At 40.7% G+C, this 72,089-nt stretch overlaps 1 protein-coding gene and 2 long non-coding RNA genes across 4 annotated transcripts; 2 read left to right on the top strand and 1 right to left on the bottom strand.

Annotated features, from left to right (window-relative positions):
* The first annotated feature begins 2,343 nt into the window (after positions 1-2,343).
* On the top strand, positions 2,344-10,230 carry LOC124253091. Of its 2 annotated transcripts, XR_006892091.1 has the most exons (3): positions 2,344-3,170; positions 9,645-9,787; positions 9,830-10,230. It is a non-coding gene; the product is annotated as an uncharacterized LOC124253091 (long non-coding RNA). The 2 variants fall into 2 exon arrangements; XR_006892090.1 differs by having other exon boundaries at positions 9,645-10,230.
* A 9,301-nt stretch (positions 10,231-19,531) lies between these two features.
* Positions 19,532-33,680, bottom strand: LOC124253092. Its single transcript, XR_006892092.1, has 3 exons — positions 33,615-33,680; positions 33,195-33,278; positions 19,532-19,590 (listed from the first exon to the last, which is right to left on the bottom strand). It is a non-coding gene; the product is annotated as an uncharacterized LOC124253092 (long non-coding RNA).
* A 16,630-nt stretch (positions 33,681-50,310) lies between these two features.
* LOC124253090 (zinc finger protein 658B-like) lies at positions 50,311-65,133 on the top strand (the record flags this gene model as incomplete). Its single annotated transcript, XM_046686810.1, has 2 exons — positions 50,311-50,809; positions 64,004-65,133. Coding segments are annotated over exons 1-2 (1,629 nt in total), but the record flags the coding sequence as incomplete, so codon positions are not given.
* Between the last annotated feature and the right edge of the window lie 6,956 nt (positions 65,134-72,089).

Raw genomic sequence — 72,089 nt, 5'->3', positions numbered from 1 at the left:
TCAAAATATTATACAAACATTCTTATCACAGGAAACAAGTGAGCAAACCTTTTAGCAAATAAATCTTAATTTCAAATAGTATTATGAATTAATTAATTTGTAAGCTAGCAATCCTTAATGCCATGGCTCCCTATTAAGAAAGTATAATCCCCAATATAATATATGTTACATTTGACAACTTTGTAAATGGCATTGTGTCTTCCATTTGTCGAAGCCGCGGTGGCTGAATGGGTTAGGCGGCTGACTTTGTGTGCTGGTGATTAGGTGCCTGATTCTCAGGGTGTGAGTTTGAATCCCGGATGGCACTCAACCCAACAAAAGTTCTAGAATCTGTACTTTATACAAGGAAATTGTAGTCCCAAATATAATGTATGTTACATTGAATAACGAAGGAAAACATTCGTTGTGAATGAAGGTCTGTGTAGATTTTAATGTAAACCATAAGGACAATCATAATAATATATGTTCTTAACCCATTTGAATACCCGGTTCTCAGAAAAAATATTGCAATGCAAATCATATGAAAAGCGGTAATACCTAGCACACATCTTGAATGATATGAGAGAATTTCATAGCACAACATTTTTGCATATCCATACAAATGACAATACTGATGACAATATTGGGTCTAAATGGAATAAAGATCTGTATATTCATTGCTTTTAACCAATTTTACACAATGGAGTATATCATTTGGCTGCACACCACTTTGAAAGACATCTATTTAGTTTTTTGTTTTGATAATATGATAAACTAGTCATAGCCTTAAATATGTAAAATCGGTAAACTTATGGATATTACTCAGCTGAATACAATTCATTGTGAGGTTATAGAGAGGATAAATATACATCCCGCCTTTGGCATTTTCCACACTGAATATTGAAAATCACTCCGCTAAGTTGAATAGTGTTGTGTGTGGGAACACATGTTTATAGTATCAGGTTTGATATCATGCTACGTGTCATTCCATCATATTGTGTATGGCCCCTACCCTAGATGTTATGAGAGTGTGACAGTGTTTCTTATGTTTTCAGTAAACACCATAAGATCCACAGAGTAAAGATGGAAGTTGAAACAATCCACAGAATGTTTTCTCTGTCACTGAAACAAATGCAAAAGGGGTTTGCTGAAAACAGGAGATCTAAAAAAAATATGTTTTATTGACACCCTGGAAATAAGTGGTCTCAAGAAAGAACCCATTATTGGAACCCTGGAAATAGGTGATCTCATGAAAGAACCCATCATTGGAACCTTGAAATAGGTGATCTCAAGAAAGAACCTGTTATTGGAACCTTGAAATAGGTGATCTTATGAAAGAACCTGTTATTGAAACCCTGGAAACATGTTTTGGAGACCCTGAAAAACATAGTAGTCCAACAAAGCAGTCTCATAAACATGTTGTGAGAGCTCGGAAACATTTTCTAAATCGGGTGACCTTAAAAGGCACAAGCTCTGTATACATTCAGGCAATCTTCAGAAACACATGAAGATTCACAGTGGAATGAAGCCTCATAAGTGCATTGTGTGTGAGAAAACATTTACACAATCAGTTCACCTGCAGGCACACATGAAAATTCACAGTGGAATCAAGTCTTATGAATGTGTTGAATGTGGCAAAAAGTTCACACAATCAAGTAGTCTGAAGGCACATATGAAGATTCAAAGTGGGATCAAACCTTATGAATGTGTTGTTTGTGAGAAAAAATTTACACAATCAAGTTGTCTGCAGGAACACATGAAGGTTCACAGTAGAATCAAACCTCATCAATGCATTGTGTGTGAGAAAACATTTACACGTTTGGCTAATCTGCAGAGACACATGAGGATTCACAGTGGAATCAAGCCTTTTGAATGTGTTGAATGTGGGAAAAATTTTCACAATCAGATCATCTGCAGCAACACATGAAGATTCACAGTGGAATCAAGCCTTATGAATGTGTTGAATGTGGGAAAAAACTGAAATATTCAAGAAGTCTACAGGAACACATGAGAATTCACAGTGGAATCAAGCCTTATGAATGTGTTGTATGTGAGAAAAAATGTACATATTCAAGTGCTCTGCAGGCACACATGCGGATTCACAGTGGAATCAAGCCTTATGAATGTGTTGAATGTGGGAAAAAATTTACACTTTCTGGTCATCTTCAGACACACATGAAGATTCACAGCAAACCTCATCAATGCATTGTGTGTGAGAAAACATTTAAACACTCCGATAGTCTGAAGACACACATGAGAATTCACAGTGGAATCAAGCCTTTTGAATGTGTTGTATGTGAGAAATTTTTTACATATTTAAGTGTTCTGCAGAGACACATGAGGATTCACAGTGGAATCAAGCCTTATGAATGTGTTGAATGTGGGAAAAAATATACACATTCATGTACTCTTCAGAAACACATGCGGATTCACAGTGGAATCAAACCTCATGAATGTGTTGAATGTGGGAAAAGATTTACACATTCAAGTAATTTGCAGACACACATGAGGATTCACAGTGGAATCAAGCCTTATGAATGTGTTGAATGTGGGAAAAAATTTACACAATTAAGTAATTTGCAGACACACATGAGGATTCACAGTGGAATCAAGCCCTATGAATGTGTTGAATGTGGGAAAAAATTTATACAATCAAGTAATTTGCAGAGACACATGAGGATTCACAGATGATTCAGTTGATGAGGTCTACACTGCACATGGTGCTAGAAGACCAAATTATTTTAACTTTGGAAGAGGAACGAGTGGTTATCAAGGGTTTAGGAACAGTCATGGATATAATCGTGGTGGTAATAATGCGTGCTTTACAGGAAGGAGAAAGGATCAAAGGGACATGAATATGACTGGAAGAGATGGTCGCTCACTTGGGTGTTTGTTTGCGGTTCCTATCGACATTTAGTTCGTGACTGTCCACTTAAGTTTGAAAAGACAGCAATGATGGTAGAAGAGGTAGAGGATGTTGAACTTGTAAACATTGTGTTGTATACAGGAGGTTTGAAAGACAATATGAGAACTCTAAGTAAAGAAGCACAACATGCCATAGTACTGGATTCTGCATGCTCGAGCACTGTTTGTGGGCAGGAATGGATGGACATACCTAATGACATTGGAATAAGAACAGATGAAACAAGTGAAATCACAGCCAGGGGAAAAGGTTTTCAAGTTTGGTGGAGGTGAGAAATTGAAATCAGTCGGCTCTTACACAATACCGATATCAATAGCAGGTGTTGATGTGAAGATGAATACAGACGTGGTGATGTCAGATATTCCTTTGCTTTGGTCAAAGAATTCCATGAAAAAAGCCAGTGTAAAGCTTGATATTGAAAATGATTCAGCTGAAGTATTAGGCAAGAAAAGGGTATTAAATGAAATTTAATCTGGACATTACTGTTTGCCTCTCGGAAACTCAGAAGTGACTGAGGTAGATGTGAATGTAGTAAGATAGCAGAGTTGAATACAGATGAACAATACAAGACCTTAGTCAAACTTCATCGCCAGTTTGCACATCCAGGTGAATCTAAGTTGAAAATCTGTTGAAGGATGCGCCCTATGGGATGATAAGTTTCAAGGTTGCTTGAAGACATTTATGAGAAATGTGATCTATGCAAATGATATGCTCCGACACCTGTGAAACCTTTAGGGGTAGGGATCTAATCCAATATGGTACGTAGGTGTTCAGTGTAATGCATTCCTACCTGAGAGGTAGGGGTAGGGATCTAATCCAATATGGTAGGTAGGTGTTCAGTGTAATGCACGTGTGCCAGCACTTCAACAGATGGTACACGTGCTGGTACACGTCTTGTATGATATGAGTGAATTTCATAGCACAATGTTTTTGCATATCCATTATGAATTGTGTATGTATTGCTTTTCCCGAACATGGCGATGGTAGATCAAATTATGTTCACATAAGGACATATTTAAATGCAGTGGTTTTTTTTAACTATGGGTGTGCTGTAGGGCTGTGTATTGACAAATAAATTGTATTGCAATATACTCGTATTGCGATTCTGGTATTACGATATATCAGGAGCGTAAGTATTTGGCAGTAAGTGCTACTAATTATACATGTCAATTCTATTTTCTACATTTTAAGTCTTAACATGTATGTTTTGGTTCTGATAATAGCAATCTCAAAATTAGGTTACAAAGTCAGGGATTCTATTTTCTTTTTGATACAATTTATAGCATTACAGTATGTCGTTTTGTCGTTGACAGACAGACAGTATTTATTCAGTAAAGAGGCGTTTTGCCCATGCTACAGGCAAATGACATTGTATTTAATGAGAGTGCACAGTTTGACTTTGCAGCTCTACATCCTGGAATTAAGGACAAATCTGCACATGATATGAGTATAAGCCAACATTGTTTTTGACATCATCATTTTTGTTTTGCAAAAGATTTACAAATGAATAATGAGTATATGAGTATACGTTTGTTATGCAATTAATTCTAAGTTTATCATATACATTACAGATGATTAGTACATGATAATCATTTTCTATATATATACTGGAAAAAATAAGTTAGGGATATTGGTATTTTTATCCCCCGCATAGCGCTTTGATTAAAAAGGACTCCGTCCGTCCGTCCGTCCGTGCACATTTGTCTTTTCTGGAGCAGAACTCTAAAACTGTTCGATATTTCTTCACCAAACTTGGCACATACATGGATCTGGTGATGTACTTGTGCCTTTTGGTAGTTTTGGAATTCTGAATTAAATATTTTTGGCGTTTCCATGGCAACAAGTTCGACTTTGACTGAAATTGGTGGTTGTGCTCTTTTCCGGAGCAGAACTCTAAAACTATTCAATATTTCTTCACCAAGCTTGGCACATAGATAGATCTGGTGATGTACTTGTGCCTTTTGCTAGTTTTGGAATTCTGAATTAAATATTTTTGGCGTTTCCATGGCAACAAGTTTGACTTAGCCTCAAATTGGTGATAGTGCTCCTTTCTGGAGCAGGACTTTAAAAACCTTTCAATACTCTCCTTCCACTTTTCTATATACACACCTAAATATTTGACATAATCATAACTCGTAGACATAATCATGAAGAGTATTTTGCCATTGCGGGGGATATTGATGACTTTGTCTTCTTGTTATGATTGATATTTTATCAGTGTGTCAATGAATCAATAGATAATTATTCATAATTTCACAATTTTCATATATCCCTAACTATTTTTGTCCAGTATATAATGCTGACCTCTGATTTTTCTAAAGGGCGTATATTTAATTCCATTATACCGGCCACATTCAACAGCAATATTAAAATGGCTACATCTAAACCTTGATCTAGCAATCCTTAATGCCACGGCTCCCTATTAAGAAAGTATAATCCCAAATATAACGTATGTTACATTTGACCACTTTGTAAATGGCATTGTGTATTCATAGCTTTCGGATGTGGGAGCCATGCCAATTTACACTTAGCAGAGGGGTACACAAAGTCTAAAGTCTAGAGTACCAGTTATCCGGCTTCCATTCGTCGAAGCCGCGGTGGCTGAACGGGTTAGGCGGCTGACTTTGTGTGCTGGTGATTAGGTGCCTGATTCTCAGGGTGTGGGTTTGAATCCCGGATGGCACTAGACCCAACAAAAGCTCTATAGTACTGTCGGAAATAGAAAAAAACTGTTTTTAGGCTGTTACTCTGTATCCCTAAAATTTACACAATTGCACAAGGGGTCATCTCAAAGATATATTGTGCTTTTCCATGTGTGTTGACTATGTCTCATCTACTGATTAACATCTTACGTGTCTTTCTTTCATAAAGTTGATTTTGAGATATGTAAGAGAGTATGATACCCGAAAACCATAGAAACGCATCGTAGTATATAGGTGACATGACCACCCGCAGATCGACAGGACTGGATATTATTATCCCCGCAACGCGCTTTTATGGGGGTATTAAAATGGACTCCGTCAAGTGCGTCGTCCGTGCACATTTGTCTTTTCCGAGACAGAACTCTAAAACCATTCAATATTTCTTCACCAAACTTGGCACATTCATGGATCTGGTGGTGTGCTGGTGCCTTTTGGTAGTTTTGGAATTCTGAATAAAATATTTTGGCATTTCCATGGCAACAAGTTTGACTTAGCCTGAAATTGGTGATAGTGCTGCTTTCTGGAGCAGAACTTTAAAACCTTTCAATACTCTCCTTCCACTTTTCTATATACACACCTAAATATTTGACATAATCATAACTTCGTAGACATAATCATGAAGAGTATTTTGCCATTATGGGGATATTGATGACTTTGTCTTCTTGTTTGTAAATTGTTATGACGTGCCGTGTACCTCCCAGTATAATTCTAAAGGATTATTTTATCTTAGCTTATATCTCTATCCCCAAGCCCGATCCCAGGTTTTGCTTTTGAGGCTGACCCTCCTATTTCTTTTATAGTGACAGTGAGACTGCATGGTAGCTACATCCTTAATATACTGAACAGCAAAAGAAACGCAAGTTTCAAAAAATGAAATTTCATGAAGGTAAGCGTTCATGTTTATGGAGCGTTCATGGTAAAGTGGCGTAATGATCCCAGATGAGATGATGTCATGCAATTTGACGTTCATAATGAACCATGCGCTTGCAAACACACCAACAGTGGAGCAAAATCATAATTTTAACAAATGCATCGATGGTTCTGGATGGAAATCATGCATTTCCTCTGAGGTATTCTTTATAAAGGTTTGTGTCAAAAACAGTTCAGTATTGACACTAGGAGGTGTACACGCCACACAAATGATGCCTAGACAAATGACTAAGCAGAGGGAGTGGCCATTGAAAAGTTACGCGGAGGTATAGTTTGGCATGAAATGCATGTGGACCCGTTAGTTTGTAAATATCTCTTCATCCAATGAACCAATCGATCTCAAACTGTGCAAGTGGATGTTTTGTCAGACAACCTAATCACATTGTAAATCACCGATTTTATGCATTTGTATTAAAGAATCTGTCTATGTAACTGTCAACAAAATAAACAGCAGACCGCAAAGCGTTTTGCTTGCAGAGGGAGGGAGCCAATGACCTGTAACAGCGGCAGTGTTGGGTCATAAAGGTCAACGTTCGTCAATGTAGGTCAGCTATGCACGTGACAGGTATGAAGAGGTGTTCATTTCTAGCAAATAGCCGGCGAATGACATCTCTGTTGACCCTGATGTCAAAGAATCTAACTTTGGATGCCTACCTTTTTGTACAAGGTTTTGTTTATTGGTTGTTGGTTTATTTTTCACAATTTTTAGCGCGATGTTCTTTTTCATGCGAAGAGCAAAAGTTGTACGTTTCATGTAATCCGACACCTTATAAATCGGTTTGCTACGTTTGCTCTCTTTTTAAAAAAAATTCAACACATTTCTAATTAAACGTCTAGCATCATCTGAATAAGCTGTCATGATGACAGCTAGAAGTAGTCAATGTGAATGATCCAAACGGTCTATCACTGTGCAGTGCACAGGTAACTATCATGAACTGCACGTGCATTTACCTTTATGGCCCAACACTGCCGCTGTTACAGGTCATTGGCTCCCTCCCTCTGCAAGCACTCTGCAGTCTGCTGTTTATTTTGTTGACAGTTACATAGACAGATTCTTTAATACAAATGCATAAAATCGGTGATTTACAATGTGATTAGGTTGTCTGACAAAACATCCACTTGCACAGTTTGAGATCGATTGGTTCATTGGATGAAGAGATATTTACAAAAAACCGGGTCCACATGCATTTCATGCCAAACTATAGCTCAGCAACTGCTGTAGCTAGGCAATTGGGCTGTCATCTTACCCCATTATACGACTTGCTCAACGTCATCAGCAATCTGCTGCTGATCATCCCCATACCGGACGGCAACGAGTGACAACTCATCTAAAGAACCGAACTCAAGCAGAAACAGTAACAGTAGCCTTAGTTCTTGGGTCAAGTGGAGCAGTGTCCAGTGATACAATTAGGCGTCGTCTTCAGGCTGCTGAAATCCGCTGCCGATGGCCATATTTGGGGCCAGTTTTGACACGTCAACAACGCCAGCAGCCCTCACGCAGCAAGGGTGTTGATGGATCATCTGGCTCAGAACACCGTTAACATTTTTCCATGGCCGTCGCTTTCCTGGATATGGCTCCCTTTGAACATTCTGGGACGAAATTGGATAGAGGATTGGGGCAGGTAGACAGCCACTTACACTTGCACAATTGGAATACAGATTGGTATTTGAGTGAGTGAGTTGAGTTTTATGCCGCACTCAGCAATATTCCAGCTATATGGCGGCGATTGGTATTTGAGCGGAACCAGTTGCCTCAGGGAGTCTTTCAGACTCTAGTGAACTCAACGAGGCCACGTTGCATGACCTGTGTGCAAGCTCAAGGTGGCTATACGCGCTACTTAAGAGACTGCCACTTTTCGCGTTCAGGGGTATCTCCATTTGACGGACTGTGATCAATTTGAACTTATTGCAATTCAATGTCAACAGCAACTTTCAACTGTTAAATTGACAGTGATTTCTATAGAATAAATGAATAGACATGATTTTGGTTGTCTTCTATTAAAAAAATTGACAAAAAGACAGACTTGCGTTACTTTTGCTGTTTAGTATAGTTTTGGCATAAAAGTTATTATTTTATCGTTTATAATGAATCGACGTCTAATTTCAAATTGGGCATTTAAAAAGTGTCCTTTGTAATACAATATCGTCGCACACTAATTTGCATAAAGCCATGGTCTGTTCCAAGTAAGTCTTTTTGGACTTAGAAAGAAACCGCATTGCTCATTTCTGCACTAATTTCCCCTCAGTAAAGTCCTTTTTCTCCGTTTCCCATCTCTCTACCACTGAGACTGTAGTTATGCCGAACTTAGTTTCACAGATATTTCACACTTTCTCATATCAACTACATAAATTGTAGAGATAAATGTGAAAATCCAGTTTTTTCCGACAGTACTATAGAATCTGTACTTTATACTAGGAAATTGTAGTCCCATATATAATGAATGTTACTTTGTAAAACGAAGGAAAACATTCGTTGTGAATGAAGGTCTGTGTAGATTTTAATGTAAACCATAAGGACAATCATAATAATATATGTTCTTAACCCATTTGAATACCCCGGTTCTCAGAAAAATTATTGCAATGCGGATTGTATGAAAAGTGGTAATACCTAGTACACGTCTTGAATGATATGAGAGAATTTCATAGCACAACATTTTTGCATATCCATACAAATGACAATACTGATGACAATATTGGGTCTAAATGGAATAATGATCCGTGTATTCATTGCTTTTAACCAATTTTACACAATGGAGTATATCATCTGGCTGCACACCGCTTTGCAAGACATCTATTTAGTTTTTTGTTTTGATAATATGATAAACTAGTCATAGCCTTTAAATATGTAAAATCGGTAAACTTATAGATATTAATCAGCTGAATGCAATTCATTGTGAGGTTTTAGAGAGAATAAATATATGTCCCGTCATTGGCATTTTCCACACTGAATATTGAAAATCACTCCGCTAAGTTGTATATAGTGTGTTATGTGTGGGAACACATTTTTATAGTATCAGGTTTGATATCATGCAACGTGTCATGCCATCATATTGTGTATGGCCCCTACCCTAGATGTTATAAGAGTGTGACAGTGTTTCTTATGTTTTCAGTAAACACCATAACATCCACAGAGTAAAGATGGAAGTTGAAGCAATCCACAGAATGTTTTCTCTGTCACTGAAACAAATGCAAAAGGGGTTTGCTGAAAACAGGAGATCTAACAAGAATATGTTTTATTGACACCCGGAAACTGGTGGTCTCAAGAAAGAACCCATTATTGGAAACCTGGAAATAGGTGATCTCATGAAAGAACCCATCATTGGAACCTTGAAATAAGTGGTCTCAAGAAAGAACCCGTTATTGGAACCTTGAAATAGGTGGTCTTATGAAAGAACCTGTTATTGAAACCCTGGAAACAGATGGTTTGGTGAACCTGAAAACCATAGTAGTCCAACAATGCAGTCTCATAAACATGTTGTGAGAGCTCGGAAACATTTTCTAAATCGGGTGACCTTAAAAGGCACAAGCTCTGTATACATTCAGACAATCTTCAGAAACACATGAAGACTCACAGTGGAATGAAGCCTCATAAGTGCATTGTGTGTGAGAAAACATTTACACAATCAGTTCATCTGCAGGCACACATGAAGATTCACAGTGGAATCAAGTCTTATGAATGTGTTGAATGTGGCAAAATGTTCACACAATCAAGTAGTCTGAAGGCACATACGAAGATTCACAGTGGGATCAAACCTTATGAATGTGTTGATTGTGAGAACAAAATTACACAGTCAAGTTCTCTGCAGGCACACATGAAGATTCACAGTGGAATCAAACCTCATCAATGCATTGTGTGTGAGAAAACATTTACACTTTGGCTCATCTGCAGAGACACATGAGGATTCACAGTGGAATCAAGCCTTTTGAATGTGGGAAAAAACTGAAACATTCAAGAAGTCTACAGGAACACATGAGAATCCACAGTAGAATCAAGCTTTATGAATGTGTTGTATGTGAGAAAAAAATTACATATTCAAGTGCTCTGCAGGCACACATGCGTATTCACAGTGGAATCAAGCCTTATGAATGTGTTGAATGTGGGAAAAAAATTACACTTTCTGGTAATCTTCAAACACATGACGATTCACAGCAAACCTCATCAATACATTGTGTGTGAGAAAACATTTACACGCTCCGATAGTCTGCAAGCACACATGGGAATTCACAGTGGAAACCAACCTTATGAATGTGTTGAATGTGGGAAAAAATTTACACTACCAAGTCAACTTCAGAAACACATGGAGATTCACAGTGGAATCAAGCCTTATGAATGTGTTGAATGTGGGAAAAAAATTACACATTCAAGTAATCTGCACAGACACATGAGAATGCACAGTGGAATCAAGCCTTATGAATGTGTTGAATGTGGGAAAAAATTTACACAATCATGTGAACTTCAGGCACACATGAGGATTCACAGTGGAATCAAGCCTTATGAATGTGTTGAATGTGGGAAAAAATATACACATTCAAGTATTCTTCAGAAACACATAATGATTCACAGTGGAATCAAACCTCATCAATGCATTGTGTGTGAGAAAACATTTACACTTTGGCTCATCTGCAGGGACACATGAGGATTCACAGTGGAATCAAGCCTTTTGAATGTGTTGAATGCGGGAAAAAATGTTCTCAATCAGGTCATCTGCAGCAACACATGAAGATTCACAGTGGAATCAAGCCTGTTGAATGTGTTGAATGTGGGAAAAAACTGAAACATTCAAGAAGTCTACAGGAACACATGAGAATCCACAGTGGAATCAAGCCTTATGAATGTGTTGTATGTGAGAAAAATTTTACACATTCAAGTGCTCTGCAGGCACACATGCGGATTCACAGTGGAATCAAGCCTTATGAATGTGTTGAATGTGGGGAAAATTTACACCATCAAGTAATTTGCAGACACACATGAGTATTCACAGTGGAATCAAGCCTTATGAATGTGTTGAATGTGGGAAAAAATTTACACAATCAAGTAATTTGCAAAGACACATGAGGATTCACAGTGGAATCAAGCCTTATGAATGTGTTGAATGTGGGAAAAAATTTACACAATGAAGTAATTTGCAGAGACACATGAGGATTCACAGTTGATTCAGTTGAAGAGGTCTACACTGCACATGGAGCTAGAAGACTAAATTATTTCAACTTTGGAAGAGGAAGGAGTGGTTATCAAGAAACAGTCATGGATATAATCGTGGTGGTAATAATGCGTGCTTTACAGGAAGGAGAAAGGATCAAAGGGACATGAATACGACTGGAAGAGATGGTCGCACACTTAGGTGTTTGTTTGCGGTTCCTATCGACATTTAGTTCGTGACTGTCCACTTAAGTTTGAAAAGACAGCAATGATGGTAGAAGAGGTAGAGGATGTTGAACTTGTAAACATTGTGTTGTATACAGGAGGTTTGAAAGACAATATGAGAACTCTAAGTAAAGAAGCACAACATGCCATAGTACTGGATTCTGCATGCTCGAGCACTGTTTGTGGGCAGGAATGGATGGACATACCTAATGACATTGGAATAAGAACAGATGAAACAAGTGAAATCACAGCCTGGGGAAAAGGTTTTCAAGTTTGGTGGAGGTGAGAAATTGAAATCAGTCGGCTCTTACACAATACCGATATCAATAGCAGGTGTTGATGTGAAGATGAATACAGACGTGGTGATGTCAGATATTCCTTTGCTTTGGTCAAAGAATTCCATGAAAAAAGCCAGTGTAAAGCTTGATCTTGAAAATGATTCAGCTGAAGTATTAGGCAAGAAAATGGTATTAAATGAAATTTAATCTGGACATTACTGTTTGCCTCTCGGAAACTCAGATGTGACTGAGGTAGATGTGAATGTAGTCAAGATAGCAGAGTTGAATGAAGATGAATAATACAAGACCTTAGTCAAACTTCATCACCAGTTTGCACATCCAGGTGAATCTAAGTTGAAAATCTGTTAAAGGATGCGCCATATGGGATGATAAGTTTCAAGGTTTGCTTGAAGACATTTATGAGAAACGTGATCTATGCAAACGATATGCTCCGACACCTGTGAAACCTGTAGCAGCTTTACCGATGGCAAGGTGTTTTAATGAGAAGGATTCCATGTACCTAAAACAGTGGAACAAGTTGTACATACTTCTCATTGTGGATATTTGGTCGGGATTCACAGTCTCTGCCTTCATACATATAAAAGCAACCCGAGACGTTTTGAACTGTTTATTGAAATACTGGATAGGAACATTTGTGGTCATGGAAGCAATTCTCACAGACAATGGTGGGGAATTCAATTCTGATGAGATGAGAGAGGTAGCAAGCATGCTGAACGTGGACTTTGACAGCTGGTGCTTACAGTCCTTTTCAAAATGGTCTTTGTGAAAGGGTCCATGCAGTGAGTGACATGAAACTGTTGAAACTTGAAGCTCATTATCCAGAAACACCACTTGAGATTTTGTTGTGTTGGACAAACATGGCGAAAAACAGTCTGCAGATGTGGCATGGCTACAGTTCATACCAGTTGGTGTTTGGAAAAACCCTGAATCTTCCCAATGTTAAGTCTGATCAGTTGCCAGCTTAGGATGAAACGACCACAAGTGACATCTTTGCAAGGCACCTGAATACTTTACACAGTTCAAGGAAGGCCTTCATTGAATCAGAATGTTCTGAGAGAATCAGACATGTGCTCGGACACCAGATTAGAGCCGCAGAAGAGGTTTACAGAAATGGGGACAGGGTATAATACAAGAGAGAAGGCAAGGTTGTGTTTCAAGATGGGCGAGTTGTTTTTGTACATGGAAGTGTATACACAAGCTTGTCACTGAGCAGACTTAGTAGAGCTGGAGAGCAGGTAACACAGATGAAAGAAGATGAAAATGAGAAGATACAAATTCTAGATACAGAATATGGAGAGCAAAGTTGTCAGGGAGTTTGTGCAGTTGAAGAAAAAGACGGTGATGAAAATTTGTCAGCAAACCAGGACAGAAACAATGTGAAAAGAACTGTTTTGAAGTCAGGTGACTCCATAGAACATAGGGAGACCAATGAGGACAATTGGAACACAACCATGGTATCATGGGAAGAGCAGGTAAAGCAACAGGACTGTCTGTCACAGTGCTAGCAGTGGTACCAACCCTTGGTTAAGGGTCATTGGCTCAACCACATGTGGTCATCTAGAAGTACCATACTGACCGCACCAGGGAACTTACATAAAATAATATGTGTGTGTGTGTGTGTGTGTGTGTGTAACAAAATGAACTGAAGACCTCATGTATCTGAGGACTGTACCTCAATAATCTTCAAATAGAATGAAGATGATTAATATTGACATAGATATTGTTCATGTAGATATGAACAAATTATAATCTACCAAAATAACAATAACCTTTGAATTCTTGGGAAGCCTTACATTCTTATAAGACTACATGAACAAGTGAAACGCCAGACTGAAGGTAAGAATACAAGGAACTTACCAACATATTCCTGTGTCCAGCGTTCCAAGAGGTCCTAGTTGGTATGAGTCCACCGTGGGAACTGCCCCCAACTAGAATGGTTTGGAATTTATAGGAGTTTGGCGGACGTCAGAGAGGACAACCTCTGACTTGACCAAGAAAGATTGAAACTGATACTTGAAACGTAGTAATTGTGTTTCTCAAGCATCAGGTTTTAATATATACATCTAAACGTTAATTAAGCACCACCCACTTTTTCAGAAAAGTTCAACATTCAAATCATGAAAAGTGCAATTTCCTGTCTGACTCAAGATAAAGAGGATTGATCTTGCTGAAGGGATGTCATGCACTATCACTACACAGAGAACGAAGCCGATGATTATCTTTGATACCAATTTATTGGAGTTATGCGAATAAGCGTCAAAACTACCATTTCATTAGGCCTGAAAAGTATCACTGTCCAGTCCATACTGGTATCTGCAATGTCAAACGTTCAACGTAAATATGCTTGTTGTCATCATGGCTATCTCTAGAAACTGTTTAGTCAGTATCGGGAGTATCCACCTCTAACACGAATCACATTTTCAAGACGCCTTCTCATGCTTGAAATGAGACGTCTGATTCTAAGCATCGGGATTCTCTGCTACTCCCCGTGAAGAGCCTGTTGCAGTTCATCCATATTCTGCACAGGAGGATCTCTGGCTCTCACTTGGCGCCCAAGATAATCCCATAAATTCTCTATGGGATTAAGATCCAGGCTTTTGGCTGGCCATGGAATAGTGTCAATAGCATTGTTCCTCAAATGATCGACTACTGCTCTGGCACGATGAGGCCTGGCGTTATCATCCATGAACAGGGGACGACTGGAAAGTGTGTGATTGTCAAAATGGGGTATTACGGCAACATCCAAGATGTCACGTTGATAACGTTATCCGTTTAACGTTCCCGGTACTGTGATTAGGTCCAGCTTGCAGTCGTAGGACACACCGCCAAAGGGGACCGTTGGTTCAATCATTTCCGGGTTATAAGCTTCATTGCGGGCGGCGGCGCCAGACACGTGGCGGCCGTCAGTGAAAAGGTAACGACTTTCGTCCGACCAGTGGACTCTGCGCCAGTATCGGAGATTGTGGTTTTGCCTTAACCTGCACCACGCCAGGCGTTCTTGCATGTGTCTGTCAGTGAGAAATGGACGTCTGACTGGTCTACGTGCACGCAATCCTGCAGCTCTTAACCACTTTCGGACGGTATTCGTGGACAGTCTGACGCCCACTCGCCATTCGCCATGGGTCATCTGTGATCAAGGAAATAGGAAGATTAAAGCTCATCTTGTGGCTAGGGGTTTCGAGGAAGAAGGCCTTACGGAAAGAGACATACCAACAGTAAGCCAAACTGTGTTAAAAGTCATTGCTGAAAGTAAAGGCTGGTCAGTCAAGACAACAGACATCAAATCTGCTTTCCTTAACGGTAAGAAGCTGAACAGAAATGTGTACTTACAGCCACCCGTAGAAGCAGATGTGACAGAAGGGAACATATGGAAGCTTGAACACTGTTTGTATGGCCTGGGTGATGCACCACGACAGTTTTCTTCAGTGTGGTAGAAGAGTTGAATCACAATCACAGTATGACCCAGCCTTATTCTGCATGAAAGAGAAAGGTGACTCGAAAGGGATAATTATTTCATATGTTGATGACTTCTTACATGCTGGTAGTCCACTGTTTGAAGAAAACGTTTTGGGAAGACTGAGGCAAAGTTTCTAAGCTGATAAAGTGGAAGGAAATGCTTTCAGATATGTAGGTTTTCACATCAAGCAATACAACGAAGGAATTATAGTGTCCCAAGAAGACTATGTGTCTGATATTGGCAATGAAACCATTGCACCTGCCTGGGTCCTAAAGAAAAATGAAGTTTTGACGCCAGTGGAACAAACCAAATTCCGAGCAGAGGTGGGTTGAATCAATTGGGCTGTTCAAGGTTCGAGACCAGGTGTAGCGTTTGACATGATAGACTTAAGTACAACGTTGAATAATCCACAAATTGCTGACTGTCCCGAGCAAGCAAAGTCATCAAGAATTTACAAAATGGTTCATCCACACTATGTTTCCCAAATCTTGGTCCCAGTAAATACTAGAGATTGGTTGCATTCTCAGATGCTTCCTTAGGAAATTGTAGTGACGGTGTAAGTAGTGTTGGGGCACACTTAGTCTTTCTCGTGAATCAAAGCAATCATAGTTGCCCTATATAATGGCAAGCTAAGAAAATAAAGAGAGTGGTTCGATCTACGATTGCTGCTGAAACCATTGCGCTGTTGGAGTTTGTTGAAGATTGTATTTTCTTGAGAGCAGTTATTCATGATGGACAGAAAAGACCAGAATATTCCTATTGACATCATCACAGATAACATGAATGTAGTGGAAGGTCAGTCAACAAAGTTGGTAGATGACATTAGGTTGCGGATCGACGTGGCAGTGATCAAACAAGAACTTGTAAATGGAGATGTGAATGTGCCCTTGTGTCATGGGGAGAAGCAGCTCGCCGATGTGTTGACTAAACGGGCCGTCAGGAGTGAAGTTGTGCCAGATTCTTCGGAGTGGAAAGCTGTGTCTGTGATGCGTATCATGTGATTTGTGCATGGGGAAGAATAATCCCCTAAAAGCATGAAGGTAGTCTGCCTCGTGACTGCTTCTATCTAGTGAAACAATCTTAACTTTATCCAGGGTAAAGCACATGGAGAAGCAGTTGAACTTTTAACTATGACCTAAGATAAAGAAATGACATTTCTATAGTTTTACTAGACAAAAAAAACTATGTTGATATAATTATGCATGCGCGATAGCCTGCGAGAGGCCACGAGACTGTATCTGCCGGAAGTGGGTTGGAAAATAAACATGGCTAGAAGGAAGTATGTGTGTCTTGTCAGCTGTCATGATGTTATAGCGGTAAATGGGCATGAACAGAATCAAGTCTTATATATGTGTTGCATGTGGGAATGAAGTAATCTGCACAGACACATGAGGATTCACAGTTAAAATCAAGTTTTATGAATGTTATGAATGTGAGAAATTTTTAACAAATTTTAAAATCGTATCTTATCTTTCGGTTTGTACTCTCTCTCTCATGATTGACAGCTGAGTGGGAACGAACCGTAAACGAAGTTTTCAGTCTCTCTTGTACCATTCGTCCGAACAGGCACCACTGCTCCCATTCCCGGACAGCCACAGTCCCTGTAAAGCATGCAGCATGTCCTCCGGCTGATCACGTGACACCTTAGTCTGATCATTCTCTTTCTTGTCGTGCTACTGGCCGGCGCACAGCTGGTTCATCGACTTGTTACGTCTTGCCGAACACACAGCCATCGCTTCCGTCCATTGTACTTCCACTTGACCTCAGTATAGCGGTAAGTGGAGAATATTCGAAGCTTACTGCATAAGACGCATAACATTCAGCCTCTCACTATAGCCTCAGTGCAGTCTCTTGCTGAATACCTGCGACATTTGCGGCTGTCTACGAGGCTAAAAGCATCCACCCTGGGTACTTATCTCGCTGCGATTGATACAGTAATAGCTACAAGTACTGGTACCAAGATTTCTATGGTTCCTGAGCTCGAGTCCTTATTGCGATCCTACAATCTGGCAGATCAGTCCAGGAAATTCCGCCCCTGGCTTGGGATTTGTCAATCCTCTTACAACATCTTGTCTTTGATTATAACCGTTTGGCTCAACAAACTTTTGAGCGCATCACCTTCAAGACGTTCTTCCTGGTGACATTAGCCATGCCTGCTCGTACGTCGGAGCTCCATGCTCTTGATGTCAACCAAATACGATTTGAGAAGAGGACACATGGGTTCTCTTGGGTCTTCACTGGGATTTCATTGCAAAGAATCAATGGTCTGGTCAACCAGATCGGCTGTTCACCATCCCACCATTTATCTACCATACTCGGGCCAGATGACACTGAGGACCTTTTGCTTTGCCCAGCCAGAGCTCTGATCTTCTACATTGCTGCTTTACAAGACCGGCATAGGCTGCATAAGCAGCTCTTTATCCCGCTGTCTACGGTCACTTCATCCCTCTGTCTACGGTCACTTCTGCCGTACGACTTTAGCCTTTTTGGATGAGGTCGATCACCCTACAGGCATACGACTTTGCCTGTCTCCCTCCCCCAGCGGCATCAAACCCACATGAGATGCGAGAGCGTCCACAATGGCGCTACACAGTAACTGCTCTTTCATCTCCATTATGGAAGGCTGCCCTTGGAGGTCTGAAACAGTCCTCGCCTCCCACTGTGTATATGATTTCTTAGTGATGGACGTACTGGGTCTATATCAGTCTGGCGCAGCAATTGTGATCGGCCTGTCATCAACGTTAAAGTGACGTGCTTCAATCGCAAAGTTCATGCTACATTGTAAATAAGTGTATGAAATTGGTTAGAACTCCATTCCTTATCTTTGTTTAAATTCCGCTTTTGGGCATTGGTCTTCCGCACCCAGATGTGAACTGGGGCTTTGTGGTCTTCATGGATTGCTTGAGAGACTGTACTTGTGCTACGTAGCTGCAAGCAATGTGAAGTGTGAATACCGAATTCCAGTGGATTCCGATGTGTCCCAACTCTTAGGTTGCCGGACACATCCTTGACTAAGTTTATGTGGAGGTTATTTGATGTCGTTCTGAACTGGATATTAAACTAGTTGAGCGTACCGGGCCATGTTTACTTTTCAACTTCGAGGCATGGACTGGGGCATGGCTTCGAAAGAGGGGGTCAGCTGAGATTAGGGTGGCAAGAATCTGTTCTGAGGGGGTTTCTGGTATGTACAGGGCATAAGCTCTATCCTTTTGGATTGGCGGCAAAACCACATTTACTTTGGAGCGCCCACTTCCCGGGAGTTTTTCGTGGCAAGTGTGCTAAGGGGTTTGGAAGAAGCAACCCATCACAAGCATAGAAGTTCTAAAGTCAATCAAAGATTGCCTCTTTGTGTACCATCACCACTTCACACGACCCGTCAACATACACTGAAGAGATTGGGTAATCTGCGTCCACCTGTAGGATAAGTGCAAACCGTGAGATAGGATAAGTTCAAAAAGAAATAAATTTGTTTACTATAAGTTGTATATTTATAATATTATCCTATCTCACGGGTAGATTCCCGCCCAATCTACCCCACTAAACATTACTTTATCTTACAGACTATGACAAATGATCCATGAAGAGAATGATCAGACTAACATGTCGCATGATCAGCCGGAGGGCATGCTGCATGCTTTACAGGGACTGTGAGCAGTGGAGCATGTTCGGGCGAATGGTACAGGAGAGGCAGAAAAGTGTGTTAACAGCTCGTTTACATTCAGCTGTCAATCATGAGCGAGAGAGTACAAACCGTGAGAAAGGATAAGTATTATAAATATACAATTTATAGTTAAAGTTTTCAATATCAGGTAGTCTTCAGAAACACATGAAGATTCACAGTGGAATCAAACCGTAAGAATGTGTTGAATGTGTGAAAACATTTACACATTCAAGTATTCTGCAGACACACATGAGGATTCACAGTGGAATCAAGCCTTGTCAGTGTGTTGAATGTCCGAAAACATTTACTCAATCAGGTCATATGCGGACACACTTGAGAATTCACAGTGGAAATCAAGCTTCATAAATGTTGAATGTGGGGAAAATTTACTCATTCAAGTAGTCTGCAGAGAGGGTTATAGGAAAGAATGTATATCTAATACATATAAGCATTAACCGTGGAACCCCTTGTTATCGTGTGTTGAATGTGGAAAAATATTTTCACTGTCTGATGCTCTTAGCCAGTGAACAGTTCAACTGATCAACTGATTGTTGTTTTAGTGTTATGTATACATAGCAAGGTGGAAGATTGATTATAGTTCTCCAGTGGTAGTTTGGGTTAACTTGTGGCAATTCACCGCATACAATCCAAACTGACATAACTTGGATAAGGTTAAACACAACAACTATGTACACATGTCTTTAATGAGTATTCTTGAGTGAGTGAGTGTGGGGAATTGAAGCCGGGTCTTCGTCATGACATGCATGCACGAGAAAGAATATACTATCCGTACCAGGTTAAGAACAATACTATTCATGATGAAAATGTGCTTCCTGACGGAATCAGCTTTTCATGACATCACTTCGAGGCTGCCAGCTGGAGTATGTCACACCAGGGATTCAGTCAGTATACAGAACTTGGTTCAACCAAAATAGGCCATGCGTCAGAATGAGGTGACTTTGGTTAACGGTTGATTGTGATTATACCTTGGTGAGCATGGTTCAAACAGTCAGTCATGGGTTTCGATCACAGTCAAGTGCCCTTTTGCCTTTCTTCACTTTTGAGAGACTACAGTGCTTAGTCGATTTTAAGGACTCAGCATGGATTAAAACGGATATATGTGTGACAAATGACTTGCGTATATACAACTTAATATCGTCTCATAAATTTTATATAGAAGGAAATGAACAGAATGAGTTTCATCTACGTTTTTCATTTTCATAATAATGAGAATGTAATGTGTGTGTGTATTTGTGTGTAGTGCGTACATGCCTGTCTGTACATGTGTGTGTGCATGTATGTATGTGTGTGCGTTTGTGTGTGCATATGTATGTGTCTGTATGTATGAGTATGTGTCTGTATTTCTGTTTTACAGGAAAAAAATACAACCGTGAACACCACACAGTTTACATGGTTAACCAACATAACATCTGTAAATGTTGCCTACTCTCATAGATATGATTTAGTGATAAAGATTTTGGTTTTTCCAGTGTTAAGGTTATGATATTAGGTAAATGCAACACGACATTTAGAAAACAAAAGATTTCAAGAAAGACGACCATATTTGATTTCCTTAATGAAATCGTCAATCACCACCCAGTAGTTCCATCATCCAGTAGCTCTCCCCAGTGTCGATTGACCATCACCTAACAACCTAACAACCGTCAATCATCACCCAATAGTTCCCTCCACTGTCGATCATCTGTTGACTGACCGTGTGTGTAGGGCTACTACTGGGTGATGATCGACAGTTTTTTTAAGTACTGGATGTTGATCGAACGTTGGGGAGAACAACTGGTTGACGGTTCGTGGAACTAATGGGTGATGATCGACGCTCGGTGGAACTGCTGGATGATGATAGAAAGTGGGGAGAACTAGTGGCTAATGATCGACGAGTGATGGAAATACAGGGTTATGATCGGCAATTGGTGGATCTGCTGGATGATGATCAACAGTGGATGATTCAACTGCTGGGGGATGATCGATGGTTGATTGGAACTATTGGGTGATGATTTACGGTTGATGGAAATGCTGGATGATGATTCACAGTGGGGAGAACTACTGGGTGATGACGGTTGGAGGGACGGCTGGGTGATGATCAACAGTAGGGGGAACAACCTTACTGAATTACTGGGTGCTGGTGACAGTTGGTGAAACTGCTGGGTAACGAGCGACAGTTGCTGGAACTGATCCTGATCGAATTTAGGGAGTGATGATCAACAGTGGGGACAACTGCAGTGTGATTATAGACAGTGGGGGTAACAACTGTGATAATTGACAGTGTTTAAGTGGTGGTGGTGTTGATTACTGGGTGATGATGGACCAGTAGGTGAAACTGCTGGATGATGATCGATACCAGGGCAACTAATGGGTGATGATCGATAGTGGGAGGAACAACTGGGTGATGATCAACGGTTGGTGAATCTCTCTCTCTCTCTCTCTCCTCTCGCTCTCTCTCTCGCTCTCTCTCTGTCTCTCTCTCTCTCTCTCTTTTGGTGGGGACTCCTGGATGATGATGAGCAGTGGGTGACGATCGACAGTTGGCGGAACTGATGGTTGGTTATTGCCTCTTGGAAGACCTACAAGGGCATGATCAAGAGTGGGGAGAACTACTGGCTGATGATCGGTAGTGTAGGGGAGGAACAACTGGGTGAGGATCGTTGGTTGGTAGAACGTACTTGATGTTGATTGACGGTGTATGTGTGTGTGTGTGTGTGTGTGTGTTGGGGGGACTACTGTGTGATGATCGGCAGTTCGTGGAACTGCTTGTTTGGTGAACAAAGGGGAGAACTACTTGGTCATGATCGATGTTTATTGGAACTACCGGGTGATCAACCGCAGTAGAGAGAACTATCGAATGGGTACAATGTGTGAAGCCAATTTCTGGTGTCACCTGCCGTGATATTGCTGAAATATTGCTAAAAACGGTTTTTGATAATAATCACTCACTCACTACCTCAAGGAGATGGAATGTGACTGTTGACCTTCTAGTGCCGCACAAGCTGCTTGGGTGATACTCTCCCCAGGGAGCGGAGAACTAAAATCAAGTGCTAGTGAGTAAGTGAGCTTAGTTTTACTCCGCATTCGGCAATATTCCATCAATATCAGGTCCATCAAAATTATGCTTTATACATTGTGCCCATGTGGGAAATCGAACCCGGATCTTCGGCGTGACGAGTGAATGCTTTAACCACCAGGCTACCCCACGGCCCGTGCAGCTAATGAGTAACTGGGGTAACATAACATCTATCGCGGCCTAGGTGAACTTGACGAGTTATAAAAGTCACATCATAATAACAGGAGTTTATGTAACAAAACAGACATTTCTAAACCTATTAGGGGCGGTTGGGTAGTCTAGTGGTTAAAGCGTTCGCTCGTCACGCCGAAGACCCGGGTTCGATTCCCCACTTGGGTACAATGTGTGAAACCCATTTCTGGTGTCTTCCGCCGTGATATTGCTGGAATATTGCTAAAAGCGGCGTAAAATCATACTCACTCACTCTAAACCTGGTAAAGTATCATATTCATAAAAAGACAGTGTCAGATATCAAAATCTAACAAGTTAAGGCCTCAAGATATGTTCAGATGGTGGGACACGTGTGTTTAGGCGTACAGTGTAGTGATGCGGTTTTGACATGTCTTCTTCAGTCAATGATATGGTTCAGACACACAGTGGATAATTATCAGGGAAAGTTGAGGATTTGAACATTGACAATTTCATCAATGCTGCTGGGATGACTTCATATTTCAGTTTTAACTTTAACCATATACATGGGTTAACATAATTATGTCAGATCTGCAGGTGTTTTCTTCAACATCCTAATACCATCCCAGCTGGCTATTGACATTGACAAGAAAATTGACAACTGGAAAATAATGATGTTTACAAGTTCATGACACAATAATTGTTTCATAATTTATACAAGTAAGCAGTCACTTTTCATGCACAGAATGTATCGGTATGTATTGATATAAAGGAACCTGATGTATTCCAAACACAACAACTGTCCATTCAAATAATGCAAGAGGGAACATAACTCAGCGCAGTGTTATGAGAATCTCTCACACACACACACACACACACACACACACACACACACACACACACACACACACACACACATATATATACATACATACATACATATAAACATATATCTATAAATCTTTATATACATGTATCTATATATATATATCTATATCTATATCAATCTATCTATCTATCTATCTATCTATCTATCTATCTATCTATCTATCTATCTATATATATATATATATTTTTTCATTCCACTGAAGTTTTGCTAGTGTCATGTGAAGTAGCTAATTGTCTAAGAGTTACTCGCCAGTCCTACATTATTGCGTCGAGAACAGCATCAATTTTATCTTTGGTTGTCACTTCACGAGGGCGACGAGACCCTTGTTCGTCTTCGGTGTTGCGCCTGCCCCTTGTAAATTCAACACACCACTGTTTGACCGTACTATATACAGCATTGTCACCTAATGTTTGCGTCATGTCATCATCAATTGGCCTGGGCTTACACTTTTTAAAATGAAAATACTTCATAACAGCCCTGCATTCGGTTCTCTCCATCTTGAGAGGGAATGATAGGGTCATGCTGTTTGACAGTTATATATAGCACATTATAGGAATTGATGTTTTGCATGTCAAGCACATGCGGAGATACTGTTTTGGTGAGTTCGTGCGATCCGTTCATGGTAAGGCTGGAAACCTTTGGGACATCCATCGTCAACTCGTGACGGGTCCGAAGAGCAGGGTACTATGTTTGAACTCACAATTGAGTCACAGAACGGCAGTGCGTTAGGCATCTGTTGAAGGTTCCCTTGCGACCCAGTTAGCATTTAATCCATGAAAGAGGTGGGACCCTAGACTCAGTTACGACACACCTAGCGTTTATAGCTGTTATATCAGGGAGTCTAATTGTCGCAGATCTCATCGTGACCATAGGTCATGTGGTACCCAGTAATCGATGTACATAGTTGTCTCCCGTAGCTGATGACAGGATCCTCAACTTTATACATTACCTATATTACGGCTTTACTGAAATGGATGACTTTAACAATTTTGTTCATGCTATACTTAATGCGTCCAAATGTACAGCTAGCAGGCTGACCTTGGCCGTTTCAGCTCATCAGATCTGTTTGAAAACAAACAATCGTTATTGTAAGAAATATAGTTTCAGTTCGACAATAACATGATGTAGGGCTGCGATATTGCTCCATGCGACGTAAAACAACAACGATAACAACAACAACAACAAACACAACAAGAACATTGCAATATTCATATGGGTGTTTTGGTATGACTTGAAACACTGTTGACGTCGGCCTATAAATACAGGATAAATTCATAACAATGATATATAATATATATGTGAACTTTCTAAATCTACATTGTACGTAGTTAACATCGTAATATTAATTTAGTGATGAGTGCTCAATGAACCTTTTGTGGTGGCAACGTGCAGGGCCACAGTGAAAACAGACTGGCCCCCGGCCTCTATTGAGGTGTCAGCCTGGTTCCCTGGGTATTCTGCGCTGGCGCTACACTGTCTTCACTACTAGGAGGCAGCCGCCAAATGGCCAGGTCGGCAGTAAAGCAGTCTTTTCTAAAAATAGCTACAGCCGCGCTCGCTACGGAAAAACTGGTCGTAAAATATTACAGCTTCACCCCCAAGCCGAGAGGTCGCAGTGGTGCCACTCAAACGTAAGTAAATGCAACAGATTACAATTCGAAGGTAGAGCCTTCAGTAGCCGAGAGCCGCGATGCGGTCCTATACAGTCAAGACATGACCCTGCATCACGGCCGAGAACACCACCTTCATAAATCCTATTCAGATTCTAGTGGCCGATTACCCCCCGTATTTTCTTGAGATTTTTTAAATATATTTCCTGTGGGTTTTTGACTGAAAAGTCGATATCGATGTACTCCCAGATAATTTGCCTATACATACACGTAACTGTCATATTTTGGTGATCATACATTTAGATATTAATGGGCCTGAAACCCGTTGAGTTCTTGTTTCAACGATAGCGAGCTGACATGTTGACATGTTGTGCGCATGCGCCAAATTTCTATAGTCCGTATCGGAGGACGTTCTTCATTAGCGGTAGGCAATACTCTCTCTCGCCTCCCGTTTCGCGCGCTCGTGATTTGGGTGAATCACACTTAATGTATATTATATTTATCTGCTTTTTGTCATAATTTACAGATTTTCCTTGCAGAGAGGATTCCATTCATATCTCTACAAAAAAATATGTCCATGGGATCCAGCAGATTTATTAATGTACAACGTAGTGCACAGGACACTTAAGGGGGCACGATCTTGTCACTTTCACTCTCTGGGACCACGATTTTCCCAGTTCAACGCCTGGCCGAGAATTTCAAGTATTCTCAAAATTTTCGTTTCTGTGTTGTTAAAAAAGATCCAAGCAGACTTTAATTTAAGATTAGAATGTTATTAGTTATTACAGTCATAAATTACATTTCGCTGGACAATATGAATGTTTGAAGTTAATCTATTGTAAATTATTGTTAAACATGCGGGGTAGACATAGCTGTACAATATAGTCTGGTTATGTAAAACAAGGTCACAAATTTGTCGTATTCACAGACTGTGTATGAGATATATTTTTCTGAATGATATAGATTTCAGGAGGTCTGTTTTAGCTCGGTAGTATTATGGAGATAATTTTGTGTGTAGACGTAATGTTTGTTGCAAGGTATATCAAATTCAGACGTCATTACATTTTTCTTTAAATCCAAAAATGAGGTGATTCTATTCTACATTTAGTTTAGTACCGGATTTATTTTCTATCTATTTTATAAGGTTGTGGCTCAATAGTTTTACCTGTGTACATTCAAATAACAAATGAATGACATTTTCAGTTTCAGCATTGCAGAAAGAATACAGAGAATATGCTACAATTTTATATTGGAAAATGTTTTTATCTGTTTCAGCATTCTATGAACAGTATGGTGTTGGAATTATCTTAACTTTGTCTTATACGTAGTTCTTAACGGTAAATAGTTGTCCATCCAATTATATTTCGATATTTCTGTATAAATATCATTTTGCCATTGTTATTGACTATGTTTTCCTTTAGGGCAATATCCTTTACACTGCAGCATAGAATAGTCTGCCTACTTTTCCCTCCATGTATAAAGTTATGAGGTTACATGGATCGAATGGTTCTTCCAATATGCTATCCAATGGTACAGAATCTGAGATTCTTTCCATAGATTTTTTATAGATTTGATAAGATCTGTATGTTCTCAAAGAAAAATACTTTAGAGGATATATTAGTACAACTGAATGTTTCACTTTAGGAAAGTTATTAATATATTTTTAAATGTATATACACACATATTTATTAGGAATTATCCTGGTTATGAAATTTGTATTATATCTATTTATTGACAAAGGCGTTTAATGATTCACTAGGTGTACGTTTGTCACAAACGTTTAACGATATACTCGTTTTGTTTTTATCCCCCCCGGCATATAATGCGGGGGGATATAGTCGACGCCGTATTCATTTTGTTTCTGGAGCATAACTCAAGAACCGTTCATTATTTTTCAACAAAACGTGGTAGATATATCAAACAGAACCTTAAGTGGTGCCTTTTGCTATTTGAGGAATTTTGGCGTTTTTATTTTTCCCGGTTTCCATGGAAACGATTCGTTTCCGGCGCACAGCTCGAAAACTTCTCAATATCTCTCAGCAAAACTTGGCAGATATATGAGACAGATCTTGAAGTGGTGCCTTTTGCTATTTACAGATTCTTGTCATTAATATTTTTTTCGGTTTCCATGGAAACGATTCGGACTTAGTCTCAAAAGGGAGGGTCGGGTTTCGTTTCCGGAGCACAACTGCAAAACTTGGCAGATATGTGAGGCAGATGCCAAAGTGGTGCCTTTTGCTATTTGGCAGATGTTTGGCATATTTTTCCCGATTTCCATGGAAACGATTCGGACTTAGTCCCAAAAGGGAGGGGTGGGCTTCGTTTCCGGAGCAATACTCAAGAACCGTTCAATATTTTGCACCAAAACCTGGTAGATATATATGAAACAGTACCTTAAGTGGTGCCTTTTGCTATTTGCAGATTTTTGTGATTGATTATTTTCTCGGTTTCTATGGAAACGATTCGTACTTAGTCCCAAAAGGGAGGGGTGAGCTTCATTTCCGGAGCACAACTTGAAAAGCATTCAGTATCTTTCAAAAGAACTTGGCAGATATATTAGGCAAATTTTGAAATGGTGCCTTTTGCCATTTACAGATTTTTGGCATTTATGTTACTCATGATTTCCAAGGAAACGATTTGGACTTAGTCTTAAAAAAAAATAAAGCTGGACTGTCAGATGATTTGTTCTTTCAAATATGTGGGGGCCGGGGGGATATGTCATATTCTGATGACTCTTGCTTATAATATACACGACGTAATCACTATATATATATTGCCAATAATCCCATGACATGATATTAAACTGTTCACTTTATTTCTGCAAGAACTGTACCAAAAAAACGTAAAAAACCCCATGACATGTCCTCCTTTTGACCAATCGCAAGCATCCCTCTGACAGTTCCGTACCAAAAGGGTATTTTTAAGTTCACCTTTCTTCGTATAATTATGAAGAAAATAGTCATATGATAATGAACAATCAGAAGCCAGATCCGGGCATAATATTCGAGCATAAATATTACATTTGATTTTCGCGAAACAGGTGCTCGCGTTGTACACAGTAAGATACATGGTAAACTATCCAATTGTTTATCTATCCAGGACATTATTCAAATGGTGAGCGAGTGAGTTGAGATTATAGTCACACCGGCAATATTTTAGCCATATCGTGACTAAAACAATTCATTTATCACTCCCTCCATTTCTGGTGTCCCTCGCCGTGATATTGCTGGAATATTGCTAAAAGTGGCGTAAAACAATACACACTCACTTCATCTCCATCAGATTACCTGGAACGGAAATTAGGTGAGATATATACTAAACAACATACAGATGTTATCTTTCTCCGGGGTTGCCAAATATGTACAACATGCAACTAATGTGGTGTCGTATTTTCAGTAATTTCATTACATTTGAAAATAAGGCTCGATCTCTGTTAATAATGATGAAACGTTAGTCAAAATACATCTCCAAAATCAAGAGAGTTTGGGAATCTAAGAACTAATTTCTAGGTAGATAGCACCATCCATTTAGCTATTACCTCCTTTCTCATGAGCGATTTCCTAATTCATTATAATTTGTGATACTACCAAAACGTATCCGGTTACAATGTGGATTTTGTATTGAAACAGATTGGCTCATCGTGTATATGTTTGTGTGTGTGTGTGTGCGTGCGCTCGCTTTCGTACGTGCGTGCGTGTGTCCTCTCTGTTGTCGCTTGACGTCAGAGGAAAATCAACTTTCGTCAACAAGCCATTTTTCACATTGAACGTAGAAAGTTATACATAAGCATACAAATCAATTTCATATATTGTTATGTAGTTCAGATATCACGAAGTATTTTATTCGCACAAAGTTTCATTAAAGATTCCAAATAAAGAAATCATCACGTTGTAAACGGAGACATTTACTGCTTATCAACGCATAATAAAATTGCGGACAACCTTTAACAAAGTCTACTTTCCAAATCGCCTGTGTATTTGTGCTTCAAATTTACATCATCGGATAGGAAATTTAATACTCTACATATCTGTGTTATAGCCGTAGCTAGAAGCAGTGCATCACTAACGCAATTCTCGCTCAACGTTCATTTTTCAGAACTTCAGAGAAAATAAACCTCTGCTTCCAGGGGGTTAAGTCTTCTGTGCACTACGTTGTACATAAATACATTAAGTGTGATTCACCCAAATCACGAGCGCGCGAAACGGGAGGCGAGAGAGAGTATTGCCTACCGCTAATGAAGAACGTCCTCCGATACGGACTATAGAAATTTGGCGCATGCGCACAACATGTCAACATGTCAGCTCGCTATCGTTGAAACAAGAACTCAACGGGTTTCAGGCCCATTAATATCTAAATGTATGATCACCAAAATATGACAGTTACGTGTATGTATAGGCAAATTATCTGGGAGTACATCGATATCGACTTTTCAGTCAAAAACCCACAGGAAATATATTTAAAAAATCTCAAGAAAATACGAGGGGTAATCGGCCACTAGAATCTGAATAGGATTTATGAAGGTGGTGTTCTCGGCCGTGATGCAGGGTCATGTCTTGACTGTATAGGACCGCATCGCGGCTCTCGGCTAAGCCTTCAGTAACATTTACTCTTTGAGTTGTTTCTCATTCGTTCGTAATCGTCGGTATCTATCATGTTACCGTTCGCTTAGCCGAGAGCCGCAATGCGGTCTCCATGCGGTCAAGATATGGGTCTCTCGACTACCATTCGGTATCTTCACTATAGGCGCTTCTGTGACCAAAGCAATGCTTCCCCTACAACGATGTTGTATCAGTCGTGTGCCACTGTTCCGAAGGACGAAAGTAATTACATAGGAGAAATGCAAACGGAGAAATGCACTTCGGCGAGAATGGATTAGTACAGTGGGCCCCTTCCGCCATATTCTGTTATTCGCAGCATCCGTCATTTATATGATTATTTTGAGGGGTGAAATACATGCATTAAACCGGACACCTACCTACCAGATTGAACTTTTTAAATCTATATTGTGCGTAGTTAACATCATCATATTAATTTAGTGATGAGTGCTCAATGAACCTTTTGTTAGGTCCCTAACATTAAACCTCCCAAAATATTTCTTATAACGGACTAATGAAAAGTTCCCTAAATAAAATGCATTGACCACTGCGAATAATAGAATAAGGTGTCTGGTATAATGCAGTTTTACCTGAGGGGTTTAGGGTTACGGTTAGAATACTAATCCAATAAGGTAGGTAGGTGTTCAGTGTAATGCACGTGTGCCAGCACTTCAACAGCTGGTACACGTGCTGGAACACGTTTAGGATGATATGAGAGATTTTCATAGCACAACGCCTTTCCATATCCAGTAGGAAGCTTAAATATACTGAACCGCAAAATAAACGCGAGTTACTATTTTCAAAACATACGTTCCAAATGCATGCGTGCATTTCACTCCAATGTGAAGCTTTATAAGGCAGATCATTCAAAAAACACCATAGAACACAAAATTTACTGTGACAACGCGGAGAAAACATGCCAGGTCTAACTGAACAGCAACGAGGAATCGCCGTTGGAATGTTGCAGACCGGATCCACACCAACTGCAGTGGCCAGGCACTTCAGATGTCACGTGACAACAATCACAAGACTATCCGCAAGGTATCGTCAAACCGGTAATGTTCGAGACCGACCACGTTCATGACATCCCAGGGTAACAACGCCAGCGCAAGATCGTCACATCCGGGTTACTCATCTGCATAACCGACAGCAACGAGCAACACAGACAGCTGCAACCATTCAAGGGCCACAACGTCACATCTCTGCAGACACTGTTTGTCGTCGTCTGAGGGCAGCAGGGATCAGATGTCGCCGTCCTTACGTCGGACCGATTCTGACGCAACGTCAACGCCAAAATCGTTTACAGTGGGTGCGACAACAACAGCGTTGGCAACGTCAACAATGGCAACAAGTGTTGTTTTCTGATGAGTCCAGATTCAACTTGTCCCACACCGATGGCCGATTACGTGTATGGAGACGACGTAATGAACGTTACGCCAACTGTTGTGTTGTGGAAACTGACCGCTGGGGAGGTGGAAGTCTCATGGTATGGGGTGGCTTCAGCTACCACCATAGAACACGTTTACACGTGTTTCGTCAACGTGTGACTGCTGTAGTCTACAGAGACCAGGTCCTTCAACACCACGCTGTACCGCTATTCCAGGCCCAACCTCAGCTCCAGACGTTCCAGCAGGACAATGCTCGTCCTCACACTGCACGGGTCTCTATGGACTTCCTCAGAGGGAACAACATTGCTGTACTGCCCTGGCCCTCTCTGTCCCCGGATATGGCACCAATCGAGCATGTGTGGGGTGAAATTGGTAGACAGATACAGACAGCTGCTCAACCTCAAAACCTTAGAGATTTGGAAGCCAGATTGGTCAGGGAATGGAATCAAATTCCCCAAGCCTTCTTTCAGACACTTGTTGACTCGATGAGACGTCGTTGTGCTGCCTGCTTGCAGCCAATGGAGATCACACGCGCTACTGATTGACACACTGTTTCGTGACATTTTTGGTGTGTGAGGGTGGAGTGATAACATATGCTTTTACAGTAAACTTGAGTGTTGTTTTCACCAGAGATCACGACTCATTTCTTCAACAATCACTTGTCTGTTGTTTTTTCATAGTGTTAAGATTGTTTGTTCCACAGATTCAGATATATTGACATTTCTAAATCAACTTTCGTTTCTTTTGCGGTTCAGTATATAAATTGTGCACATATTATTTTTCATGGTGACATGAACAGACATTTCATTACAAAGACATGTCGTTGAAAATCACATGTTTAAAACTTGTATTCTCAGGAAAGGTTCTGTCGCTGGATCTAAAGAACCGGAAACCGGTGATCTAATGAAAGAACTCGTTGATGGAACACTGGAAATAGTTTCCAAATGGTTTGGAGAATCATCAAAAACCAACAAAGCAGTCTCATACATGTTGTGAAAGCCTGGAAACATTTTTGAAATCAGGTTACTAGAAAAGGTCCATGCTCTGTCACAGTGGAATCTAGACTCGGAGAGCTGAATGTCGGAAAACATTCCAACTATCAAATAATCTTCAGACATACATGAAGAAATCAAACCCTATGAATTTTTTGAATGTGGGAAAAAAAAATGCAAGATGAGATACGCTTCAGGTACATATGCAGATTCACGTTGAACGTAAGAAACAATGAACATTCACTCACACATGAGGATGCACAGTGGAATGAAGCCCTATTAATGTGTTGAATGTGGGAAAATATTTACACAATCAGTTAACATGCAGACATATATGAAGATCCATAGTGGAATCCAACCTCAACAGTGCATTGTGTGTGAGAAATCATTTACATACTTATGTGACGTACAGAAACACATGAGGATTCACAGTGGAATCAAGCCTTATGAATGCGTTGAATGTGGGAACAAATTTACACGATCAGGGACTCTGAAGACACACATGAAGATTCATAGTGGAATCAAACCTCATAAGTGCATTGTGTGTGAGAAATCATTTACATACTTATGTGACCTACAGACACACATGAGGATTCACAGTGGTATCAAGCCTTATGAATGTGTTGAATGTGGGAAAAAATTTACACGATCAGGTACTCTGAAGACACACATGAAGATTCATAGTGGAATCAAACCTTATGAATGTGTTGAATGTGGGGGAAAATTTACACAATCAGGGACTCTGAAGACACACATGAAGATTCACAGTGGAATCAAACCTCACCAGTGCATTGTGTGTGAGAAAACATTTACACAATTACGTTATCTGCAGACACACATGAGAATTCACTGTGGAATCAAGCCTTATCAATGTGTTGAATGTGGGAAAAATTTTACAAAATCAGGTCATCTGCAGACACACATGAAGATTCACAGTGGAATCAAACCTTATGAATGTGTTGAATGTGGGGGAAAATTTACACAATCAGGGAATCTGAAGACACACATGAAGATTCACAGTGGAATCAAACCTCATCAGTGCATTGTGTGTGAGAAATCATTTACACACTTGCATGTCCTACAGACACATATGAGGATTCACAGTGGAATCAAGCCTTATCCATGTGTTGAATGTGGGAAAAATTTTACAAAATCAGGTCATCTGCAGACACACATGAGGATTCACAGTGGAATCAAACCTTATGAATGTGTTGAATGTGGGGGAAAATTTACACAATCAGGGACTCTGAAGACACACATGAAGATTCACAGTGGAATCAAACCTCATCAGTGCATTGTGTGTGAGAAATCATTTACACACTTACATGGCCTACAGAGACACATGAGGATTCACATTGGAATCAAGCCTTATGAATGTGTTGAATGTGGGAAAACATTTACACTATCAGGTACTCTGAAGAAACACATGATGATTCACGCAGGAATCAAACCATATGAATGTGTTTAATGTGGGAAAAATTTTTCACGATTATATAATCTTAAGGTACATAGGCAGATTCACAGTGGAGCAAAACATTATGCATGTGTTGAATGTGGGAAACAAATCACATGGTCAGATGGTCTGCAGATACACATGAAGATTCACAGTGGAATCAAACCTTATCAGTGCATTGTGTGTGAGAAAACATTTACACAGTCACGTAATCTGCAGACACACATGAGGATTCACAGTGGAATCAAGCCTTATGAATGTGTTGAATGTGGGAAAAAATTTCACAATCATGTATCCTTAAGGTACATAGGGAGATTCACAGTGGAGCAAAATATTATGTATGTGTTGAATGTGGGAACAAATTCACACAATCAGGTAGTCTGCAGACACACATGAAGATTCACAGTGGAATCAAACCTCATCAGTGCATTGTGTGTGAGAAATCATTTACATACTTATGTGACCTACAGACACACATGAGGATTCACAGTGGAATCAAGCCTTATGAATGTGTTGAATGTGGGAAAAAATTTACACAATCAGGTAATCGGAAGAGACATATGAGGATTCACAGAGGAATCAAGTCTTATGAATGTGTTGAATGTGGGAAATGTTTTACACAATCAGGGAGTCTGGAGACACACATGAAGATTCATAGTGGAATCAAACCTCATCAGTGCATTGTGTGTGAGAAATCATTTACATACTTATGTGACCTACAGACACACATGAGGATTCACAGTGGAATCAAGTCTTATGAATGTGTTGAATGTGGGAAAAAATTTTCACGATCATCTTATCTTAAGGTACATAGGCAGATTCACAGTGGAGCAAAACATTATGCATGTGTTGAATGTGGGAAATAATTCACACGGTCAGGTAGTCTGCAGACATACATGAAGATTCACAGTGGAATCAAACCTCATCAGTGCATTGTGTGTGAGAAAACATTTACACAATTACGTTATCTGCAGACACACATGATAATTCACAGAGGAATCAAGTCTTATGAATGTGTTGAATGTGGGGGAAAATTTACACAATCAGGGACTCTGATGACACACATGAAGATTCACAGTGGAATCAAACCTCATCAGTGCATTGTGTGTGAGAAAACATTTACACAATCAAGTAATTTGCAGACACACATGAGGATTCACAGTGGAATCAAGCCTTTTGAATGTGTTGAATGTGGAAAAACGTTTACAATGTCTTGTACTCTTCAGAAACACATGAGGATTCACAGTGGAATCAAGCAGTGAAGATAACTGTGTTGGACTAGGGAAAGGATGTACACCTTCAGACACCCTGTGGAAACACATGAGTAGTCAAAGTGGAACTCCGTCTGATCCATGTGTTGAATGCGGGAAAACATTTGCACTGTCAGATGCTCCTAGCCAGTTAACGCGTCAGAGGATTTCCAGTAGAATCAACTGATCATTGATTTTTACCAGCATGTATATTTTACACTGCATATATATCTTCATACACGTTTATATTTTTCACAAATTATTCTTAACAAGGGAAGTCAATGTATGTGCAAGTGGCTGTGCATAATATTTCTTGTTCATGGCCCCGCATTTCCAACGCAGCAGTAATAAACTAGGAAGCGCGTCCACGCCAACCATTAACTATTTAATCGAAGATAAAGTTAATCCGCTGTGTCGGTACTGGACTTTCTTCTCGGGTACATCCCTTGATCAATTGCAGACAAGTATTCCCATCCCAGCAGGTGCATGTTTTACCACCAGCTAAGTTGTAATAATCGAAAATCAACTTTTGTTGACCAAGATTTTGTCGTTAATGCCATGGCCAAGCGCTGACAGAAAGTTTGTTAGCAGCTGGCGCAAGTTGACAGTGGCTACACTATAAAAATGATCAAGTCTTCTTAGGTAATTGCCTTCTTACCACCTACCTCATGTTGTAAACTTTGTGTCATCGTGCATCTGGAAACTTTAGAGAAATTTGTTAACGATAAACGAGTAGAGCTGGGAGGTGTAAAATCTTGGGTTTTCCATCTCAGGCACACTTGCTTGAATAAACCCAAGGAACTCACATCTCTCTTTTCTTTTTTCAAGGTAAGAAACATTTAAACTTTATTCTTGTTCATGTCTGACTTGTTATTTCTTTGTAAATATCGTTTAGAACATGCCAGAGTTAGGTTTGGCACATTCCTACGATACTGAATACTGAAGCACTCTTCGAAATACCTGCCATTGTAAATGCTAGTTCAAAATAACTGTTTCTGTAAGCAGTTACCGTACATACTCTGTTATGCTATACATTGCTTATATTACCTGACTTAGATTGAAATTGTAATAGGATATCAATGATTACTTTTGTATGTCATTATTATGTATGAATTGATGCATTTGGAATGGCATGTTAGACACTTGCTTGAATAAACCAAAGGAACCCACAGCTCTCTCCTTTCTTGTTTCAAGGCTTGCTTCTAACAGCTAATATCGTCTCATAAATTTTACATTGAGGAAAATGGGTAGAATGAGTAGAGAGAGAGGACGCCTTTCATTTTCATAATAATGAGATGTGTGTGTGTGTGTAGTGTGTACATATGTTTGCATGTTTGTGTCTGTCTGTCTGTCTGTCTGTCTGTCTGTCTGTCTGTCTGTCTGTCTGTCTGTATGTATGTATGTATGTATGTATGTATGTTTGTATGTATGTATTATTAATGTATGTATGTATGTATGTATGTATGTATGTATGTATGTATGTATGTATGTATGTATGTATGTATGTATGTATGTATGTATGTATGTATGTATGTATGTATGTATGTATGTATGTATGTATGTGTCTGTATGTATGAGTGTGTCTGTATTTCTGTATTACAGAAAAAAAGACAACTGTATTACAGAAAAAAGACAACTGCGAACACCACACGGTTTACAAATGTTGCCTTCTCTGATAGAAATGATTTACGGAGAAAGATTGTGGTCTGTCTAGTGTTTAGGTTATAACTGTAGTTAAATGCAACAAGCATTTTTAAGAAGCAAAACATCTCAAGAAAGACGGCCATCTCTCTGGATAGAGATGGCCTTGAGGAAATCGTCAACCATACCACAGTAGTTCCATCCCCCAGTAGATCTCCCAACTGTCGATTAACAATCGCCCAGGAGTTCTACATCATCAAATACTCACACACCCCCCCACCCCCATCCCCATCCCCTTCATTGTCAAACATTCACCCAGATGTTCCACCAAGTATTGATCATCAGCCAGTTGTTTTCCCCCACTGTCGATCATCATGGACAGTACCACCAACTGTCGATAATCCCTAGTCAAACACACACGCACACGCACGCACGCACGCACACACACACCACACACACAGGTATTAAAAAAATAAAAATAAAATAAAATAAAAAATAAAATAAAGAAATCGAAAAAAAATACAAACAAGATATAAGAAAAAAACCCACAGAGACAAACACACTGTAGTGCAACTACTGGGTGATGATCGATGCTCGGTGGAAATACTGGGTATCGATGGTTGAACTGCTGGATGATTATTGACGGTTGATGGTACTACTGGGTGATGCTCGATGGTTCAGGGAAATTTTGGATGGTGATGAGGAGGAACTCTAGTGGATTATGATCAACAGTGGCTGGAACTACTGGGTACTGATCAACATTCAGGAGAACATCAAGATGATGACAGGCGATTGTTGGAACTCCTGGGTGATGATTGACGGTTGTTGGAGCTCCTGGGTGATGATCAATACTTGGGGGACCTACTGGGTGATGATCAACAATGGGGAAAACAACTGGATGATGATCAATGTTTTGTGTAACTGTTGAATCTTGATCGAATATAGGGACAACAAGTGTGTGATGATCAACAATGGGGACAACTGCTGTGTGATGGTCGACATTGGGGGTAACATCTGGTGATGATTGACAGTGTGTTTGTGTCTGAGTGTGGGGGGATTACTGGGTGATGATTGACAGTTGGTGAAACTGCTGGGTGATGATCGACACTTGGGAAACTAATGGGTGATGATCGACAGTGTTGAGAACTACTGGGTCATGATCGATAGCAGTTCTCCACACAGTCGATCATCACACACCAGCTCCACTACCGTCGATCATCGACCATCAGTTCTAATAAATATCGATCATGATCCAGTGCTCTAACTGTTCATTTCCAGTCATGTCCACGTTCGCAGCATCATGTCCACTTGTGTGTGAAATGAACAGCTGGCGTTGAGTGTTCTTGTTTTCGGGTTTTTATCTGTTGTGACCTGTTTATCTGCAGGATTGATAAATTTATTATCCTTACATTCTGTAAGGGGCGGTAATCAATTGCACCATTCCAGACACTAACATTATTTTTATTATTATTATTATTATTATTAGTAGTAGTAGTAGTAGTAGTAGCGCTCGTCAGTTTCACCTGAGTTGTACCTTTCGAGCACCGTCGTCCCTTAATTTCCTCCCTCATCAAGCTGATTTACCTGGTATTACTACAATATTATTCAAAACAACGTTTCTCACGCAGCAAAAATGAACACAAAGCTACAAGTTATGCAGTAAATACACAAGAAGGCGCTATACTCACGGGCAAAAAACCCGACCAAGACTCGTAATATCATGTACACCCGTGTGTGAAATAAACGTGTTCATCTGTTCCGGCCTGTTGATTAACTATGTCATGTCTTTTCAGTGAGTGGGTGAGTAAGTTTACTCTTACTCAGCTTTTAGCAATATTCCAGCAATGGCACGACTGGGGACACCAGAAATGGGCTTCACACATTGTATCCATGTGGGGAATCGAACCCGGGTCATCGGCGTGATGAGCAAACACTTTAACCACAAGGCTACCCCACCACCCCAGTCTTATCCGTCTCAGCTGTTATATCAGGGAGTCCATAACGTGGACGAGCACACTGCGACCAGAGGTCACGGCGTACCCAATAATCGATGAAGTTGTCTCCCGTACCTGATGACAGGATCCCCCTTATGAAACGTTTTACATATCATTAATTTGGGCTTGACTGAAAAAGGAAGAAGCTTGTTACACACTTTATATACACCTAACTGAATATCCTTCCACACAGAACGTCACTTCCGGTTCGCTGCAGTACTCTGGCGACAGAGTTACGTAACCTGTCTGTGGTTTCGTTGGCGGGCGAGGGTGAAGCAAACTACTTTTTAGCAACTTTTAATCGCCCGGTATTGATTAACCACAAGTTTTTTAACGAATGAATTTGGTGTTCCGCTTAAGACTAACCACAAGTCTTTCATGTGTAAGGGTAAAAGAGTACAAGAAAACCCCAAAAGTTTATTCGTTCTTTATAATCTTATACATACTATGCCTCAATGCGTCCAAATGTACAGCTAACAGGCTGACCTTGACCGTGGCAGTTTATCAGATCTGTATAAAAACAAACAAACGTTATTGTAGCAGACAGCGCTGATGACCCCCACGTCAACCTTGAACTAGTGCAGCAGTCCTGGCAGTCGGCAGTGTTCAATCACTGATAAGGACAAGGTCAATATGGCGATCCTGATGGAGCGTCGTAACACGTTGTTGCCAAGGTCATTGAAGGTCTCCATGCGACGCCGTCTACACGCTACAGGGCTCCATGCTCGACGTCCTTACGTTGGACCAATTCTGACCGACAGACACCTTAATGAGCGTATACAATGGGCTAGGAGGCATTTTCAGTAAAGGCTACAACAATGGTATGGTGTGGTAGTCACTGACGAGTCACGTCTTTATCTACGTAATGCTGACAGCCGACTACGTGTTTGGCGTAGACGTGGTGAACGTTATGCTGATGAGTTTGTGATTTCAGACATACCTTTGGGTGGTGGGAGTGTCATGGTCTGGGGTGGAAAAAATTACAATCACAAGACTGCCTTCATGTCTGTCAAGGAAGAGTTAATGCCCTTTATTACCGTGAGCAAATTCTACAGAATCACATCGTATCTGTCTTCAATCACCACCAAGATGTCCATACTTTTCAACAGGACAACGCACGGGCACACACAACAAGACTTTCCATGCAGTATCTGGCCCAGCAACACATCCAGGTTATTCATTGACCAGCACAGTTGCCCAATGTATCCTCCATGGAGCACTTGTGGGACGAAATTGGTCAAAGTCTTTTGCGGCAACAACAGATGCGAAACATCCGGGAACTTGAGGCTGCACTACTGCAGAAGTGGAATGCCATCCTCAAGAACTCTATCCGAACGCTTATTGACTCAATGAGGAGACGTTGATCTGCATGTGTCAATGCAAATGGCGGTCACACGCGATATTGACTTTTCGATTTGATCCCATGTGTGTGTGTGTGTGTGTGTGTGTGTGTGTGTGTGTGTGTGTGTGTGTGTGTGTGTGTGTGTGTGTGTGTGTGTGTGTGTGTGTGTGTGTGTGTGTATGTATGTATGTTAGACAGTTCGGAGCAACGACCAAATCGTTGTTCCAGAACAAGCCAAATAGCGTCTTCTTGAGGTTACAGAACGGGGCGAGCGGAGACTAATGAGTCACACTCTCACACGCCACAGTAAACAATATTCCAGCTATATGGCGGCAGTCTGTGAATATCGAGTCTGAGACATGAGCATCAATCTACACAACTGGGATGCAATGACATGTGTCATTAGAGTCAACCAAGTCAGGGAGTCTGACCACCGCCTTTTACGACAAGCATGAGTTAATGAAGACCAATTCTACGAGGTCCCCAAAGTTTTCGGCCACCCTAACTAATATGCGATCTATATGAAAATTGTTGCACCTATTTTTCAACATAATCCCCCTTCACTTCAATGCACTTGTTCCACCGTCGCCCCAGCATATTTAACCCGTCTGAAGACCATTGTTTGTCACGTGACCCTAAAACTCCACAGCAGTGATTACCTCCTCATCCGGCTTAAATTCGCGGCCCCTGAGGACAAATGTGAGTAGAGGGAAGAGGAAGTAACCATAAAGGGCAAGATCTGGAGAATAGGCTGGATGAGGGAGGACCTTGAAGCCACAGCCCTGTGAAGCTATCACTGTCACTTGGGCCGTGTGAACTGGAATATTGCCCTGGAGGAGCCAGGCGGTTTTCTCTAATCTGATCACGCACCATTTATTGTAGAAACGTTCTTTAAATAGCCTATCATGATTTCTCTCACGAGGGCGACCGTGGTTCGTCTTCGGTGACTCTTGTAAATTTTGCACACCACTGTTTGACCGTACTATATGGAGCACTGTCACCTAATGTTTGTGTCATGTTATCATGAACTGGCCTTGGGCTTACACTTTTTGTAAATGAAGTTACTTCATAACAGCCCAGCATTCGGTTCTCTCCATCTTGAGCGCGAATGATAGGGTCATGCTGTTTGACAGCTATAAAAAGCACATTATAGGAATTGATGTTTTGCATGTCAAGCACATCCTAAGATACTGTTGCGGCCTGGGATTTACCCTCTATGTCAGTGAGAATAAAGGCTGCGGGTGTGAGGTCAACTCGTTTATTCTGAGGATTCAGTGGATATCAGTTGATATCAGTAGACACTCTGTAACAATAGTGTACAAGTACAATTTCTTTGATGGGTTAAAATACAAGCGTACATATTACATCACACTATATTACATAACATCAATAAGCATATGTTTACAGGTACATTACTATCTGTAATAATGCATACATCATATGCTCATACCATTAGTGCCAATGGCTCGTAGATGAAAGAAGCATATTCTGCAGAGTTGATTTACATGAGTGTCCATCGCCAGGTGTGAGTCAAGTGTAACTCCAAGGTCTTTAACAGAGTCCACTGCTTGTATCTCTGCATCTAGGGCTTCAACGAGTCCATTTTCTTGGACTCGAGTACTCGAGGGGTGAGACTCGACTCGGACCCGAGTACTCGAAATTCATACCTTTCAAGCAAACAATAGCGTAACTTGCATGACATCTGTTCCGATCACACAAGTGAACACTTACTTCATTCCGACTTTATATCGTTATGTGACTAACATTTCCCATTGGTCAGAATCAGTATTTTGATGTTTACTTGACAAATGTTTTTTTCATCGTAGTTCTTGTACTGCCTGCAAAACGCAGTGATATACCGCACAGGCGGCATTTGGTTATTTTTCTCCTTTCTCTATCCAGATCAAGATACGCCCATACATTTGATTTTTTAATCTTTCTCCATGTCTATCAATTGTCAAGATAGTTACCTTATCATTTTAAGAAGTGAAATTTCAAACGATGTATAATATTTACTCTCATCTGCAGACTTGTAACAACTAATACCATACAGCCACACCGTGTGATGAGTAAACGATTTAATCTAGGTGTTAATGAAAACATTTTCAGATGGGTTAAAGAATTCAGGGTACATAGAACTCAGTATGTCGATCAGTGTCAATGGCTATCAATCTTCTTTTCTCTCAACCTCTACTGCATTACCAAATGGCTGTGTTCCTTCATCCGGACTCTTCGTTTTGTATATACCAATGACTGCTACTTGTCAATATATGACGTGTTTACTGTGAAATTCGCAGATGACGCCACTGTTACTGGCTTAATTTCTGATTCTTAACATTATTATCGTCAAGGCATTGACAAAACCGTAATGACAGTTTTTTATCAAATCTTTATTCAAAGTGTGTTGACCTACAATTTTCTATGTTGGTATGGGAGTCTGTCTCATTGCAACAAAACAAACTTTTCAAAATTGTTAATACCGCTTGCAAAATTTCTGGGGTGTTCAAGTATATTCCCTTTATCTATGAGCGCCAGATTGTCACAAAGGCAACTAAAATTAGATTTGATAGTTGACATATTTGATCTCACCATTTTGAACTACTTCCTCCTGGACACTGCTGTCGATTACCTTCCCTCAAAACAAACAGAGTTAGACAGTCTTTCATACCATCAAGTATTCGGGAATGCAACAAATATTTTGAATCACCATCACGTGATTACAACTAGAATTATTCAGCCTCTTTACCTATGTGGTTAATTGAATTATATCATGTCAGTTTTATTGTGTAAATAGCATTCGTTTTGAGCATGTAATTATTGTGTATATTTTTGTGAACTGCGTATATATTCATATTGAGACAGTTGGATGTATAAGAATTTCCTCCGGCATAATAAAGTTATATCATATCTTAATACATGTATTAGACGTTAACGGCCTCTCATGCTTAGCACATGGCAGACAGTCTGTCAACGTCAATAATTCGAGTTATCTCCTTTTCGAGTCCTCGAGTCCTTGAAAATGGACTCGAGTCCAGCTAAACCCGACTCGTCCTCGAGTACTCGAGTACCCGTGGAAGCCCTATCTGCATCTGCTACCAGAACAGTTTTGGTGGTAATTTGTTTTGCATTTGCCTGGATCAAATAACCATCACCTCAGTTTTGTCATCATTTAGCTTTAGCAAGTTGTTTGTCATCCATGACTTAACATCTTTAGTACAGTCTGTTATTTTATGAAGACCAGTGTGAAAAGAAGTCCTTGGGAGTTGAGTTTTTCTGAAGTTAGGTGTCATCTGCAAACGAATGATGGCATTAGAAGTGCACATACAAATATATGTTTCTTACAAATGTGTTTACCAAATTATGATATATCATCATGTCATCAAGTACATGATACAAGACAGGAATACAATATATGCAACAATAAGCAAATACATCACTTATGCATAAATGTTGTAGACAGGCCGGAATAGGCCCAAAATGACGTCATCATCGAACACCTGGCTGACCTCATTTCACAGGGGTGTCAATGACCGTGGGATCCGGCGTCACACCACAGCATCACACCATGACATCACGCCACTATGTTGGACCAATCAGCATACAGCCAATTCACTCCGGTGTGACTCACCCTGACTGAGGGGTCAATGACCGTGCGTCCCGTGGCAAACACATCATAGCATCACACCATGACATCACGCCATCAGTATGGACCAATCAGCATACAGCCAATTCACTCCGGTGTGACTCACCCTGACTGAGGGGTCAATGACCGTGCGTCCGTGTGGAAACGGCATCACACCATAACATCACGCCATTAATTTGGACCAATCAGCATTCAGCAAACTCACTCCGGTGTGACTCACGCTCACTGAGGGGTCAATGACCGCGCGCCCGTGGGAAACACATCATAGCATCACACCATGACATCACCCCATTAATTTGCACCAATCAGCGTAGAACAACTATCGGACTGACTGGACCACTGACCACAAACTAGTTTCATCCGGTTTCAATTTTAACTATAAAAAAACCCCTCTGACAGTCAGTTGAAGTTATCATTTTGTCCTCTTACAACATGTTTATATTTTCCATACTCAATAACCTTTTCTGTGGCCTGTGGAGAAAATCTGTTATCTCACAGCGCGCGCCATTGAGGCATGGTGAATTAACACTCGCAGTCTCACTCAGCCGAGGTGTAATATGATACCTCCTCAAGTTGTACTCAAAATCGTGGGTCTAACATTAGCCTGTCTCACGGTCCCTGAACCATATTATTTTGCCTACAGCCTAGCCCTCCTGCAGTGCTAAGGCTCTAAACAAAGTCTAGATTTCCCCCAGGTCTGCCTTGGGCTCCTGGTCAATTTAAATAGGTTTGTTTGCTCCTATCAAGATAATACATTCAGACACTAAACATTAGTCTAGTCTAACATGTGCACACATATGTGTAAAAGAAATTATACGGGTTCAGTTCAAGGGTTTTATAACACATTTGTTCAATGCAATCAGCGTTCATTGCCACATTAAAATGGTTTGAGTTTGTCTTGACCATCACCAAAACAACCCAAATCAATAGAATTTCAAATGTATTTCAAACTTACCGGTATTCACATTCCATATTTGAATATCCAATCCATATTGTCATTGTTTCCTGCCTTGTAATGCGATAAATTTAGGAATCAGGGGTGATATTGAGATGTTATACTCAAATCCCATATGTTTGTGATTGTATTGAAGGAATCAACCACCAAAACACATGAGACTAATATTGCACCTTCCATGTAAATAGAACATAGTGTCTTCGTTTAAACCTCTTTTCATGTACAGCTGTCGTTTCTCATCCAAAAAGTCTTTATTCAGCTCACGTGTACGTGAATACATTTGTCTTATACCTTGCTCTTCGAGATCAGCCATCTTTTTTTCCCTGTTGTTTTGTGTGACATCAATTAATGATTCATCATCATCATCATTTTCCATTTCAGGACATTGTTTATCGTATTAAATGTCTTTGTAAGTTGTGGTTATTGCTAAACACTTGACCACAATAGTCACAATCTGACAGTGTACGTGGTGCCTTCACAGGAGAGAAGTTGTCACACGGGACACTTTGCTGACTGCATGGTAGTCCGAGTGTAAATGGCAAAGAACCTGTCTACAAGCTGCTTTTATCTAAAATCATGTCTTCCGTTTCTTTGTGCTTGGAGGAAGTCATTATTTTGGCTTCAGTTTCCCCGTTCTCCTGCATCTGAATACGTGCTTTGGCCTGTTGAACGACTTGTTGGGTTGGAGACGTGAGAGCAAACTTGTCTGTAGAAGGGGGTAGGTCCATCTTGACGGCTTGCTTCTCATAATAGATCACATAATCATCCACGTTAGTAAAGGGATTGGGATAGCCTTTAGCCTGCAAATAATAATATTTGGTCCATTTCTTAGGGTCGTCCAGATAGGGTCTCCAGTATCTTCTGTTCATTTTTCTCCACTCTCGGGCAGTGGTTTCAGATGAAGTGTCACTATCACGGGTCCACGGCTAAATGAAGCTAAATCACCGTTTCTGTCCTTTATATCTATATGTTTGCTAGCCCTAATTCTAACTCCTAAAAACATGTTGCTAGCAGAGCGTGGTTTCGATCCACGGTCCTCTGGGTTATGAGCCCAGTGCGCTTCCACTTTGCCACTCTGCTCTCCCTTCACCTTCCTTTTGTTAGGACTTTTATACACCACATCATCCAATGACAACCAAAATTGATTTATTCTCAAATAGTCACAAATACACACACTATTGTACAATGAACATCACACTCTTACACATGTAAATCTACATGGGGACTGTTCGGGGGGGGGCTTATATTGCCCACTCGAGTCTAAAAATACCCCTGGGAAAGTGGTTTATCCCAAGGTCAACTCAGTACAAGGTCATGGACACCCCTGTGAAATGAGGTCAGCCAGGTGTTCGATGATGACGTCATTTTGGGCCTATTCCGGCCTGTCTACAACACATAAATAACGAAATAGATTATAACCTGCGTACCCTGTGGGTGACACGGGAGTTGTTACCGGCGGTCAACCCTCCTCATACTACAGGACTGTGATACCTGAGCCAAGCAACACATGAAACACATGATAACACATGAAAATATATACATATGTCACGTGACTGAGAATAGTTCAGACACAACAATTAACTTGTACAATACACATATCAACAAGGAAAGGTTTACTTCATTGTGTGATTTATATAAATATGCATAATCCAATCACACTTATAATACAAAGTTATATATGAAATCATCACTCATACACACATTCTTGCATAAGAGTATTCATACATTTGTTAATTACACTATCAAATACTGTACTGAAAATGCTTACTTACGATACTTATTTATGTCATTTATTCATTAATAAAAGCATATAGCAGTAATGTACTATAATTACTAACCTTGGAAGTAGCTTATTTAGTTCATTTGCTGTGCACATCAAGTACTGGTGACAAGTGCAAAGCACATCAGGTGAGGGTGACAAGTGCTGTGTGAGTAAAAAATGGCTGATGACCTATGATTTGAAATAAGCCAATCCCAATCAACCAGGTGATCATTACAAATCACAATACGAGACCTGCTTTAAGCACTTAAAACACTATTTGCCGACAACTGCTCATTGTGAACACAATGAACCTCTGTTGAACCCAAAACAACGTAGATGTATATACATTTTGATAAAAATAACGCAACACATGAAGTTAATATAAATGCTTTTATTTCACCCTATTACAATACTGTTGTAGAAACATAGGGAGTTTTGTTGAATTTGTGCGATCCGTTCATGGTGAGGCTGGAAACTTTTAGGACATCCGTCGTAACTGGGATCGTTACAGGTCCGAAAAGCAGGGTACTGTGTGTGAACTAAGAATTGAGTGCTGTTGAAGGTTCCCTTGGCGACCCAGTTCCCAGTTACTCCATGAAAGGGGTAGGAACCTAAACTCTGTTACTACACCTAGCGTTTATAGCTGTTATATCAGGGAGTCTATATGTCGCCGATCTCATCATGACCATGGGCCACGGAGTAATCGATGTACAGAGTTACCTCGCGTAACTGATGATAGGATCCTCAACTTTTTACATCACTTAGATTAGGGCTTGACTGCAAAGGATGACTTTAACAATTTTGAACATACTATGCTTTAATGCGTCCAAATGTACAGCTAGCAGGCTGCCCTTGGCCGTTTCAGCTCTTCAGATCTGTATGAAAACAAACAATTGTTATTGGAAGAAATATCGTTTCAGCTCGACAATAACAAGATGCAGGGCTGGGATATTGCTCCATGCGACGTAAAGCAACAACATTAAAAACAACAACAACAACAATAACAAAAAACACAACAAGAACATTGCAATATTCATATGGGTGTTTTAGTATTACTTGAAACACTGTTGATGTCAGCCTATAAATACAGGTTAAATTCATAACAATGATATATAAAATATATCTGTGAACTTTTAAATCTACATTGTGCGTAGTTAGCAAAACCAGACTGGCCCCCGGCCTCTATTGAGGTGTCAGCCTGGTTCCCTGGGTATTCTGCGCTGGCGCTACACTGTCTTCACTACTACGAGGCAGCCGCCAAGGTGATCAGGTCGTTGAGTACAGAGGCAGCAAACCAGTCTTTTCTAAAAATAGCTACAGCCGCTCTCGCTACGGAAAAACTGGTCGTAAAATATTACATCATCCCGAAGCCGAGAGGTCGCAGTGGTGCTACTCAAACGTAAGTAAATGCAACAGATTTCAATTCGCCGGTATCTTCAGTAACATTTACTCTTTGAGTTGTTTCTCATTCGTTCGTAATCGTCGGTATCTATTATGTTACCGTTCGCTTAGCCGAGAGCCGCAATGCGGTCTCCATACCTCCATGCGGTCCAAGATATGAGCCTCTCGACTACCATTCGGTATCTTCGCTATAGGCGCTTCTGTGACCAAAGCAATGCTTCCCCCCTACAACGATGTTGTATCAGCCGTGTGCCACTGTTTCGAAGGACGGAAGTAATTAGATAGGAGAGAAATGCAAACGGAGAATTGCACTTCGCTGAGAATGCATTAGTACAGTGGACCCCTTCCGCCATATCCTGTTATTCGCAGCTTCCGTCAATTTGTCATTTATATGATTATTTTGAGGGGTGAAACACATGCATTAAACCGGACACCTACCTACCAGATTGAACTTTCTAAATCTACATTGTGCGTAGTTAACATCGTAATATTGATTTAGTGATGAGTGCTCAATGAACCCTTTGTTAGGTCCCTAACACTAAACCCCAAAATATATTCCTTATAATGAACTAATGAAAAGTTCCCTAAATAAAATGCATTGACCACTGCGAATAATAGAATTAGGTGCCTGGTATAATGCAGTTTTACCTGAGGGGTTTAGGGTTACGGATAGAATACTAATCCAATAAGGTATGTAGGTGTTCAGTGTAATGCACACGTGCCAGCACTTCAACAGCTGGTACACGTGCTGAAACACGTTTAGGATGATATGAGAGATTTTCATAGCACAACGCCTTTCCATATCCAGTAGGAAGCTTAAATATACTGAACCGCAAAAGAAACGCAAGTTACTATTTTCAAAACATACGTCCCAAATGCATTCCTTTCAGGACAACAATGTATACCACTATAAAACCGAGCATTCGAAGATGGTTTTGCCGTTGTTGCCGTTTATTCTGACCATATTGCCCAAACGCAATCATGTTCATGTTTTTCGTCTTTTTTGCAAACAGTTGTTGTGTTTCACACACAAATGTGTGCATTTCACTCCAATTTGAAGCTTTATAAGGCAGGTAATTAAACAAAACACCTTAGAACACAAAATGTACGGTGACAATGCGAAGAAAACATGCCAGGTTTAACTGAACAGCAATGAGGAATCGCCGTTGGAATGTTGCAGACTGGATCCACGCCATCTGCAGTGGCCAGGCACTTCATATGTCACGTGACAACAATCACAAGACTATCTGCAAGGTATCGTCAAACCGGTAATGTTCGAAACTGACCACGTTCAGGACATCCCAGGGTAACAACGCCAGCGCAAGATCGTCACATCCGGGTTACTCATCTGCGTAACCGACAGCAACGAGCAACACAGACAGCTGCAACCATTCAAGGGCCACAACGTCACATCTCTGCAGACACTGTTCGTTGTCGTCTGAGGGCAGCAGGGATCAGATGTCGCCGTCCTTACGTCGGACCGATTCTGACGCAACGTCACCGCCAAAATAGTTGACAGTTGGCGCGACAACACCAGTGTTGGCAACGTCAAAAAATGGCAACAAGTGTTGTTTTCTGATGAGTCCAGATTCAACTTGTCCCACGCCGATGGCCGATTACGTGTATGGAGACGATGTAATGAACGTTACGCCAACTGTTGTGTTGTGGAAGCTGACCGCTGGGGAGGTGGAAGTCTCATGGTATGGGGTGGCTTCAGCTACCACCACAGAGACCAGGTCCTTCAACACCATGTTGTACCGCTATTCCAGGCCCAACCTCAGCTCCAGACGTTCCAGCAGGACAATGCTCGTCATCACACTGCACGGGTCTCTATGGAATTTCTCAGAGGGAACAACATTGCTGTACTGCCCTGGCCCTCTCTGTCCCCGGATATGGCACCAATCGAGCATGTGTTGGATGAAATTGGTAGACAGATACAGACAGCTGCTCAACCTCAAAACTTTAGAGATTTGGAAGCCAGATTGGTCAGGGAATGGAATCAAATTCCCCAAGCCTTCTTTCAGACACCTGTTGACTCGATGAGACGTCGTTGTGCTGCCTGCTTGCAGCCAATGGAGGTCACACGCGCTACTGATTGACACACTGTTTCGTGACATTTTTGGTGTGTGAGGGTGGAGTGATAACATATGCTTTTACAGTAAACTTGAGTGTTGTTTTCACCAGAGATCACGACTCATTTCTTCAACAATCACTTGTCTGTTGTTTTTTCATAGTGTTAAGATTGTTTGTTCCACAGATTCAGATATATTGACATTTCTCAATCAACTTTCGTTTCTTTTGCGGTTCAGTATATAAATTGTACATACATTATTTTACACGATCATGGTGACATGAACAGACATTTCATTACAAAGACAACCATACATGTCGTTGAAAATCACATGTTTAAAACTTGTATTCTCAGGATAGGTTCTGTCGCTGGATCTAAAGAACCCGGAAACCGGTGATCTAATGAAAGAACTCGTTGATTGAACACTGGAAATAGTTTCCAAATGGTTTGGAGAATCATCAAAAACCAACAAAGCAGTCTCATACATGTTGTGAAAGCCTGGAAACATTTTTGAAATCAGGTTACTAGAAAAGGTCCATGCTCTGTCACAGTGGAATCAAGACTCGGTGTGCTGAATGTCGGAAAACATTCCAACTATCAAATAATCTTCAGACATACATGAAGAAATCAAACCCTATGAATGTGTTGAATGTGGTGAAAAAAATTACAAGATGAGATACTCTTCGGGTACATATGCAGATTCACGTTGAACGTAAGAAATAATGAACATTCACTCACACATGAGGATTCACAGTGGAATGAAGTCCTATGAATTTGAGAAAATATTTACACAATCAGTTAAAATGAAGACACATATGAAGATCCATAGTGGAATCAAGTCTTATGAATGTGTTGAATGTGGGAAAAAATTTACACAACAAGGGAATCTGCAGGCACACAGGAAGATTCACAGTGGAATCAAACCTCATCAGTGCATTGTGTGTGAGAAAACATTTACACAATCTGTTAATCTGCAGAGACACATGAGGATTCACACAGGAATCAAGCCTTATGAATGTGTTGAATGTGGGAAAAATTTTTCACAATCATGTATTCTTAAGGTACATAGGCAGATTCACAGTGGAGCAAAACATTACGCATGTGTTGAATGTGGGAAAAAATTCAAACGATCAGGTAGTCTGCAGATACACATGAAGATTCACAGTGGAATCAAACCTCATCAGTGCATTGTGTGTGAGAAATCATTTGCATACTTATGTGACCTACAGATACACATGAGGATTCACAGTGGAGTCAAGCCTTATGAATGTGTTGAATGTGGGAAAACATTTACACAATCAGGTAATCGGAAGAGACATATGAGGATTCACAGAGGAATCAAACCTCACCAGTGCATTGTGTGTGAGAAAACATTTACACAATTACGTTATCTGCAGACACACATGAAAATTCACATTGGAATCAAGCCTTATGAATGTGTTGAATGTGGGAATTTTTTACAAAATCAAGGAGTCTGCAGACACACATGAGGATTCACAGAGGAATCAAGTCTTATGAATGTGTTGTATGTGGGAGAACATTTACACAATCAGGGACTCTGAAGACACACATGAAGATTCACAGTGGAATAAAACCTCATCAGTGCATTGTGTGTGAGAAATCATTTACACACTTACATGTCCTACAGACACACATGAGGATTCACAGTGGAATCAAGCCTTATCCATGTGTTGAATGTGGGAAAACATTTACACTATCGGGTACTCTGAAGAAACACTTGATGATTCACACAGGAATCAAACCATATGAATGTGTTGAATGTGGGAAAAAATATTCACGATTGTATAATCTTAAGGTACATAGGCAGGTTCACAGTGGAGCAAAACATTATGCATGTGTTGAATGTGGGAAACAATTCACACGGTCAGATAGTCTGCAGACACATATGAAGATTCACAGTGGAATCAAACCTCATCAGTGCATTGTGTGTGAGAAGACATTTACACTATTACCTTATCTGCAGAAACACATGAGAATTCACACTGGAATCAAGCCTTATCAATGTGTTGAATGTGGGGGAAAATTTACACAATCATGGAGTCTGCAGAGACACATGAGGATTCACAGAGGAATCAAGTCTTATGAATGTGTTGAATGTGGGAAAAAATTTACACAACCAGGGAGTCTGAAGATACACATGAAGATTCACAGTGGAATCAAACCTCATCAGTGCATTGTGTGTGAGAAAACATTTACACAGTCACGTAATCTGCAGACACACATGAGGATTCACAGTGGAATCAAGCCTTATGAATGTGTTGAATGTGGGAAAACATTTACACATTCAGATCATCTGCAGACACACATGAGGATTCACAGTTGAATCAAACCTCATCAGTGCATTGTGTGTGAGAAAACATTTACACAATCAAGTAATTTGCAGACACACATGAGGATTCACATTGGAATCAAGCCTTATGAATGTGTTGAATGTGGGAAAAAATTTACACAATCAGGTAGCCTTCAGAAACACATGCGAATTCACAGTGGGATCAAGGATTGAAGATAACTGTGTTGGGCTAGGGAAAGGATGTACACCTTCAGACACTCTACAGAAACACATGAGTAGTCAAAGTAGAACTCCGGCTTATCCATGTGTTGAATCAGGGAAAACATTTGAACTGTCTGATGCTTCTAGCCAGTTAACGCGTCAGAGGATTTCCAGTAGAATCAACTGTTCATTGATTTTACCAGCATGTATATTTTACACTGCATATATTTCTTCATACACGTTTATATTTTTCACAAATAATTCTTAACAAGGGAAGTCAATGTATGTGCAAGTCGCTGTGCATAATATTTCTTGTTCATGGCCCGCATGTCCAACGCAGCATTAATAAACTATGAAACGCGTCCACGCCAACCATTAACTATTTAATCGAAGATAAAGTTAGTCAGCTGTGTCGGTACTGGACTTTCTTCTCGAGTACATCCCTTGATCAATTGCAGACAAGTATTCCCATCCCAGCAGGTGCATGTTTTACCACCAGCTAAGTTGTAATAATCGAAAATCAACTTTTGTTGACCAAGATTTTGTCATTGTTGCCATGGCCAAGCGCTGACAGAAATTTTGTTAGCAGCTGGCGCAAGTTGACAGTGGCTACACTATAAACATGATCAAGTCTTCTTAGGTAATTGCCTTCTTACCACCTACCTCATGTTGTAAACTTTGTGTCATCGTGCATCTGGAAACTTTAGAGAAATTTGTTAACGATAAACGAGTAGAGCTGGGAGGTGTAAAATCTTGGGTTTTCCACCTCTGGCACACTTGCTTGAATAAACCCAAGGAACTCACAGCTCTCTCTTTTCTTTTTTCAAGGTAAGAAACATTTAAACGTTATTCTTGTTTATGTCTGACTTGTTATTTCTTTGTAAATATCGTTTAGAACATGCCAGAGTTAAGTTTGGCACATTCCTACGATACTGAATACTGAAGCACTCTTCGAAATACGTGCCATTGTAAATGCTAGTTCAAAATAACTGTTTATGTAAGCAGTTACCGTACATACTCTGTTATGCAATACATTGCTTATATTACCTGACGTAGGTTGAAATGTTAATAGGATATCAATGATTACTTTTGTATGTCATTATTATGTATGAATTGATGCATTTGGAATGGCATGTTAGACACTTGCTTGAATACACGAAAGGAACCCACAGCTATCTCCTTTCTTGTTTCAAGGCTCGCTTCTAGCAGCTAATATCGTCTCATTATTTTTACATTGAGGAAAATGGGTAGAATGAGTAGAGATAGAGGACGCTTTTCATTTTCATAATAATGAGATGTGTGTGTGCGTGTGTGTGTAGTGTGTACATATGTTTGTATGTATGTATGTGCGTTTGAGTGTGCATATGTTTATGTATGTATGTATGTCTGTCTGTCTGTCTGTATGTTTGTGTCTGTCTTTCTGTCTGTCGGTCTGTCTGTCTGTATGTATGTTTGTGTCTGTATGTATGAGTCTGTCTGTATTTCTGTATTACAGAAAAAAGACAACTGCGAACACCACACGGTTTACAAATGTTGCCTTCTCAGATAGAAATGATTTACGGAGAAAGATTGTGGTCTGTCTAGTGTTTAGGTTATAACTGTAGTTAAATGCAACAAGCATTTTTAAGAAGCAAAACATCTCAAGAAATACGGCCATCTCTGGATAGAGATGGCCTTGAAGAAATCGTCAACCATACCACAGTAGTTCCATCCCCCCAGTAGATCTCCCAACTGTCGATTAACAATCGCCCAGGAGTTCTACATCATCCCCCCTCCCCTCCCATCCCCTTCATTGTCAAACATTTACCAAGATGTTCCACCAAGTATTGATCACCAGCCAGTTGTTTTCCCCCACTGTCGATCATCATGGACAGTACCACCAACTGTCGATAATCCCTAGTAAAACACACACACGCACGCGCGCGCACACACACACACACACACACACACACACACACACACACACACACACACACCACACACAGGTATTAAAAAATAAAAATAAAATAAAACAAAATAAAGAAAATGAAAAAAATGCAAACAAGATATAAGAAAAAAACCCACAGAGACAAACACACTGTAGTGGAACTACTGGGTGATGATCGACGATCGGTGGAAATACTGGGTATCGATGGTTGAACTGCTGGATGATAATTGACGGTTGATGGTACTACTGGGTGATGCTCGATGGTTCGGGGAAATTTTGGATGGTGATGAAAAGTGTGTGGGAGGAACTCTAGTGGATTATGATCAACAGTGGCTGGAACTACTGGGTACCGATCAACATTCAGGAGAACATCTCGATGATGACAGGCGATTGTTGGAGCTCCCGGGTGATGATTGACGGTTGTTGGAGCTCCTGGATGATGATCGATACTTGTGGCAACTACTGGGTGATGATCGATACTTGTGGCAACTACTGGGTGATGATCAACAATGGGGAAAACTACTGGGTGATGATCAATGTTTTGTGTAACTGTTGAATGCTGATCGAATATAGGGACAACAAGTGGGTGATGATCAACAATGGGGACAACTGCTGTGTGATGGTCGACATAGGGGTAACATCTGGTGATGATTGTCAGTGTGTTTGTGTCTGAGTGTGGGGGGATTACTGGGTGATGATTGACAGTTGGTGAAATTGCTGGGTGATGATCGACACTTGGGAAACTAATGGGTGATGATCGACAGTGTTGAGAACTACTGGGTCATGATCGATAGCAGTTCTCCACACTGTCGATCATCACACACCAGCTCCACTACCGTCGATCATCGACCAGCAGTTCTAATAAATATCGATCATGATCCAGTGCTCCAACTGTTGATGTCCAGTCATGTCCAGGTTCGCAACATCATGTCCACTTGTGTGTGAAATGAACAGCTGGCGTTGAGTGTGCTTGTTTGGGGTTTTTATCTGTTGTGACCTGTTTATCTGCAGGATTGATAAATTCATTATCCTTACATTCTGTAAGGAGCGGTAATCAATTGCACCATTCCAGACACTAACATTATGAAACGTTTTACATATCATTAATTTGGGCTTGACTGAAAAAGGATGAAGCCTGTTACACACTTTATATACTCCTAACTGAATATCCTTCCACACAGTACGTCACTTCCTTTTCGCTACAGTACTCTGGCGACAGAGTTACGTAACCTGTCTGTGGTTTCGTTGGCGGGCGAGCGTGAAGCAAACTACTTTTTAGCAACTTTTAATCGCCCGGTATTGATTAACCACAAGTTTTTTAACGAATGAATTTGGTGTTCCGCTTAAAGGTCACATGCAACGTAAAACACAACTTTGCAGATTCTGATACCTTTCGGTATGGACTTACCGAAACAAAGCGTCAAAAATGCAAATTCAACTTATAAAGTTGAAAAATAACGCGATGAAAAAAAACGCGCGAAATCGGAGTTCAAACGTTTCACTAATTTTCCCCAGACTTTTCTGGGGAATACGGGTTTCAACAGCTGGCTGCGCTCATAGCACGTGCGCAGTGAAATTGGTTCGCGCAACTTGGAAGCGGGCTGTCTGGTGAATACTCGGTGAAGGCTTTGGTGTGAGCTAGTTTCATAATGTTTTGTTGATATCTCACAGGCGCGAGCTTTTTGTATGTTATGACAGTAAATAAACTGTTTATATAATTTCATTTGTCTATTTCACCACACGTTCTTCTTACCGAGTCACTTTCTCAGTTCGATACTTAAAAGCAATGTCATTATTTAGAGTTGACACGATTTCTAACTGTGATATAGCTATGTCGCTGTCACAGACAAAACTGAATGTCTTGTTTTATTGACACCAGTGTGTCTGCCTGCCTGTCTTCTAATGACAATATTCAATACACAACTGCGATCACTGACCACATGCAATTTGAACTTAACACTAATCAGGCTATACACCATAAACAAAACGCATTGATTTATGGCCCGAGTTCGGTCTCTGTCACATTATGTAATTACACAGACAGGCAGGTGTGATACTTGAACACATGACATGTTATGATGTCTGTTGATTGCAAAATGTTATACACAAAAAATGAGCATGTATTTACAAAACCCAACTTTCTATATATACACACACAACTGAGCCGTGGAGGCGGCATCTGCTAATGAACCAGCCGTTACACTTGAGTGCACATCCACCCGCTCTGACTGGGTTCTGTATCCCGGCTGCTTCGTTTCGAGGGAGGTAAACCCAAGTACAAAATATTGCACTTTTGATTGGCGATTATACGCTTATAATTTTGTTTATTTGTTTTTTCATAATCAGCAATGCATATTATATGTCATGAAGAAGTGATAATTGTGTTTTAATCATACTTGATTTTTTGGTTGCATGTGACCTTTAAGACTAACCACAAGTCTTTAATATTTAAGAGTAAAAGAGTACAAGAAAACCCCCAAAGTTTATTCGTTCTTTACAATCTTGTACATACTATGCCTCAATGCGTCCAAATGTACAGCTAGTAGACTGACCTTGACCGTGGCAGTTTATCAGATCTGTATAACAACAAACAATCGTTATTGTAGCAGACAGCATTGATGACCCCACGTCAACCTTGAACTGGTACAGCAGTACTGGCAGTCGGCAGTGTTCAATCACTGATAAGGACAAGGTCAATATGATCCTGATGGAGCGTCGTAACACGTTGTTGCCAAGGTCATTGAAGGTCTCCATGCGATGTCGTCTACACGCTACAGGGCTCCATGCTCGACGTCCTTACGTTGGACCAATTCTGACCGACAGACACCGTAGTTAGCGTGTACAATGGGCTAGCAGGCATTTTCAGTAAAGGCTACAATGGCATGGTGTCTTTATCTACGTAATGCTGACAGCCGACTGCGTGTTTGGCGTAGGCGTGGTGAACGTAATGCTGATGAGTGTGTGGTTCAGACAGACCGTTGGGTGGTGGGAGTGTAATGGTCTGGGGCGGAAAATATTACAATCACAAGACTGCCTTCATGTCTGTCAAGGAAGAGTTAAAGCCCTTTATTACCATGAGCAGATTCTTCAGAATCACATCGTATCTGTCTTCAATTCTCACCAAGACGTCAACAAGACTTTCCATGCAGTATCTGGCCCAGCAACACATCCAGGTTATTCATTTGCCAGCACAGTCGCCAGATGTATTCCCCATGGAGCACATGTGGGACGAAACTGGACAAAGTCTTTCGCGGCAACAACAGATCAAAACCATCCGGGAAGTTGAGGCTGCACTACTGCAGAAGTGAAATGCCACCCTCAAGAACTCTATTCGGACGCTTATTGACTCAATGTATGTATGTATGTATGTATGTATGTATGTATGTATGTATGTATGTATGTATGTATGTATGTATGTATGTATGTATGTATGTATGTATGTATGTATGTATGTATGTATGTATGTATGTATGTATGTATGTATGTATGTATGTATGTATGTATGTATGTCGGTCTGTCTGTCTGTCTGTCTGTCTGTCTGTCTGTCTGTCTGTCTGTCTGTCTGTCTGCATGCATGCATGCATGTACGCACGCACGCACGCACGCACGCATGCATGTATGTATGCATGCACGCATGCATGGGTGTTAGACAGTTCGGAGCAACGACCAAATCGTTGTTCCAGAACAAGCCAAATAGCGTCTTCTTGAGGTTACAGAACGGGGCGAGCGGAGACTAATGAGCCACACTCTCACACGCCACAGTCAACAATATTCCAGCTATATGGCGGCAGTCTGTGAATATCGAGTCTGAGACATGAGCATCAATCTACACAACTGGGATGCAATGACATGTGTCATTAGAGTCAACCAAGTCAGGGAGTCTGACCACCGCCTTTTACGACAAGCATGAGTTAATGAAGACCAATTCTACGAGGTCCCCAAAGTTTTCGGCCACCCTAACTTATATGCGATCTATATGAAAATTGTTGCACCTATTTTTCAACATAATCCCCCTTCACTTCAATGCACTTGTTCCACCGTCTCCCCAGCATATTTAACCCGTCTAAAGACCATTGTTTGTCACGTGACCCTAAAGCTCCACAGCAGTGATTACCTCCTCATCCGGCTCAAATTCGCGGCTCCTTAGGACAAATGTGAGTAGAGGGAAGAGGAAGTAACCATAAAGGGCAAGATCTGGTGAATAGGCTGGATGAGGGAGGACCTTGAAGCCACAGTTCTGTGTAGCAATCACTGCCACTTGGGCCGTGTGAACTGGAATATTGCCCTGGAGGAGCCAGGCGGTTTTCTCTGATTTGATCACTCACCATTTATTGTAGAAACGTTCTTTACATAGTCTATCATGATTTCTCTCACGAGGGCAACCGTGGTTCGTCTTCGGTGACTCTTGTAAATTTTGCAGACCACTGTTTGACCGTACTATATGGAGCACTGTCACCTAATGTTTGTGTCATGTCATCATCAATTGGCCTGGGCTTACACTTTTTTAAATGAAAATACTTCATAACAGCCCTGCATTCGGTTGAATGATGGGGTAATGCTGTTTGACAACTATATATAGCACATTATAGGAATTGATGTTTTGCATGTCAAGCACATGCTAAGATACTGTTGTAGAAACATAGGGAGTTTTGTTGAGTTTGTGCGATCCGTTCATGGTGAGGCTTGAAACTTTTAGGACATTCGTCGTAACTAGGATCGTCACAGGTCCGAAGAGCAGGGTACTGTGTGTGAACTAAGAATTGAGTGCTGTTGAAGGTTCCCTTGGCGACCCAGTTCCCAGTTACTCCATGAAAGGGGTAGGAACCTAAACTCTGTTACTACACCTAGCGTTTATAGCTATTATATCAGGGAGTCTATATGTCGCCGATCTCATCATGACCATGGGCCACGGAGTAATCGATGTACAGAGTTACCTCGCGTAACTGATGATAGGATCCTCAACTTTTTACATCACTTAGATTAGGGCTTGACTGCAAAGGATCTGCAATCAGATCTGTATGAAAACAAACAATTGTTATTGGAAGAAATATCGTTTCAGCTCGACAATAACAAGGCGTAGGGCTGGGATATTGCTCCATGCGACGTAAAACAACAACAATAACAACAACAAACACAACAAAAACATTAATTTTGCAATATTCATATGGGTGTTTTGGTATGACTTGAAACACTGTTGACGTAGGCCTATAAATACAGGTTAAATTCATCAAAATGATACATAAAATATATCTGTGAACTTTCTAAATCTACATTGTGCGTAGTTAGCATCGTAATATTAATTTGGTAATGGGTGCTCAATGAACCCTTTGTGGTGGCAACGTGCAGGGTCACAGTGAAAACAGACTGGTCCCCGGCCTCTATTGAGGTGTCAGCCTGGTTCCCTGAGTATTCTGCGCTGGCGCTACACCGTCTTCACTACTACGAGGCAGCCGCCAAGTGGCCAGGTCGGCAGCAAACCAGTCTTTTCTAAAAATAGCTACAGCCGCTCTCGCTACGGAAAAACTGGTCATAAAATATTACAGTTACACCCCGAAGCCGAGAGGTCGCAGTGGTGCCACTCAAACGTAAGTAAATGCAGCAGATCACAATTCGAAGGTAGAGCCTTCAGTAACATTTACTCTTTGAGTTGTTTCTCATTCGTTCGTAATCGTCGGTATCTATTATGTTACCGTTCGCTTAGCCGAGAGCCGCGATGCAGTCTCCATACCTCCATGCGGTCCAAGATATGAGCCTCTCGACTACCATTCGGTGTCTTCACTATAGGCGCTTCTGTGACCAAAGCAATGCTTCCCCCTACAACGATGTTGTATCAGCCGTGTGTCACTGTTTCGAAGGACGGAAGTAATTACATTGGAGAAATGCAAACGGAGAAATGCACTTCGCTGAGAATGCATTAGTACAGTGGACCCCTTCCGCCATATTCTGTTATTCACAGCTTCCGTCAATTTGTCATTTATATGATTATTTTGAGGGGTGAAACACATGCATTAAACCGGACACCTACCTACCAGATTGAACTTTCTAAATGTACATTGTGCGTAGTTAACATCGTAATATTGATTTAGTGATGAGTGCTCAATGAACCCTTTGTTAGGTCCCTAACATTAAACCTTCAAAAATATTCCTTACAAGGGACTAATGAAAAGTTCCCTGAATAAAATGCATTGACCACTGCGAATACTAGAATAAGGTGTCTGGTATAATGCAATATAGAACAAGTTTTATGGATAACAATTCTTTATTTCGTGAGTGCGACGTTTCGATACAAATTCTTGTACCGTTGTCAAGCAAGAGTGATACATGAAGTGTAGGAGCTGCATATATATACTGTATATAACAATGAAACAACATAATAGACAAAGGAAACAACATAATTGCCATGATTAGCTAAGCAGTAAGCTGATGAAGCCAGTGAGTATACAAAGGATAGTGAATGGAAGCCAGAGATGTAGTTACAATGAGATGTTTATACAATAGATGCGATGTTTATACAATAGATTGGGCTTGGTGGAGGAGTGGATCATAAGCTGATGGAATGAAGTATCCTTGGTCACGGTTGATGGTGGGCTTGTGGCGTTTGATGTGAATGGCTTCTGTGAGCTTGCGTTTAGTGAAGTCCGTTTGGTTGTTGGCGAGAATGGTGATGTCGGACCACTCTATTTGATGATTGGGGTTAGCTTTGATGTGGTCAGAGATAGCTGTAGCTGATTTGGTGTCGGAATTAGCAACATAGGTGCGATGTTCTTTGACTCGGGTGTTGATGGGTCGGGATGTTTCACCTATGTAGCATTGTCCACAATCACAGTTTATTTTGTAAATAACACATTTCGGGTTGTTGTTGTTGACGGTGGGTTGTTTTCTTCCGTTGGCATGGAGGAGGTTGTTAAGGCTGGAGGACGCTGAGAAGGTTGTGGCTATGCCTGCCTGTTGTTTCAGGAGTCGGTTGATTTGGTGTGATGGTTTACCAATGTAGGGAATGGATATCTTGATGGGGGCTGATTCTGGTTTAGATCAACACCCGAGTCAAAGAACATCGCACCTCTGTTGCTAATTCCGACACCAAATCAGCTATCTCTGACCACATCAAAGCTAACCCCAATCATCAAATTATGTTGTTTCCTTTGTCTATTATGTTGTTTCATTATTATATACAGTATATATATGCAGCTCCTAAACTTCATGTATCACTCTTGCTTGACAACGGTACAAGAATCTGTATCAAAACGTCGCACTCACGAAATAAAGAAGTTGTTATCCCTAAAACTTGTTCTATATTGTACGTCTCAACTTCTAAAATGCCACTCAAACATGGTATAATGCAGCTTTACCTGAGGGGTTTAGGGTTACGGTTAGAATACTAATCCAATAAGGTATATAGGTGTTCAGTGTAATGCACGTGTGCCAGCACTTCAACAGCTGGTACACGTGCTGGAACACGTTTAGGATGATATGAGAGATTTTCATAGCACAACGCCTTTCCATATCCAGTAGGAAGCTTAAATATACTGAACTGCAAAAGAAACACAAGTTACTATTTTCAAAACATACGTTCCAAATGCATTCCTTTTAGGACAACAAAGTATACCACTATAGAACAAAGCATTCGAAGATGGTTTTGCCATTGTTGTCGCTTATTCTGACCATATTGCCCAAACGCAATCATGTTCATGTTTTTCGTCTTTTTTTTTGCAAACAGTTGTTGTGTTTCACACAAAAATGTGTGCATTTCACTCCAATTTGAAGCTTTATAAGGCAGGTCATTCAAAAAAACACCTTAGAACACAAAATTTACTCTGACAATGCCGAGAAAACATGCCAGGTCTAACTGAACAGCAACGAGGAATCGCCGTTGGAATGTTGCAGACTGGATCCACACCAACTGCAGTGGCCAGGCACTTCAGATGTCACGTGACAACAATCACAAGACTATCCGCAAGGTATCGTCAAACCGGTAATGTTTGAGACTGACCACGTTCAGGACATCCCAGGGTAACAACGCCAGCGCAAGATCGTCACATCCGGGTTACTCATCTCAGCAACGAGCAACACAGACAGCTGCAACCATTCAAGGGCCACAACGTCACATCTCTGCAGACACTGTTCGTCGTCGTCTGAGGGCAGCAGGGATCAGATGTCGCCATCCTTTACGTCGGACCGATTCTGACGCAACGTCACCGCCAAAATCGTTTACAGTGGGCGCGACAACACCAGCGTTGGCAACGTCAAAAATGGCAACAAGTGTTGTTTTCTGATGAGTCCAGATTCGACTTGTCCCACGCCGATGGCCGATTACGTGTATGGAGACGACGTAATGAACGTTACGCCAACTGTTGTGTTGTGGAAGCTGGCCGCTGGGGAGGTGGGAGTCTCATGGTATGGGGTGGCTTCAGCTACCACCACAGAACACGTTTACACGTGTTTACACGTGTAGTCTACAGAGACCAGGTCCTTCAACATCACGTTGTACCGCTATTCCAGGCCCAACCTCAGCTCCAGACGTTCCAGCAGGACAATGCTCGTCCTCACACTGCACGGGTCTCTATGGACTTCCTCAGAGGGAACAACATTGCTGTACTGCCCTGGCCCTTTCTGTCCCCGGATATGGCACCAATCGAGCATGTGTGGGATGAAATTGGAAGCCAGATTGGTCAGGGAATGTAATCAAATTCCCCAAGCCTTCTTTCAGACACTTGTTGACTCGATGAGACGTCGTTGTGCTGCCTGCTTGCAGCCAATGGAGGTCACACGCGCTACTGATTGACACACTGTTTCGTGACATTTTTTGGTGTGTGAGGGTGGAGTGATAAAATATGCTTTTACAGTAAACTTGAGTGTTGTTTTCACCAGAGATCACGACTCATTTCTTCAACAATCACTTGTCTGTTTTTTTTTTTGTAGTGTTAAGATTGTTTGTTCCACAGATTCAGATATATTGACATTTCTAAATCAACTTTCGTTTCTTTTGCAGTTCAGTATATAAATTGTACACATATTATTTTACACGATCATGGTGACATGAACAGACATTTCATTACAAAGACATGTCGTTGAAAATCACATGTTTAAAACTTGTATTCTCAGGATAGGTTCAGTTGCTGGATCTAAAGAACCCGGAAACCGGTGATCTAATGAAAGAACTCGTTGATGGAACACTGGAAATAGTTTCCAAATGGTTTGGAGAATCATCAAAAACAACAAAGCAGTCTCATACATGTTGTGAAAGCCTGGAAACAATTATAAAATCAGGTTACTAGTAAAGGTCCATGCTCTGTCACAGTGGAATCAAGACTCGGTGTGCTGAATGTCGGAAAACATTCCAACTATCAAATAATCTTCAGACATACATGAAGAAATCAAAGCCTAAGAATGTGTTGAATGTGGAAAAAAATTTACAAGATGAGATACTCTTCAAGTACATATGCAGATTCACGTTGAACGTAAGAAATGATGAACATTCACTCACACATGAGGATTCACAGTGGAATGAAGCCCTATTAATGTGTTGAATGTGGGAAAATATTTACGCAATCAGTTATCATGCAGACACATATGAAGATCCATAGTGGAATCAAACCTCACCAGTGCATTGTGTGTGAGAAAACATTTACACAATCGGATAATCTGCAGAGACACATGAGGATTCACACAGGAATCAAGCCTTATGAATGTGTTGAATGTGGGAAAAGATTTTCACAATCATGTACTCTTAAGGTACATAGGCAGATTCACAGTGGAGCAAAACATTATGCATGTGTTGAATGTGGGAAAAAATTCACACGATCACATAGTCTGCAGATACACATGAAGATTCACAGTGGAATCAAACCTCATCAGTGCATTGTGTGTGAGAAATCATTTACATACTTACGTGACCTGCAGACACACATGCGGATTCACAGTGGAATTAAGCCTTATGAATGTGTTGAATGTGGGAAAGCATTTACACAATCAGGTAATCGGCAGATACATATGAGGATTCACAGAGGAATCAAGTCTTATGAATGTGTTGAATGTGGGAAAAAATTTACACAATCAGGTAATCTGCAGAAACATATGAGGATTCACAGTGGAATCAAGCCTTATGAATGTGTTGAATGTGGAAAACAATTTACACAATCAGGGAGTCTGGAGACACACATGAAGATTCATAGTGGAATCAAACCTCATCAGTGCATTGTGTGTGAGAAATCATTTACATACTTATGTGACCTGCAGAAACACATGAGGATTCACAGTGGAATTAAGCCTTATGAATGTGTTGAATGTGGAAAAAAATTTTCACAATCATATAATCTTAAGGTACATAGGCAGATTCACAGTGGAGGAAAACATTATGCATGTGTTGAATGTGGGAAACAATTCACACAGTCAGGTAGCCTGCAGAAACACATGAAGATTCACAGTGGAATCAAACCCCATCAGTGCATTGTGTGTGAGAAATCATTTACACACTTATATGACCTAAAGAAACACATGAGGATTCACAGTGGAATTAAGCCTTATGAATGTGTTGAATGTGGGAAAAAATTTACACAATCAGGTAATCTGCAGAAACATATGAGGATTCACAGTGGAATCAAGCCTTATGAATGTGTTGAATGTGGAAAACAATTCACACGGTCAGGTAGCCTGCAGAAACACATGAATATTCACAGTGGAATGAAACCTCATCAGTGCATTGTGTGTGAGAAATCATTTACACACTTACATGGCCTACAGACACACATGAGGATTCACAGTGGAATCAAACCTCATCAGTGCATTGTGTGTGAGAAAACATTTACACAGTCACGTAATCTGCAGACACACATGAGAATTCACACTGGAATCCAGCCTTATCAATGTGTTGAATGTGGTGAAAAATTTACACAATCATGGAGTCTGCAGACACACATGATGATTCACAGAGGAATCAAGTCTTATGAATGTGGTGATTGTGGGAAACAATTTACAGCATCATCGTATCTTCAGAAACATATGAAGATTCACAGTGGAATCAAACCTTATCAGTGCTTTGTGTGTGAGAAATCATTTACACAGTCACGTAATCTGCAGACACACATGAGGATTCACAGTGGAATCAAGCCTTATCAATGTGTTGAATGTGGGAAAAAATTTACATATTCAAGTAATCTGCAGACACACATGAGGATTCACAGTGGAATCAAACCTCATCAGTGCATTGTGTGTGAGAAAACATTTACACAATCAAGTAATCTGCAGACACACATGAGGATTCACAGTGGAATCAAGCCACATAAATGTGTTGAATGTGGGAAATCATTTACACTATCGGGTCACTTGCAGTCACACATGAATATTCACAGTGGAATCAGGCCTCATGAATGTGTTGAGTGTGGGAAAAGTTTTACATCATCAAGTAATTTGCAGAGACACATGAGGATTCACATTGGAATCAAGCCGTATGAATGTGTTGAATGTAGGAAAACATTTACACAATCAGGTAACCTTCAGAAACACATGCGAATTCACAGTGGAATCAAGCCTTATGAATGTGCTGAATGTAAGAAAAAATTTACACATTCCAGTAATCTTCAGACACACATGAGGATTCACAGTGGAATCAAGCCTTATGAATGTGTTGAATGTGGGAAAAATTTTACACAATCAGGTAGCCTTCAGAAACACATGCGAATTCACAGTGGAATCAAGCAGTGAAGATAACTGTGTTGGGCTAGGGAAAGGATGTACACCTTCAGACACCCTGCAGAAACACATAAGGATTCAAAGTGGAACTCCGTCTTATCCATGTGTGGAATGTGGGAATACATTTGCAGTGTCAGATGCTCCTAGCCAGTTAAAATGATCACGTCTTCTTAGGTAATTGCCTTCTTACGACATACCTCATGTTGTAAACTTTGTGTCATCGTGCATCTCGAAACTTTAGAGAAATTTGTTAACGATAAACGAGTAGAGCTGGGATGTGTAAAATCTTGGGTTTTCCATCTCAGGCACACTTGCTTGAATAAACCCAAGGAACTCACAGCTCTCTCCTTTGTTTTTTCAAGGTAGGAAACATTTAAACTTTATTCTTGTTTATGTCTGACTTGTTATTTTTTTGTAAATATCGTTTAGGGAATGCCAGAGTTTGGCACATCCCTACGATACTGAAGCACTCTTCGAAATACCATGTATGTATGTATGTATGTATGTATGTATGTATGTATGTATGTATGTATGTATGTATGTATGTATGTATGTATGTATGTATGTATGTATGTATGTATGTATGTATGTATGTATGTATGTATGTATGTATGTATGTATGTATGTATGTATGTATGTATGTATGTATGTATGTATGTATGTATGTATGTATGTATGTATGTATGTATGTATGTATGTATGTATGAGTGTGCCTGTGTGTGTATGCCTGTATGTATGTATGTTTGTGTCTGTATGTATGAGTGTATCTGTATTACAGAACAAAGACAACTGCGAACACCTCACGGTTTACAAATGTTGCCTTCTCTGATAGAAATGATTTACGGAGAAAGATTGTGGTCTGTCTAGTGTTTAGGTTATGATTGTAGTTAAATGCAACAAGCATTTTAAGAATTTCAAACACAAACATCACCCAGATGTTCCACCAAGTATTGATCATCAGCCAGTTGTTTTCCCCCACTGTCGATCATCATGGACAGCACCACCAACTGTCGATAATCCCTAGTAAAACACACACACACACACGTATTAAAAGAATAAGAATAAAATAAAATAGAAAATACAGAAAATGAAAAAGATACAAACAAGATATAAGAAAAAAAACAAAGAGACAAACACACTGTAGTGGAACTACTGGGTGATGATCGACGATCGGTGGAAATACTGGGTATCGATGGTTGAACTGCTGGATGATTATTGACGGTTGATGGTACTACTGGGTGATGCTCGATGGTTCGGGGAAATTTTGGATGGTGATGAAAAGTGTGTGGGAGGAACTCTAGTGGATTATGATCAACAGTGGCTGGAACTACTGGGTACCGATCAACATTCAGGAGAACATCTCGATGATGACAGGCGATTGTTGGAACTCCTGGGTGATGATTGACGGTTGTTGGAACTCCTCGTTGATGATCGATACTTGGGGGACCTACTGGGTGATGATCGATACTTGTGGCAACTACTGGGTGATGATCAACAATGGGGGAAAACTACTGGGTGATGATCAATGTTTTGTGTAACTGTTGAATGCTGATCGAATATAGGGACAACAAGTGGGTGATGATCAACAATGGGGACAACTGCTGTGTGATGGTCGACATAGGGGTAACATCTGGTGATGATTGTCAGTGTGTTTGTGTCTGAGTGTGGGGGGATTACTGGGTGATGATTGACAGTTGGTGAAATTGCTGGGTGATGATCGACGCTTGGGAAACTAATGGGTGATGATCGACAGTGTTGAGAACTACTGGGTCATGATCGATAGCAGTTCTCCACACTGTCGATCATCACACACCAGCTCCACTACCGTCGATCATCGACCAGCAGTTCTAATAAATATCGATCATGATCCAGTGCTCCAACTGTTGATGTCCAGTCATGTCCAGGTTCGCAACATCATGTCCACTTGTGTGTGAAATGAACAGCTGGCGTTGAGTGTTCTTGTTTGGGGTTATTATCTGTTGTGACCTGTTTATCTGCAGGATTGATAAATTTATTATCCTTACATTCTGTAAGGGGCGGTAATCAATTGCACCATTCCAGACACTAACATTATTTTTATTATTATTATTATTATTATTAGTAGTAGTAGTAGTAGTAGTGCTCGTCAGTTTCACCTGAGTTGTACCTTTCGAGCACCGTCGTCCCTTAATTTCCTCCCTCATCAAGCTGATTTACCTGGTATTACTACAATATTATTCAAAACAACGTTTCTCACGCAGCAAATATGAACACAAAGCTACAAGTTATGCAGTAAATACACAAGAAGGCACTATACTCACTGGCAAAAAAAACGACCAAGACTCGTAATATCATGTACACCCGTGTGTGAAATAAACGTGTTCATCTGTTCCGGCCTGTTGATTAACTATGTCATGTCTTTTCAGTGAGTGAGTGAGTAAGTTTAGTCTTACTCAGCTTTTAGCAATATTCCAGCAATGGCACGACTGGGGACACCAGAAATGGGCTTCACACATTGTATCCATATGGGGAATCGAACCCGGGTCATCGGCGTGACGAGCAAACACTTTAACCACAAGGCTACCCCACCGCCCCAGTCTTATCCGTCTCAGCTGTTATATCAGGGAGTCCATAATGTGGACGAGCACACTGCGACCAGAGGTCACGGCGTACCCAATAATCGATGAAGTTGTCTCCCGTACCTGATGAGAGGATCCCCCTTATGAAACGTTTTACATATCATTAATTTGGGCTTGACTGAAAAAGGATGAAGCTTGTTACACACTTTATATACACCTAACTGAATATCCTTCCACACAGAACGTCACTTCCGGTTCGCTGCAGTACTCTGGCGACAGAGTTACGTAACCTGTTTGTGGTTTCGTTGGCGGGCGAGGGTGAAGCAAACTACTTTTTAAGAACTTTTAATCGCCCGGTTTTGATTAACCACAAGTTTTTTGTGGAAAGAAGTTGGTGTTTCGCTTAAGACTAACCACAAGTCTTTCATATGTTAGACAAGAGTAAAAGAGTACAAGAAAACCCCCAAAGTTTATTCGTTCTTTACAATCTTGTACATACTATGCCTCAATGCGTCCAAATGTACAGCTAGTAGACTGACCTTGACCGTGGCAGTTCATCAGATCTGTATAACAACAAACAATCGTTATTGTAGCAGACAGCATTGATGACCCCCACGTCAACCTTGAACTAGTATATCAGTACTGGCAGTCGGCAGTGTTCAATCACTGATAAGGACAAGGTCAATATGGCGATCCTGATGGAGCGTCGTAACACGTTGTTGCCAAGGTCACAGAAGGTCTCCATGCGACGCCGTCTACACGCTACAGGGCTCCATGCTCGACGTCCTTACGTTGGACCAATTCTGACTGACAGACACCGTAATGAGCGTATACAATGGGCTAGCAGGCATTTTCAGTAAAGGCTACAACAATGGCATGGTGTGGTAGTCACTGACTAGTCACGTCTTCATCTACGTAATGCTGACAGCCGACTACGTGATTTGCGTAGACGCGGTGAACGTTATGCTGATGAGTGTGTGGTTCGGACAGACCTTTGGGTGGTGGAAGTGTCATGGTCTGGGGTGGAAAAATTACAATCAAAAGACTGCCTTCATGTCTGTCAAGGAAGAGTTAATGCCCTTTATTACCGTGAGCAGATTCTTCAGAATCACATCGTATCTGTCTTCAATCATCACCAAGATGTCCATACTTTTCAACAGGACAACGCACGGGCACACACAACAAGTCTTTCCATGCAGTATCTGGCCCAGCAACACATCCAGGTTATTCATTGACCAGCACAGTTGCCCGATGTATCCCCCATGGAGCACTTGTGGGACGAAATTGGTCAAAGTCTTTCGCGGCAACAACAGATGCGAAACATCCGGGAACTTGAGGCTGCACTACTGCAGAAGTGGAATGCCATCCTCAAGAACTCCATTCGAACGCTTATTGACTCAATGAGGAGACGTTGATCTGCATGTGTCAATGCAAATGGCGGTCACACGCGATATTGACTTTTCGATTTGATCCTCTGTGTGTGTGTGAGTGTGTGCGTGCGCGCGCGCGCGCGTGTGTGTATGTATGTACATGTATGTATGTTAAACAGTTCAGAGCAACGACCAAATCGTGTTGTTCCAGAACAAGCCAAATAGCGTCTTCTTGAGGTTACAGAACGGGGCGAGTGGAGACTAAGGAGTCACACTCTCACACGCCACAGTAAACAATATTCCAGCTATATGGCTGCAGTCTGTGAATATCGAGTCTGAGACATAAGCATCAATCTACACAACTGGGATGCAATGACATGTGTCATTAGAGTCAACCAAGTCAGCGAGTCTGACCACCGCCTTTTACGACAAGCATGAGTTAATGAAGACCAATTCTACGAGGTCCCCAAAGTTGCTTAATAAACTCAAGGCACTCACAGCTCTCTCCTTTCTTGTTTCAAGGTAAGACACATTTAAACTTTATTCTTGTTTATTTCTATCTTGTTATTTCTTTGTAAATATCGTTTAGAAAATGTCAGAGTTAAGTTTGATACATTCCTACGATATTGAAGCACTCTTCGAAATGCCTGCCATTGTAAATGGTAGTGAAAAAAAAACTGTTTCTGTAAGCAGTTACCGTACATACTCTGTTATACAATACATTGCGTATATTTCCTGACTTAGATTGAAATTGTAATAGGATATCAATGATTACTTTTGTATGTCATTATTATGTATGAATTGATGCATTTGGAATGGCATGTTAGACACTTACTTAAATAAACCCAAGGAGCTCACAGCTCTCTCCTTTCTTGCTTCAAGGCTCGCGTTTAGCATCTAATTCCCCAAATCGACAGCACCTTTGGCTAGAGGTCGCCTTAACCCAATCTTAATTACTTAGCAAGGTGTAAGACTGATTAATGTTCTCCAGTGTTAATTTGGGGTAACTTGTGGCAATTCAAAGCATACTTTCCAAACTTACATAACTTGGAGAAGGTGGAACACAACAACTATGTGCTGAGACTCACTTCTCTAATGTATATCCCACTGCCATTGTATCTTTCCGTTTTATTGAGTGAGTTTTGTTTTGTTCTACCCCACTGCTACAATTGCCTATAGCATGAATATAACATCTAATGAGATGCACAATCGTTACCACGGTTGCATTATTTAAGGTTAGATTTTCCTTACACGTCAGAGCAAAAATATTCTATCCACACCAAGTTAATAAAAACAATCATCATCATAAAAATGCAGTGATTCCTAACTGAATCGGTTAAACAAAGTTTTCATGACATCACTTCGAGGCTGGCAGCTGGAGTATGTCATACCGGGAACTCAGTCAACCTCAAATACGCCATAAGTCAGAATGCGCTGTTTCTGGTTAATGGTTGATTAGGATTACGCCTTGGTCAGCATGGGTTCAAACTTGTCAGTCAAGGGTTTCGATCACAGTCGAGCGCCCTTTTACCATTCTTCACTTTTGAGAGACTACAGTGCTTAGTATATTTCTAAGGACTCACCATGGATTAAAATGGATATGTGTGTGACAAATGACTTGACTTGCGTATATATGCAAGCTAATATCGTCTCATAAATTTTACACTGAGGAAAATTGTTAGAATGAGTGCACAGAGAGGCGTATTTTCATGTACGTTTTTCATTTTCATAATAGGGACAACTACTGAGTGATGATCGACCGTAGGGGTAACAACTGGTGATGATTGACAGTATGTTTGTGTTGGGGGATTACTGGGTGATGACTGACAGTTGGTGAAACAGCTGGGTGATGATCGATACTTGGATGAACTACTGGGTGATTATCGACAGTGGGGGAAAACACTGGGCGATGATCAATGGTTGGTGAATCTGCTTGGCGTTGGTGTACTGATTGATTGATTGTGTGTGTGTGTTTTGGTGGGGACTCCTAGATGATGAAGAGAGAGAGAGAGAGAGAGAGAGAGAGAGAGAGAGAGAGAGAGAGAGAGAGAGAGAGAGAGAGAGAGAGAGAGAGAGAGAGAGAGAGAGAGAGAGAGAGAGAGAGAGAGAGAGAGAGAGAGAGAGAGAGAGAGAGAGAGAGAGAGTGTGTGTGTGTGTGTGTGTGTGTGTTTCTCTATTATTATTTGTGATCGTAAGCTCATTTAAAACAGCAGTCTTTAACGCTAACTTATGATTTGCTTCCCTTGGGCCTTTGAAAAGAATTGTGATTCTGGGTTCAGATCCTGATGTCTGGAGGTTCGGATCACAGATTCGAACTGGTGTCTAGGTTTGTCAGCAGCAGATCTGACCAAAGCTGTAAACGTCTACGTCCAGTAGACAAAGGACTCTCTTCCCACATCAAGTTCACTCGCGTACTCCGTCATGTTTTATTAGTTCTGTTCGAAGCGCACGTGTTGTGTAAAGTCTTCCATGATGTACAGCTGCTGTTGCTTTAAGTGGAAACAAGAAACAAGAACATTGCATGATT

The sequence above is a fragment of the Haliotis rubra genome, unplaced genomic scaffold, assembly GCF_003918875.1.
Source record: "Haliotis rubra isolate DU_JTF1 unplaced genomic scaffold, ASM391887v1 Scf531, whole genome shotgun sequence".
Classification (NCBI taxonomy): Eukaryota; Metazoa; Mollusca; class Gastropoda; order Lepetellida; family Haliotidae; genus Haliotis; species Haliotis rubra.
This window is presented reverse-complemented; position numbering and strand designations above follow the sequence as displayed.